Source organism: Lonchura striata, chromosome 5 (genome assembly GCF_046129695.1).
Source record: "Lonchura striata isolate bLonStr1 chromosome 5, bLonStr1.mat, whole genome shotgun sequence".
Classification (NCBI taxonomy): Eukaryota; Metazoa; Chordata; class Aves; order Passeriformes; family Estrildidae; genus Lonchura; species Lonchura striata.
Genome location: NC_134607.1, coordinates 34,745,909 through 34,817,997, shown reverse-complemented (window position 1 = coordinate 34,817,997; position 72,089 = coordinate 34,745,909). Strand labels below are relative to the sequence as shown.

The following is a 72,089-nucleotide window of genomic DNA, read 5'->3' as shown; positions in this document are numbered from 1 at the left end:
TTGCTAAACTACTACTACTACTAAACTACTACTGACAGGTTTCCAAATGAGCTACCAAATTGTGACATGTTTTTTGAGAATACCATTTTTGAAATGCTAATATTATTATTATAAGAGACTTAAAATTATAATTGGGTTAAACACTGTTAAGACCACCCAAGGACTTTGGCCACTGCATCAAATCGTGCAAAGAAACTGCTCATCTGCAACCACTGAAGCTCAACCCTCCAAATATGTGCCTTCTGATTTCAGGAAACTGGACAGTGAGTTAAGCCACCTGACAGGAACTCGGGGTAACATAAAGGTCATGCTATTCTCCAAGTATATCAGGTTTAAGTAGGAGCAAACAAGGCTGGGGCAGGCCACAGCCCACAGACTCATTTGCTGAGGCCAAGTTTGCATGCTCTTCTCCCACAAACCAAGGGGGAGCAGGAGGGGAGTTTCTGGGAAGTGGTGACAAAGCCTCTGGTCTGCATAAAACAGAGGGTGAACATCCACCGCTGAAGGCTAAGAGCTGAGACTTAGGCCAGATAAGAAGCAGACCAAATGTCCACCACTGAAGGCTAAGAGCTGAAACTTAGGCCAGATAAGAAGCAGACCAAGTGTAGACAACATTATGCTTTTTGCCATGCCAATTGTCTTCTCTTACACAAACCGGTCCAGTTGTAAAACTCTCCCTCCCATCCCCCTAGAAGGTCACATTTTCACAGAACATTCAACTGCTGTGACATGAGAGGCAGCTGTCACACCTAGAAGGTGTCACAAACCACCGAAGACTGGAGAAGCATGTCCCTTACTCGTTCCTGAGGCCTTCCACCAGAGGATTGCAGTCGATTCACATCTTGCAACAGATTAATTGTTGCAAAACATAGTGTAAAACATCCACCCCTCAGGGCAGTCCCAGCTGTACCTGAGCTATACTAATCCACGGAACTCTGTTTCATGGGACCCCAACACCTACAAGCTCAGGGTGAAAAGGACCAATGGGACGCCACTGGATCCACAGCAGTGGTGAATCTTTCTACCTATGTTGTCTTTCAATCTCCTTCTCCCTTACGCCCTCTCTTTCCTATTACTTTTTCTCTATTTCCCATTTACAGTTAAATAAAATCTGTACTATTGGCTTTGGCATATGGTCTTACTTGCATCTTAATTTGAGCAGAGGCATCTTGCTAATAATCATATCATAACAATTATAGTCATAATTAAATTCATCTGTTCTTTAATACACATGAAAAGAGAAATCCCAGACAAATTTTCTGAAAAAATTCAACTATTCATTGAGCAGATCAGAAATATTAGAATTACAGTTGGATGCACTTTTAGAAGGAATAATCGATTTAACAAAAAAGCAATTTTACATTTTGTAATGGCATCTATGATGGTGTGCTGAATCTGACAAATAGGCTTTATTAAAAAACCCAAACAAAGCCAGTCATTTTCAGGAGTCAGTTACAAAACCAGGAAAGAAAGTATCTTTTCTTCCCAAACGTTATCCACTAGTATATAATAAAGTTGCCAGGGAACATAGAAAGGGCCCGGTTTATATATTCTAAGTGTGACTACATTCACAATTATCCCACATTAAATGAAATGGGTAATTATCCCAAAGCAGGGGTTGCTCCTTCACAGCAGGGATTCTGCACAAAAAGGGATGTATTAGAAAAATAATTGTCAAAACTGTTCTGTCCCATACAAAATATTTTAAATATAGACATGGTGAGACAGATTGTTTCATTACCTTTGAGGTTACAGGATTTGTGTAAACACAAGACTATCCAAGAAGAGATCAGAACATCCATTTAGGTTGTTTGCTGAATATAGCCACTGTCTTCTACTCAAAAGGCGTCCAAAATGAGACTCCAGCTGTCAGAAAAATTTTCAGGGAAATAGGCACAAGAATTGTTAGCTCTGGCAAAAGAAGGCAAAATAGTCTTCACTATTCATGTTATAGGAAACACTTTCATTATCAGGTAATCAAATCAACTTCTTTCTCTCCTCTCATGTTCCACATCCACAAAAAAAAAAAAAAAATTCAACAAATTTTAGAAGAATGGAATAATTATACTATTATGCTGAGTTGGATGTGAAGCAGTAAAGCTTTCATCTCAAATGGCTTGATAAAGTTGTAACAAGCTGAAAACAGACCCTGTACCAGGAAGCATTGGCTAGCCTTGGCTCTTGGTATTGTATTTTGTCACTGGTGGAAAAATAAGCAATGAAATGAATGAAAAAAGCATTTGAGACGTAGTACATACATGGGCACACTGAATTCTGACTTTCTTTTCTTGTGTACCTTTTTGTTCATATTGTCTCAGTAACAGACAAATACAATATGATATCAAGTTATATTAAAATACTCTTTTTGAGAATGGAAGGCAAAACATGGATGAGAAAAGTAAACTAAGACTTCAGTCACTCCATATAAGGGAGTGGGAAGAAGATGGAAACCAAATAACAGGACAGCAAAGCATAGAAAAAAGGCATAATAGAGAAGAATGAGGAAAATATATTAAAAGCTCTAATCTGATGAAGCATGTTGTTCATACAGTTTATTTTTAATAATGTTTTATGAATCCTTTATTCTTTACCAGTAAAGGATCACAGTTGTTGCATACATGAAATAACAGCTGTGATAAATTGTGTTGTAATGTTTCATGTCTACTATACAGAGAAAAGAAGAATTACACCATACAGGCAAGGAAGACATGAAAAACTTAAAATTAGATACAATTTCAACAGTTTCTGTCTTCCTCAGCACTCATGCATCATAGTCTATGCAACAGCTTTTGAGACACAATATAGCCATTGTTGATTAGTACTAAATGCTTGAACCAGTGAATTTCAGTTCCTAGTTTACATACTGTTGTAATTTTACTACTTCCTACTGAACAAGTCAGAATATCGACAGTACTGTAGTTCAAGACGTGCAAACATGCTGACAATCTTTGGGAATTAAATTTGTTTCTTGGTCTATGGTATGTACAACAGACAGCTTCCCCATGATACTGTCTAGAAGACAGGGATTCTAGAGTGTCTCCTGAACAACTAGCCTCCCATGCTTGCCTCCACCTATTCATCTTCGACAGCTAATTCCTAATCCCTTCTGGATATAACTTTGTTGCAAAGCTGTCTCACAGCTGTATTTAACAGTCTTTCCAATTCTGCTTCTGCAATGACTTCTCCCATTATTGGTGTCGCTTACTTTGAAGGGATGAAGGGATTAAGGTTCTCATAGAACTTCTCTGCTACCAACCACACCATCATGCTCCTCTCCTTCTGCTCTCTCTTGTGTTTGATTTCTTCCACAGTCGGTTCAGGTCTCTAAATTCAGCTCACTAAGAGGACATAAAATTAAATAATCACAAGATTAATACATTTCTTCTGGCTACAGAGTTGAACTGGCTACTCAAGGAATGAGGTAAGAACCAGAGATGGCACAAGTAAAGTCATTAGATTGGACAAAGGGCAGAAATGAAGAAGGAAAAATCAGAACTACTGCTTAAGATATGGATGTTAGACAGGACCAAGTGTCTTATCTCATTGCTCCTCAGCTACACAGCCACCTTTACTGAATATTTTTTAATCATGTAAAAATGTTTCTATTTCTCCACAAAACACATTTGTTAATGGTATGCAAGTCATTAAACCACCTAAAGTCAATTGCACCATGTGGCTGTGTAAAGCCAAAGGATAGCCAAACTACTTGTAGAACAAGCACTAAGAAAGACGAAATTCAGTAAGCAAATATAAGCATCCACCTGTGGCTGAATTTATGCCTCTGTAGGCTCTTTGTCACAGGAAATAAAATCAGATTTTCTAAAAACTTCTGAAAATGTTTTTATTGATTGAAAAAGCAGTTTTCTCTGATTCTTGAGATATCAGCTGCTATCCTGCATATTGAGCCATGCTTTTCATCTGTTTCAGAGCTAGAAAACCTCTGCACCAAAAACCTCCAAGTCTAACAGCAGAATAAAATGGCCAAAGTGAATTATATGCCAAGTATTTTCATTTTAAATGAAGGCATAGATGTAGGGAAATTATCTCTGTGGCTAACTTATGACTCTCAACTAGCATTCCCATCTGCTGGATCAGAGCCTAAACTTGTATTTCAATAGAGGCAGCAAATGCTAGACTCATACCAAGGCCGTATTGTATTATGACATTGTTATATGAAGAAGGATTAGAAAGCAGTAGAAAGTCTTCCAGGACTGATAAAAACAGAAGTGGCAAGCCCAAGCAGAGAGTTTACTTATTGTAGTTCAGATAATTGTCCTAATTTTAATTTTTCTTTCTGTATATAACATATACCATCTGAAACTATAAATCATATCCCATAAGTCTAGTCCTTTGACAAACTGTAAGTCACTGAGTAAGATCTCAAGTGGGTACCTTTTTGGTGGACTAAATCTATCAAAGGGACAGCTTGGAGACCTATGACCCCAATGACAACTTCAGTCCATTTAATAGAAAAAAATTGTGCTTGCAGAACCAAGCCAGAAAATTTTTTTGATTACTCTGAAAGGAGTCTGGTATGCATAAAGTTTGATAATCAGAGCTCTTTTCCTAAGACTTTACAGGTTTGCTTTTCTCAGATGTGGGTGGCAAGTATCACAGGATACTGGATTATGAACAGACGCATAAAAAATTCAATTATCTATTAATGTTCCTTGGCATCTGTAGTCATAAAAGCATGCTCTCATATACTGTATCTACTTTCTTTCAATAGCATTAGACATCATCTCTTCAAGCTTAGGCTGAAGTTATTAAGTACAAATTATAGCAAAAGAGTTGCTATGATTCTATCCAGATGGTACTTAAATTATCGTTCTCTAGACATATACAATCTTTATGTAAATTATTACTAATGGAAAATCTGAGAACCACAGAACCTTTGCTGGAGCTCTCTTGCATGGGAAAGAAGCCAAACAAGTGCTCATAACATTATATTGTCAGCAGAGCTATATAGGAAATTAGTTCCATTCCACAGTTTTTTTGAGAGCATAAATAAAAAATGCTCTCGCATTGCATTGGAACAAAACCAAGAGTGTTCCAAGTAAGAAACCTGACAGAAACAGCCTTTATCCTTTATTGAACTAACTACTCCCAGAGTGGAAGTATTCCCCATGGTTACAATCTTTTACTCTGACCTAGGCAAAGCAGCATCAGATACTGCACTTCTGCAAGTCATGTAAATGCCTTAGTCCTAATGAGATGGAATTTTTTTTTTTTTGTGTTCTCTACTGTCATCAAAAATTCCACTCCTAGTATTTGAACTCCTGCAGAAAATTTTGATTTCAAAGAACTGCTCTGTTGTCATGTCAAAATAAAAAACTGTTTGCCATAAAATTTCTAAATAACCACAGTTTTCAAAATTTTGCCTCTGAATATTGAGTGACCTCTGACATAATTCACAACAAAAAAAATAGATAACTTATTGACTTAGATTAAGTCCATGTAGCTAATAAATAAACATCAAATTTTTGTTCTCTCATCAGATGGAAAATACAAGCATGTAGACAGCTGTTCCAAATCAAAGTATACCTGTTTCTTTTGTCCCAGGGAGCCCAGATCTGGACACAATACTTCCAATAAGGCATTATCAGTGAATATAGGTGAAAGATCACCTCCCTCAACCTGCTGCCCAGGATATGTCTTCTTTGCTGCAAAGGCAAATTGCTAGTGCATGACCAACTTGGTGTCCACCGATACCACCATGTCCTTTTCTGCAAAGTTCCTTTTCAGCAGCTCAGCCCCCAGCAGGTAATGGTGCCTGGGGTTGTTTGCCCCAGCTGCAGGACTCTGCAATTCCTGTTGAATTTCAAGAGGTTTCTATCAGCCCATTTCTCCAGCCTGTCCAGATCTCTCAGGTTGGCAGTATTACCCTTTGGTGTGTCTGTCACACCCACCTGTTTTGCATCATCACCAAGCTTACTGTGGATACACTCTGCCCCATCACCCAGTAATGAGGATGCTATTCTCATCTACCAAGCCAGTTATCTCATGGATGCACCTTAGGATCATATCAGGTTGGTTAAGCATGACTTGGTAAATCCATGCTACCTTTGTCCTTTATGTGCCTGGAAATGATTTCTGGGATTAGCTACTCCAGCAAGCACCACAGGGATAAAGGTGAGAGTAACTGGCCTGTAGTTCCCTTGGTCTTCCTTCTCTTGCTTTTTTTGAAGATAGGTGTGTCATTTACTTGTCTCCAGTCTTCAGGCACTTCTCCCAGTCACCATGATGAATCCACAACTATCAACTGGTCTCACAATGGCATCATCCAGCTTTCTTGGCAGTCATGGATACCTCCTATTAGGACCTATAAACTTACCTCAGTTTGTTTGTGTATGCCCTGACCTCACCTTCTTCCATCAAAGGTATGTCTTCTTTGTTTCAGCCCTTCCCACTGGTATCTGGGATTTCTGAAGGCCAGTCTTATTAGTAAAGACTGAGGCAAAATTGGCAATGCCTTTTGCATGTCCCATGTCACCAGGGCCACTTCCCCATTCAGCAGCATGTCCACACTTCCCCTATTCACTCTTTTGCTACTTGTGTACTCAAGAACTTTACCTTGCTTCATTTGACATCCTTTCTCAGATTTAACTACAAGTGGGCTTTGCCTTTCATAGACATTTCTTTGCATGCCAGACAGTGCCTCAGTATTCCTCTCAGGTCACCCATCCCTGCTTCCACCTTCTATAAACTGTCTTTATATGTTTGAATTTTGCCAGGAGCTCCTTTTTCTTCCATGAATAAAATATGTATGGAAACTTACTATACAATAAGCTTTTCAAAGAAGAAGAAGTGCATCTCTGGTTTTACTTAGTATTTATCTGGTACCACACATTTAATTTCTTATAATTTATAATACATTTTGAGTAGGTGTTTGAGAAGGTGTTGAGTAGGGTTTTTTGCCTAAGTAAATTTACCTCATTAGAGATTTAATAATGCAGGAACCTTCTTCAGGTTGTAACTATACATGCTGTGACTGGGATTGAAAACCAGAGAGGAAATAAAAGACTTAGCTCCCTTCTCCAGTACATAACTTCTGAGTTATATCCAATAATTGACTTAGAAACCTAAAAGTGACATGTTTAGTTTCTATGCTAGGGGACCTAAAGAACATAGAGATCATGGAGCAGTTCCAAAACTCAGAACAGACTCCAAGCCATGAAGTATACTAAGCAGAAAAGAAATTATAGTCAGCAAACAGCTGTCTCCCAACTTAGCTGAATCACCTACACTTGATAGAAAATATCTCTGCTTGTTAGGAAACAGAGACTCCTTCTATCCCAATTCTTTCAAAGGAAAGAGCACAGCTTACTCTTTCCTTATAGAAGAAGTTTTTCTTTTATTGTTTTCTCCCCTTCTCTTAATGCTCCTAAAACTGCCCACAAATGGGCAAGTACAAGTTCCTGGTTGAAGGAAGATTTGATTTTCCTAGCAAGTGTCATAATAATCAAGCTACACCACATTTTTCTACCATTTTGCTTTGGCACTGTTCCAAGAACTGAAAAGTCACAGGGACAGTCAGAGAACAAGAAAGAGTGTGACTGTAGCCTGTGTTAAGGGTTGTTTGGATAACAAGCCCTCATCTGTATAAGTTTCCCCAACATCTGGCCAATGTAGGCCTTGAGACTGCATAGGCCCATAGACAGATCCACTCCGTCACTGCTTCAGGGAGCAATTTTTCTTTTCTGTACAGTGGAACTACTTTAAAAGCATACTACAAAGTCTGGTAGCTAGTCCACAGTCCTAACAGATGGAAGCTGTAGTTTGACTCCCATCATGCTGATGAAATCTTAAGACTTTGTATTCTGCCTTGGGGAAAGGTTCAATATCTACTCAGGCCTTATGGAAAAAGTGGGGCACAGCCTCTTTCTATATTCTTTTAAAAAGGCAATAGGTGTTACCAAACTTTACAAGGTTCTTAAATCAGCCTCTATTTCATGCATGGTCTGAAACTTCCTAACATAATAAGCCTCTCTGTAGAATGAAATACAGTGAAGTTTAGTTTCTAGATTTAGAATGGATGAAGCATGGAACAATTATCAAAATTACTGTTCCAATATTAACACTTACAGCATCTGAAATCTGAGACAGCAAAAACCAAAATAATTAAAGTACAACAGAAAACCATGTATATGCTTACCTGGTAAGAAGATAATCAGTAATGCCTCCAGACTTACAGCTTTTGATCTCTGCACCCAAATTCCCTTCTGGGTTTTTATTGGACCTGCCACAAGACATTTCATGTAACATTATTTTAATCAAATGGATATAAAAAGGCAAATGTTATTCCCTTCTCAAACTGAAATGCTTTTTTAAAACTAAATTAGTGTGTTAAGCCACTCTGAAGCAAGACAGACTCTTTATATTTATATCACACTTCAGATTATATTTACAGAAAAATATCTTAAAAGCACAGTGGCATTTCTTCTAACATATAAAGCACTGAGAAAACAGCAAAACTAGAAGAATTTAACTGGAAGTTAGTCTCTTGAGAAGTTTAAACAGAAGAACTGTTTATTAAATAACAGCTTTACTGGAAACAAATTTTCAGCATTGCTAAGTTATGATGCCTTCCGTCTGAGGATGGGCATATAAATCACATATATAATCTACATATCTAATGTTTGGAGAAATGTAGTTACATTCATCATTATGGTATCTGAGTGCAAAGAAAACTGTAAAAGCAGGAAAATTTTCTGATAGACCATCCACTCCCTGCAGTCCTTGTTCCCAGAAATGTATATTAGTATATACATTTAAGTATTAGCCTTTTCCCATCTTCTGCCTGTTGGCTTCATGAACATTGCTGTGGGAAAGTTAGTGCTGGTATAAATCATGCTCTTTCCTTAGAAAATAATAGTATTTAAAAGAGATATTGGATATTTCCCAGAGAGTTATAATAAAGCCCAGCTCTGTGCCCTTAGCATATCAATGTTGTTCTCCTGGCAACTTCAGAATCTTTAAGTGGGAGTCATACAGGATCAAATTCACGCAGTAGGAAATTATTTCTGCCAGGCAAATTAAAGCCATAGAAAACACAGAAAACAGTTACAATCTTAAAATGCATTCTTTATTGATCCAGGTCTCAGAGAATGTGTGTTCCATCAGCAACTTGCTGGTTTGCAAACCAGAAGTTTTATATTACTGCCTGCATTTTCCATTAGACACATGAATCTGTAGGCTTCATTATATGAATTTGAAGTTGTTAAAAGATTACTACATTTTGGCACTAGATGACACAACTGAAATATGCACAAATCACAACCAGAGCATCTCCAACTCAAGAAGTTTAGGAAAAATATAAGCAAATTAATTTATTATTAACTGAACAGTATTAAAGCTTAGTAGGGAAAAAAAAGAAAAATTACATTGTCAAAACCATTATTATGCTATTATACCTAGAGAGATAAGTATAAGCAAAAACTTAAACCATACAATATTTTCTTTCACTTCTTTTTTTTTTTTTCCTAGAATGAAAATATGCTTCTACATCCATTCTCGAATGAAAAGCATATAATGATGACTATGATGGTTTCATTTCTCTGCTTAGTATGGTTAAAACTACCTATCTAATCTTTGTAATTGCTAGCATTCGAGGGCACATTTACTGAACAGGAATGATCTCCTTACTCCTTTGACCACAGTGAGGAAGTTATGAGGCTTGATGGTGTTCAAACTATAGGGTTCCAGGTACACCAACATAAGGCACCCTTAACTTCCCCTTGTCTTTCAACCCCCAAACCACCAGGAATTAACCACTAAACCAAAAAAAAAAAAAAAAAAAAAAAAACCACCAAAAAAAAAAAATACCAGAGTGAGAACCAGAAATGAAAACCAAAATGTCAAACCCAACTAAACCAAATACATGCAACAGTTCCTATTGTTCACCTCTGTAAGGGAGACACACACTAAATACAGCAGCATTACTTGGTGGACCATGTTCTCTCATTTTTTCTAATGATACAGCTTGAGCTCACCCTCCCAGTTTTTTACTGGACTTCTTGGCCAAGATCTGCTGAATAGATTTACCTGTAGGAGCTGTTGGCCCATGGCATACAGCACCATGCCAGTCCTAGCAGAAAAGTCAGTTTTGCTTTTATCTGCTAACAGACAACAAACAGACCTGGTCTAATGTTTGCTTTGTTGCAAACATCTTTCAACAAGTGGTGTCAGACAAAAAAATTAAACGCTGAAATATAAGTATCTCTGGCCTCTGGGGAAGAAACAAAATTACCTAATATCTACATGACAAAAGCTGGTCATTGTGGAGACAAAACACTAGATTGTGCAAATGAATGAAAAAATTATCAAATTTTTCACTATCACTTCCTAGGGCTATAAAGTCTATTAATGTTTGCTACTTTTTCCAAAAATAAAATAAATATGAAACATTAAAATATTTATGGAAGTATTCAGTCTTGCAAATGCTTCATTTTTCTGTCATTTTGCATTAGGTATACATTATAGGTAAAATAAAATTTATATTATCAGTGGTATCCCAGGACTGAATATACGCTAAAGTGTTTGAAGACTGGGATCAGTCTTAACTTTTTTTCCGGCAGGCAGGTAGGTGGAGTCTGGGACCCAGCCCTTGCGGACACGGCCCTGCCCGGGAAGTCGCTGGGAATTCGGGAGCAGTCTCGGCCTGGCGGGCACGGTCGGACCTTGTACCCTGCCACCTCCAGCTCCTCCTTCAGTCAATAAATTGTCAGGAAATCATCTAGTCCAATTTCCTTGACAAGGCAGGGTCACGTAGAGAAAGCGGCACAGGAACGTGGCCAGGTGGGATGTCTCCAGTGAGAGAGACTCCAGGACCTCCCTGGGCAGCCTGTTCCCGTGCTCTGTCATCCTCAATGTGGAAAAGTTCTTCCTTACGTTGAGGTGAAACTTTTTGTGTTGCAGTTTATAGCCCTTGCTCCTCGTTCTGTCACTGGGCACCGCTGAGAAGAGCCTGGCAGGATCCAGCTGACAGCCGCCTTTGAGATATTTATATGCATTCATGTGATCCCCTCTCAGTGGTCTCTAGACTAAACAGGCCCAGCTGCTGCAGTCTCTCCTCATTAAAGAGATGCTCCAGACCCCAGATGATCTTTGTGGCCCCCCACTGGACCCTCTCCAGCAGCTCTTTGTCTCTCTTGTGCTGAGGAGCCCAGAACTCAGCACAGCGCTCCAGATGTGCCTGACAGGGCCGAGTAGAGGGGCAGGACCACCTGCTGGCCATCCCGATGCACCCCAGGTTACCACTGGCCCTCTTGGCCTCAAGGGCACATTCGCATTATAGCCCGAGATCTCCTCTTTCCTCACGGCTCGGGACACTCCGCGTTTGCAGGGCTCTGTACCCGAAGGTGAGGCTGCACCAGCGCCGCCGCGCCGGCACCCCCGCCCCGCCGGGGCTGACTCACGGCCGGCCCGGGCGGGGCGGCAGGGATTGGCTGGCGGGCCGGGCGGGGCGGCGGGGATTGGCTGGCGGGCCGGCGGCGGCCGGCGGGGATTGGCTGCCGCGCCGCCTTTGTTCGGCTGCAGCCAGTGCCGCAGGGCAGCGGAAGTTTGAGCGCCGCGGAGCGCGCGAGCGGAGCCTCCTCCGCGGGGGCGCCTCACAGCCGGAGCCCCGCCATGAACCTGGAGAAGAAAGTGAAGAAGGTGAGGAGGGCTGCCCGCCGGGATGTCTGCCGCGCACGCCGGTGTCCGCTCTATGGGCACTGGAGCCCCCGCGGGGACTGCGCCGGGGTGGCCCTGGTGCCGGGATCAGCCCCGCCCGGCCCCGCGGCGGAGGCGGGAGGCGGGCGAGCCGGCTGCCGGTGCCCGGGGCGCACGGCTGGGCTGCCCCGCTGCTCCGCCGCAGCTGCTGCCCCAGGCGGGGCCCTACCGCTGTTCTGTCTGCGAGTTAAACGTGTTCAGTCCCCACAGTAAACCCCTGAGATCTGATAGTTGTTTTCATGTGTGTGCGCGCTGTGTATGTAGGCATGAAACTTAAATTACAAGCGGACAAGTCGCTGTTTGTAGTTATGTTAGTGATTAATTTCAGACCTATGATGTGACTGACTCCTTACAAGTTTGTTATCAGCGTTCCTATGGGTTACCCCCTTGAGCGAGAAGCCTGGACTTGATTTTTCTTTATTTTTAAAGGTATATTGACTAGTTAGTTGCGTCAAATCGGCAAGAAACAAAAGGTAAGTAGAAGAAATTGATAGGTAATCCAATTGTATTGAATTTCTTTCCAAAACTAACCATTTAAAACTTCCTATGTAAAACTGACTTGCCGTGGGATACTCTTATAAGTCTTTGCTTCTAGTTCTATCACAAATTAAATGTAGTGCTAAATCACTGACTTTTATAAAAATAAAAACTTACTTGTAGTATCTGTTTTGATACTCTTTGATAAGGGGAAAAGCACCTTTATATGTGAACATGGGTTAAATATATGCAAAACCGTAATTGATATGTGAAAAGTAGTCTTTTGAGGGGTTTATTCTTGAGTTGTTTTATTTACAGGTAGCAACTTGTTTTAAAATACACGTATGCACTTTTGTATACCTGTGTGCTTTTCCAACTTGCAGGCTAGAAACTGACTTGGGGGTGGAAGTAGTTGTGTAGTGTGGAAAGCGACCTGTTAGGGCTGAATCCTAGCAGCGGGTGGCCTTGAGTTACAGCTTGCTTCAAGTGATGTCACCACGTGATAGTGTCACTTGGGTGAGGATCTTGCTTTGGAGGAACTGCCTGTCTCAACCCCCAGTCATTGGGCCATCAGCGTATAGGAGGGTGTAGCTAAGTACTGTTGCTGTCTTTAGAAGATAGTTGTTCCCCTTATGTGACTCTTTGTATGCAATGAAAATAAGCCTCTTGAGTAGATTTGCTTGTATTTTCTAAGCTTGTATTTTCTAAGTCCATTCTTCATTTTTGAGCTTCTGTATTGTCTCTTTGGAAAGCTGCTACATACATTTATATCTACATGTCTAGGTTTTGTGTGAAGAAAAGAACACTCAAAGTCTGTTTTCATTGTTGATATTAGGTTTCGTGGGTTTTTTTCTCCAAATGTAACAGCTCTATCACAGTCTGTCTGATTGGAATTGCTTCCCTCCAGTACAAGACCAGTAGGATTCCAGTTCTTCTAACTACTGCCCTACCTGCCACAATTTCTAAGCCATCCTTTCAGCAGTGGATACCTTATATACTTTCTGTCTCATGACAGAAAAGCAGCAGTCCTGTTTAATGTACCCTTCTTAAGGAATCTTCAGGGCACAATTACTTTGGCTCAGACTTTTAATTTATTTTCTGTTTGGTTTCTTTCATGCATGGTAAAAGTAGCCAAAGGAACGATTAGTGCTGTGTAGCCAGATACCTCACTTGGTCTGAATCCTAGACTCTGGGCAGCCACAGCCTGCCAGAAACAGAAATTTCAGCATGCACTTGAGCATACTGAGCAATATATATGCAGAACCTATGCAAATGTGTGGTCATGTAAATTTTGTAGTCAGTTCACTGTGCTTTTTAGAGCTATTAAGTAACTGGCAAACATCTAGGCAGTGAATAGTGTCTTTTTGGCTGTCTTGTGAATACTAAGACTTTCCTGGTCTGTTACAATTTAGGGAAAACTGTACAGTTTTCTCCTTTTTTGTAGGGGGAGTTATATTTGCTCTTGCATTTAAGGATCATGACAACAGTGTTTGTATGAAGTGATTGCACAGCAGAGCTGAAGGGTAAGAACAGGAGCTCCAGCTTGAAAAGTACTCGTGCAAAAAACAGACCACTGTTTCTCCCAGATACAATATATGCTGTGTTCTCAAACGTTGCTTTGAGGCTATAGGGAAAATAAATAAAGATTTAATGCTTTGTGTTGAATACTCTAGCAGAACCTTGTTCTAACAGCCTGGATTACTGCCCTGTCTGCCACCTCTGTGAACTTGGTAAAATGAATCAGTAGGTCACGGTCCTGCTTTTCAGCCCTGCTGGCAGCATGGTCTCATGCTTCGCTAGAGAAAATAAGAATCTGGCAGTGAGTCTGTTCTATATAAACTTTAACAGTATAATACTTGCTTTATAAAAGGAAACTTTGCTTGCAATGGAGAAGGGGCAGGGCAGTTTGGGTGGAAGAGGTGCAACTTCTCTAGTGTGGAGTTTGTGTGGTTATTTTTCAACTTAGTTTGTTCTGTTACAGTTGGAAAACCAAACACTGCGTGCTTTAGACATTGCTAAGTCAACAACTGTAATGATCCTTGATAAATGAATGGTGAATGAAGTATGTATAGGAGCAAAGGAAACTTTTCTGTGTTTTGCAAAGCATGATTTAGTAATGTCTGCTAGGCTGCACTTCCTGTTGAGGTCAGTGTTTGTTTTGGTGTTACTGCTTTGGAAACCCATTATAGTAGATAGTTTTTTGCTGTTTCATATGTATAGTAACATCAAGGAAATATACTTTTATTCAGGGGTGAATTTTGCCTGAAAGTGGAAGAATGAAAACATTTATGTAGATATGAAAGGAACTACTTCAGTTTTGTTCACAAGGAAACTAAGTAACTGCTTCCTGCGTATGCTGTGGGGTTTGAGGGTTCCCCCCCCACCCCCCATCAACATTAAAAAAAAAAGTGAATAATTTTTTGGATCACCTGTCTGTATCCACACCTCTAGATTTTTTTTCCAGCATCCCTCGATAGTAGCTTGGCAAATATGGCACAGCTAAACTAAACTTTTTGACTCTTACTCTTTTTTTCCAATGGCAAAAGTATTCCCCAGGTGTCTTGACTATAAAATATCATGAAATGCCCGAGTAGCAAGTCAAGAAACTCTTTGAATGCAGGACTGCATGACTTTTAAGATAAGCTGAAAGTTTATTCGATAAGGTATAATTATAAACCAAGTATTTTGTAGCAAGGGGGAAAATTAACTTACCTTGAGTTACAGTATTCTGTCATAAAAGTTACAAAAATCTGATTCTGCAGTTGTTCCTGGAAAAAAAAGAAATGTTTCTACTTTCCTCTAAGTAAGTAATAGTGAGTAGCAATTTTCAATGAAATTTTATTGGTAAAAGTTGCTTAAAATTACTTTCTATATTTGAAGAAAGTATGCCGAACCTGTCATGCGAATTACTATCATCTTCCTAGCAGATACAAAGTTTACAGTTGTAAGGGTGTAGATGCAAATATCTATAATGTAGTATATTTTAAAATTGTATTTTACAATCTAAATAGATACATGTTTCATTCATGTAAAACTAATTCTTATGTGTATTGGTTGTGTATATATATATATGCATGGGTCTTTTTCTAGGTAAGTATATGTACAAAATGCCCTAATACATAGTTTTTGCTGATGACCAAAGTTGGTGGGGTTCTTTAGGTTCTGGAGACTTTCAGGAAGAGCAGAGCTGCTAAGATGAAGGCATGTTACACCTGTTACCTAGCATCTCAAATTTGGTCAAATTAACAGGTAAAAAGAGTCAGGAGGCTTCTGTCATGACATTTCCAGAATACACCAGATCTAACTGTACTCCAGTACTGCTATGTATGTGTTTCTGGTTTTGTTGGGGAATTTTTGGTAGTTTAAAAGTCTGCCTAACTCTTTATTTGTGCCTGGTTTTCAGTCTGAGGTTGTCTAGCTACAGCTTTTAAAAGCTGAAAAAAAGCATGCTCTTTCCTGCATGACTAAAGCTCCTAAAAAATTAATCTGTAGGTTTCCAGGTTTGCTTCTCAAGACCTAATGTTAGAGGATGCAACTGGGTAAGAGTGCTCAGGTCAAAACAAAATCCATGGAGTATAGTGAAAATGATGATGGTTATATTTTGTTGGAGGTTTACAGATCGTGTTATAGTGTATGTCAGCTGCATTCAAACTTAGCTAGTGTAATGCTGGACTTTGTGAATAAACAACTCTTATTTTCTATCCAGCTGTGCTATCTTTGATAGCTGTTGGCCTTTTGAAGGTATGTAGCAGTATCTTAAATATTTAAATTCTGAGCTATTTGATATTTAGTAGAAGATATCACAATAAAATAAATTCCTGAGACTTTTGTACTATCAGGCTACTGCAGCTCTTGATTTATTCCTCTGCCTGTCCTGCCCAGATCATCTTCCAAATATTAGTTTTGGATGCAGTCACTTTTTGGCATCCTTCTTTCTGTGCAAAATGGACTTCTGTACCCAGGGTTCTTAATTCCAGTCAACTTCTCCCTAAATCAAAACACATGTTTTAAAAAACCCAGGGTCACAGTTGTCATCAATTTTAATAGACATGTTAAAACAAATATAAAGTGATTTGTGGGATACTGCTCTTTGTTACAAATCTGAATTCTGTTTTCCTTCTCATACAGAGTCTGTGAAATTTTTTTAAGATCATTGTCCGAATATTCTTGTCTTTTGTAGTGGTTTGTTCTTTTTTCATTCAGGAATCGTAAGAAGTATCATTGCTCTTCTGTTTAAAGTTCAAATGCTGTAACCTGTTTTAATTTTCTGTTTGTTGGGTCTCCCTCCTAGAGAAGACTTCTGATGGTACAGAATATAGTAAGACCAGGTCTCAGCAATAGAGCATGCACAGCAGTGAGATTTCTCATGTTTTTTGGGGTTTTTTTGTTTGTCCTTCTTGCTTTACCTTCTCTTCTTTGAAAGTGCCTAAAGCACATTAAGATGTACTAGAAATCTGTTGTACTCTACAGGTGCTTTCCCACTTAAACATCCAATTAGATCAATAATTAACTAGAACATTCCTAGGATTTTGTGGTAAATCTAATAATAGCTTTAGCATGGATCACTTCAATTCTGTGCTTGGAGCACCTTCAAGCACAGGAAAAGGCTCTGAATAAAAGAATAGTGAAGAGGATTTAGTTCTGATCTGAGGCTCACTGTTAATTGTTGAAATCCATTAATGGCAGCATTCTCACTGTATAGCCACATCTTTTCAAATTCTGGAGGGATCTCTAACACTGGAAGGGTTTTATGGAGGCTAAGTACAAGTATTGTGTCTTACTGCCTGTGGAAGGGTAAAGCTTACCTGTCTGGTGGTATTGGAGTGAGGAAGGAAAAGCAACTGAGGCCTGAGTTAATTCTGGTCTTGTGGTGGCTCCAAGGAGATAAGAAATGTTCAATAAACTTAAAAATAAACCCTTCTGATAAGCCAGGTTTAAACTATTTCATAGGAACTGCTGTTTCTCTTACACTTCTGAACAAACTCTTAGACAAACTCTTAGAATGTGATCATTTGGATTTTTAAGATGACAATACGCTTCTGTGCATGACCCTGTACTGTAAAGTCAGATAGCTTTTGTCACTAGATTCCAGTATAAACTGAAACGGGGCAGTCTTTCACTAACCGTCACTTGGCTGTAACCAATTAAAGCTTTTTGCCCTTGGGTACTATGTAATCCTGAAAGCAGCATGCAATGGATGATCTCAGTCATAGTCATATCATCTTCTGTTCTCAGGCTGTTTAAATCAGTACTGGGTATTTTGGTAATACCAGATGGGTTTGGTTAGTTTTTGCTGTAAAATTAAAATTAATGGTGGTAGACAAACAGGAACCTTCTAGCAGGATTCAGCTGACCTATGTGTGCCATTTCTCCCATAATTCCATTTATGGGGAAAATGAGTTCCCTGCTGTTCCAGACATGCATTACCTCTCCAGTGCTCAGCCTGCTCTGTATTATTGGGTGTTTCTGCTTGGAGCTGGCCATGTTCTGCAGAAGATATGGAAACAGATGGATAGCACTAAAGAAGCACCACACTGAAGTTTGAGGCTTTCTGAATTTCCTAAACTACAGCTGAATTGGCTGCTGAAGAAGAAAATTTCTGAGCCTGATGCTTTCTTACAGCTGAAGGATGGCCTGTTACAGGACTACAGAGAAATATGTGTAATGCACTGACTTGTGGATAACAATATCCTGCAGTGTTTTTGACTTTGGCTATTTTATATCTTAATTTTTGGCAAGTAGCCATGTAGTTTCGCTGTCAGAACAAAGGCTGAGGCTGTGTGTGCATCTAGAATCACATCTAGTTTGGTGTTTAGTGTGCCTTTCAGTCTTGAGCTAAACCTTTTCCAAATGGTACCCAGACATTGTGTATGGAAAGGTAATTCCCTTCTTCCTGTTTCACAGCAAACTGCAAAACCTGTTTCAAGACAAGTCTCTCTCATTTGCTAATTCAATTTATTTGTCTTGAATTGCACAAGCATTTACATAATGGTGTGCTCTTTATTTCTGGGGAGGGAATATAGAATGCTGTATATCTAAAGAAATCTGCACTAAGACTTCTAGCTGTGAAGGTGCAAGTAGGCTGGCTGGTAGTCTGGAGAGAGTATGTTCTGGGTGGAGCATTTAGTTAGCATATATTTTTCTCTCCTTAATTTGTTTCTGAAGAGGGTTTTTTTTAGCTTAGAAAAAAACCTTAAATGTTAGGAGGAGGCTTGGAAATTATAGTTAAAATTGTTTTTGCAATTTTTTATATTTCTTACTTGAATTTCAGATTCTGCTTTGGGAATTAAAATGCCAAGCTTATTTTTCAGTAGTATAAAACAGTATAACTGATGTCACTATTACAAGTGATACTATGTTTATAAATCCTGTAATTGCAGTACTAATGAGATTATGATTATTTCCCTTTCTTCTCATTCCACTCTTTTTGAAGGAAGGGGAGAGCCTGAGCATGAAGAAGTAATGTCAGTTTGTAACTTAAGTAGCAGCAAGAGAGAATGGGTCATGTTGTCTTTTTTTTCCTGTTGATCAGGGTTTTGAGGGAGTTTTGTTTGTTTGCTAGTGCAGTGCAGTCATATTTTAATAACTTTTTAGAGAGGATGTCTTTAAAAACAAGACAAACAACACCAAATGAAAAACAACCTGTCTTTCTCTTCTCCCCCTACCCACACCCCAAAAAAAAAAAAGTTATGTGTTGCTTTAGCTTCCTTTTTCCCTTTAGAAAACATCATGGGCAACATCTTGTTCTCTTTGAGTGTGAATTGGAACAAGCACTCAGTTTTTTTGTGATTTGTGGTACGTGTGTGTATATATGGGAGATGTCTGGATTCCAGATGAGAAGAGTCCTAAAAATGGCCATCTTCACTGAAGATGAACTGTTGTTAACCAATTAGCTTTTAAAAAGTGTAGCTGATGAAGGACCTAATCTTCAAAGTTACATTTATTTAAATATCTACTGGTGTGTGTATGTATAAGCTATATATATAGGTTAGCACCTATAACAAGTGGGTTTCATGAGCCCTTAGGTTGATGAAGATGTCACCATGATCACAGCCAGTATTTCATCTTACAGATATGGAGAAATAATGTCATCTCCTTCTGTCCATCCCTGCAGTAGCTTAATAACTGCCAATATTCCTCCTTCTTCTAAATAGATCATGATCTTCAGGGTAGTTTTCCTCAGGGATGTCTGATCATTGTAGAGACAATGATCCTTTTAATTTAAAAGTTACTGAAAACATGGTATTCCCTGCATTTTACCATGTGTTCTGTATTAAACACATGGTAAAATGGTTGGTGAATAATCTGTTCTTTATTTTGGACAGAGACAAGTTGAAAGTTAACCTGGTTTATATGTATTGTACATACAACAACAGTAGTATGATTTCTCTCAGTAAATGGCGAACTTAATAATAAAACTCTATCCCCAAATGTAATTAACTTTGGCATTGTGTTGTTGCCAGAACTAAAGTTAGTACCAGAACTTGTCAGTTCTGGCTAAACTGCAGATGAGCTGTTTCTACCTACAGCTGGTAGGTAGAAACAGCTTCTCCTGCTGCGTGGGGTGTGGGGACGGGGTTCTGTCTGCATGTTGGGCATGAGCCTGCATACCCAGCTGTGGCCACATTTCCATGGTCCTTCATCTGTCTGATTTGAGAGCTGTGTTCCTCAGAGGTTTAAAGTGCTGGAGTGAGACATTTTAATTTTACTGTGTTATGTGAATGCATAAGTTATCTTGCTTTGTATTTATCACCTCAAACTTAAAAAGCTATTACTTGGTTAAATGTGTTGATGTATGATGATATATGGTGTGAATACCTTTACTCTGCACTGTTGTCTATATTCTCTGATATTTCCTCTGCATTGTGAATTGGTCATCCATCCTTTTGAAACTTTACATATTGCTTCTGGTCATTGATTTTGCTAGCTGTGCTGTTTCTCTTTCCCCTCAGAAAGTCAGCTGGTATGAGTCCAGCTCGAATTCTAATTGTAAAAGGCATATGCTGCTCTCAGTCACTATCAAAGTAGCCTCAAATATACTTGGAAATGTTAGACAAACCACTTAGTTGTTTCCTTTATTTGAGGTTAATGCAAATAAATCTGGGGTCTGTTTATTTCTTGGTCTCCTGTATTTTGCCAAGTCATATACTGTAAATCACTTTGTCCAGGTAGCTGGATTAAATGTCCTTTGACTTGAGGTCTTCTGGCCTCACTCTGATTTCACAGCCTAAAACCTGAGAAAATGCTGCAAAGAATCTGCTTCTTCTCTTGTGTGAAGGTTGTAGAGCAAACTGGGCTGGGGAGAAAAGTCACCAGAAAAGTACTAAGGCTACCTCTGCCTGCTTAGCTCAATCCTGCTTGTGTGACCACTGTTACTTATATAGATATGATGGGAAGGTGAGTGCACTCCAAATGCTGTCCTTATGTCAGCTTAGTCAAATGCTTAATCTTCTTTAGCTTTTGATTGCAGATTATAAAGGTACGTAAGATCATTCATGCACTATAATACTTGAAGCTGACTGTAGTCATGTTCCTCTGTACACAGATGGGCTTGGGCCATGAGGAGGGATTTGGTGCCCCCTGCTTAAAATGCAAGGAAAAGTGTGAAGGATTTGAGCTTCATTACTGGAGGTAAGTGACAGCAAATGTATCCTAATCTGTGACTCAGCACTGCAGACCTTGACATATGTATGCAAGTGTCTAAGTAACCATTTTTGTTCTCTCTCTCAATTAAACTATTAAGATGCTTTTAAAAAGCAACACAGTTTAGGGCTAGAAATTCTCAGATGCTTTACAAGAGAGTATCTAATCACTTGTGAACATCCATTTTATCTGCCCTGAAGTGAATGGTAGTACTTCTACTGCATCATTTGCTTTAGCTGACTAAACAATTGAACTAGGTGTGTAAAAACATGTCTAGCCTTACTGTAAGAAACATGACTGGGAAGAAGTGTGTTTTATCTCTGTAATAAAATGCTGTTTCAACTCCTGATCAAATACAAAAGCTTTGATCAGAGATGCTATGTAAAATTATCTTGAAAATATTTGAAACTTTGTACACACCTACAACTTATTTAGATTGGGGAAGAGGTGTCACTTGTGTGTGTCACATAAATTCAAATAAGTTAGATAATACTGAGCCTTGAATAGTGTACTTTTCCTAAGTGAGTTGATGATAACAGTAAATAGTTTGTCATTACTTTTGCAGAAACTTTCTATTTCATTAAGACCTTCCTTGTTTTACTGAAACAAGATGTATATATGTATATTAATGCATTTATGTATCTCTGTCCCAGTTCACTCATAATACTGGACGTGCTCTAAGATGTAGCTTAGATACTCTGATTTTTTTAGGAAAAAGGTCCCTCTCAAAGGGAAAATCGTGAAAAGAACAGAAAAATAGCTGTTAATAGCACTAACATATGCTATCAATGAAAATTATTGCATTTAACCAATGCTAACTAGCTAGAATGAAAGTTGCATTTGCAGTAGAATGTTGTTTTGTCATATAAGGTAGCCTTTGTACACCAGCCGTAGTGACATCAGGTGCTGATAAGGCATAGGAGGTTTTACATTTTCACCCAGATATTTGACTGTAGATGAGACTGTTTAGAACAAAAACAAAACACAGCAGAAATGTGTTATAAGTTGATACATAATCAAGAAGCTATATTCTTATCTGTAATATGTAGCCATAGAAACATCTAGAAACAACTTACAAATAATGACATGGATCAAGAAGTGTTAATTCACTAGTAAGTAAATGTAATCATCTAAAAGTAAAATAATTTATGGAAAGGTTTTTTCAATATGCACTGCATCACTGAGGGGTTGTGTGTAGAAGTAATAGTAAAATAAAACAGAACTAATGTAAGTAATGCAATAAAAGAGTATTTTTTAAAGTGCAACAGTTAAGTGTTTATCCATTGTTAGATGAGAAATTGTATTACTTTCTGCTGAAAGCTCTTTTGTTCATAGTCACTGTAATGCCCAGTTAACTTTCTTTTTTTTTTTTTTTACTTTTTCTTAATTGCTAGTGTTACACTTTGTAATTGCTATATTATTCTTTAGCATATAATAATTTGGATTAAAAAGAAATAAAATTATTAAAGTGATTTAGTTACATCATAGTATGATTGCAAAGTTAAAAGGTGTCTTCTTCTGTGTGGGTATTTGGGGTATTTTGCCTGTGTTTTTCTTTATCTATATTGCACTATCCTCCTGTAGTTAGGGCTTATTGTGCCAGGTCCTGAAAACACAGCTCCTCAGAACACTGTATCTCCTAGAAAAGTAAGAATTTCTAGACAGTAGTAGATTAAAGAGCAAGTAATGAAAAAGATGTAAAAACAATGACTATTCAGCTAAGGTTTAATTTGGAAATTGAGTCCATATGTGATAGACAAGATAAGGTGGCTGGAAGTAGTCTGAAAAGCTTCATCCAAGGGTTAGACAAATGTGGCACATAGCTCTGAAACAGTCAAAAAGTTAGCAGTTGTGAGAGAATTCAAGAATGGGTTGGAAAATAGCTGTTCTTCCAGCAGAGCTACTACTGGTGACAGTAAGAGCGTGAATCTGAAGTCTTAATTCAGTTTTGTGTAAATAGTTTTCAAAGGAAAAAATATATTAATATGCTTGCATGATGCATATATTTTTTTGTAGTCCATCACTTAAATGGAGCACATTGCATCCCAAATATCTGTTTACTTAGTTGTCAGCCTTTAAATCTCAAACTCTGTTTTAAGTAGGAATAAACTGTAGCACAAGTTACAGAATATTGTCTTTATAACATGAATAGTCAAAATCATTTCAAGTTTGCCCATTTATTTTATTGCTACTTGTCTGTAAAAGATAAGTCTTGAAGTAAGAATTGTAATTAGAGAAACAGTTACATATTGGGAGAATAACTGGGGGTTGGGATTGACCCTGGTCAGCAGCCAAACACCCATACAGCTGTTCACTCCCTGGCCCAGACAACAGGATGACAGGGACATCAGGGAGGCAAAATGAGAAACAATGAGGTGACTCCTGGGTTGAAATAATCAATTTAATAGGTGAAGTGGTGGGTGAGCAAGTGGTGCACAGGGGGAGTCGCTGGCCATCTCCCACCAGCACACTGATGTCCAGCCAGTCTCCAAGCAGTAACTACTTAAGAATTCAGAAACGCTGACTTCTTCATCCTCTGTTTCTGTTTTATTGCTTATGATGATGTTATATAGCATTTAAACTCTGCTGACCAGTTTGAGTCAGCTGTGCCCCTTTCCAGCTTCTCTACTTGCTGAGGCGGGGTGGGGGCAGAGTTCAGAAACGGGGAAGCCTTGACTTCGTGCCAGGAGTGCAGAGTACTAGCAAGTCCTATCAAGGCCGTTTTAGCTGGAACCCCAAAGCACAGTTGCCTAAGGGCGTATGAAGAGAGTGACCTCCGTACGAGCCAGATGCGGCCCAGGGAGCGGAGCAGTAGCGGCAGCGCAGCGTGTGCCGGGCGTGGTTCTGCTGCGGCTGTGCGAGGCTGACGCTGCCCTCTCCTGGGCACAGCCGAGGGGCTTCCGCACATCCCACAGCTCTTGCTTACGTGAAACGCTGTTCCTCAAAGAGCCAATATGTCATTTCTTTCTGTATTTTCATACAAAAGACCCTCAGTTCTTCCTCTGGAGAGTCAGATTGTAAAGTGCACAAAAAATCCAAGCGTACCTATCTAGTAGCAGGGCTTTGCAAGGAGTTACTACACCCTTCTCTATACTGGGAGTATTTGGAATATATCTCTTCTGAGGTGGCACATATTAAGTCTTTTGTGCTGTAAATTTTGACACACTGTATAGGCAGGTTTTATAGATGCAGAACTGTAGATTGTGGCTAGTATAGAAATGGTGGTAAACTAAGCCTTTAGTAAAATTTATTCCTAAATTTTGAAGTTCTGATAGCCTCAGTGTTGCGAGCTGAACACAAAATGAATAAAATGAGAGATGTGGTCTACAATGGTAGTTGTATGGCTAACAATTGCCTGGTATACCTTGGTGTGTTAATAGCTTTTGCTTTTAAAATTGTCCTCAGAATCATGCTTCTGTCCAAGTGTAACAGCAGCAGGAGGTTGAGAAGGTCTTTTTAATTTAGGTGTTAGACTTATTTCAAGATGAAAAACAACCCCACACATGTCCAGTAGGTCAGGCTGGATGCAAGAGATTGCTATTCAGTTAGTTACATATTGCTCTTAGGGAATGTATTTCCCACTAAAGGGGACTATGGGACAGGAGTGAGAAGTTGCTAAAATCAGGAGGGAAGGTTCTGATTTATCTTGGTTGCATACATACAAGGAAGTGGTAACTGTCCCTGATGTGATTTCCCAAGATGCTAAAAAAACTTCTGAAAACAAGAATCTTAAGCTTGGGAATGATCTTTTTCAGCATGTGGCTTCTCTGCACAGATATAGTATGTGGAAGGCAGGGAGACCCCTAAGTTGGCTTTAAGATTTTCTGATACTACAGCTGGCAGGGAAGCATTGAGGTGCAGTTCAAAACAGTAGCAATTACTTATAGCTGCATTAATAGCAAGAAAACATTACAGAAAGAATCAAAAAATCGTAGACTTGCATGAAGAAGCAAAGTGCCTTCTCAGTAATTTCATTGAAAATGCAAAGCTGGGAGGAGTGGTGGATACACCAGAGACCTGTGCAGCCCTTCAGAAGGATTTTGACAGGTTGAAGAGGTGGGCTGAAGAGAGCCATCTGAAATTCAACAAAGGCAAATGCAGGGTCCTGTACCTGGGGAAGAATAACACCATGCACTAGCACAGGCTGGAGGCTGACCTGCTGGGAAGCCACTCTGTGGAGAAGGATCTGGGAATACTATGAAAAACAATCTCTTCCTGAGCCAGCAGTGTGCCCTGGGGGCCAAGAGGTCAATGGTGTCCTGGTGTGCATTCTGCATGTGGAGTGCTGTGTTCCTCAGTACAAGAGAGACATGGAGCTCCTGGAATAGGTTCAGTGCGGGCAACAAAGGTGATTAAGGGGCTGGAGTATCTCTCTCAAGAGGAAAGGCTGAGGGAGCTGGGCCTGTTCAGCCTCAAGAAGTGAGGGGACCTCATCAATGTCTATCAGTATCTGAAGGGAGGATGTCAAAAGGGTGGAACCAGGCTCTGCTTGGTCATGCCGAGCAATAGGACAAAAGGCAGTGGCAGAACCCGATGCACAGAAATTCCACCTGTGCATCAGTTCTTTCACAGGAAGAACTTACTTGCTGTGCAGGTGACTGAGCACTGGAACAGGTTGCCCAGAGAGGCTGTGGAGTCTTCCTCACTGGAGATTTTCAAGAACCATCTGGTTTTTGTGATTCTGTAAAAGGAAAGGTTAGTTGTTGAGAAGGATGGGTAAATATAATTATTCATAAATAATACAGCCAAGATAAAACAGTCCTCTTTGCTAGCCAGACCCCTGCCTACGGATGGGTCCAGGGGTCAAGTGGACTGTTCCATCTCACCCCCAAAAGATGTACGGTTCACCCCGCACCTGTAACCCTCCCCTAAAACATCAAGCGCCTGTAACCCCATTGGCCCAAGCCTTGTTCCAGTCCACCCTGAAGCCCCCTGAAAAGGGGGCTCTGAGGGACCAGACCTCCTCTTGGAACTTCCCCTCCTCTTAGAACTCCCCCTCTCCTAGAGCATCCTTTTGTCTCTCCCCTCCCCCATCCTCTCAAGCCTTGCCATGTGCTGCGTCTGGCAGCTTGAGGCAGGACCTTATTCCCCAAGAGCAGCCTTCAGAGATCTCTCGTCTCCATTCACCCAAACCATCCTGGAGCAAGAAGAGCTCGCAGCAGTTAGTCATTCTGCATAGAGGGCACAAGCCTCAGGACTTGAGGATTTCTCTATGCTTGCAGCTGCTGCCTCCTGTCACTAGGAGCCAGCATAGGAAGGATCATGATCCATCTTATTTTTTCCTCTCTGTACACCAAAACATAGGCAGTCAGGAGGATGGTTAACATTTGATTTTGGAGAAGGAACTGGAAGTCTTTGATCCTTCATGTCAGTAGACATAGAGGACACAGGAATTCATCACTAGAGAGGATGGAATCTCCATACCTTTCTTCCTTGTTCTTTCTAACTACTGAAGACCTGCTAGCAAGGCACTATCTTCACAGGGCAAGGCACCTGTCTTCACAGTGATACATAACTTTTCATTCCACAGATTTTGAAGTTTCCTTCCTATCTTCCATGTTTTGAGTGGGAAAAGCTTTTCAGACTTCTGAGATGTGAGTGGAGGAACATTGCTCTGCTTTTATGAGGTCCTGAGAGCTGTGAAGACATAAGGAGAACTCCCTAATACCCCCTTCAGAAGAGATCTTGCTGAATGTCCTCAAGTGAAGAGAAAATGTTTTCAACAATGCAGATGCAGAGAAAAAGAAATTTTCACTGCCTGTCCTCTTGACAGAGTCAAAGGAGATTCAACTGTCTAAAGCATATATGTTTTTATATATTTATATGGTATTGGATGTATATAACTGCAACTGTTTTTTCTTGCTCATAAGGTGTTCACTTTAACATCAAAGATAAAAATAAAGTGTCAGTTATCAAACAGACTTGTGAAATAGAAATTTGAGGTAATGGAATGGGGTGCCTTCAATGAGATAGCTGTATTAAAGTCAAAAAAATGACCAGCCAGTCTATTCTAAAGAGAAGTAATTGTCTGTGTCCCTTCTGCAGGGGTGATAGTGAGTTACTAATGAGCAGGATTGTGCTGTGGCAACTAGAGAAAGAAGTTATAACTAAATTGTAAACAGTACTATTCTGGAACAGTTATGTGTGTAAATATCAACTATGTATTCTAGTGCTGGAAATTATTCAAGAGGAAAAATTATAAATCGGGACAGGATACTTTTTTTTGGGGCTGTTAGCAGCTGTATGGACATCTTCATGTGGCTGAGATCCAGGGGGAGCTTTGGAGAACATGGGAAATGGCAACGGCCTAGGGGATATTCCTTCGATTTACTGAGATATGCTGACATCAGTTGTGACTCAGCATTCTCCACATTCTTTCTGTATTCAGAGGTACAACAGTACACAAGTTCTAATGCCAAGGCCAATATTGCAGTTGTAACATAGCCCCTGTAACAAGGTCAATGCTGCTTTATTGTGTTGGATACTGTAGAGTGGGTAGAGTGCACAGCCTGTGTCATATGGCAGTTGTGACCACACAGGCAATACAGCAGTATGAACTGTTCTTACGGAGGTCTGTCGTGAAAGCAGAGCAGTTCTGGACAGCATGATCATACTTCAATTGGTGTAAGTCTGTGCAGGGAGCCCAAGAATGTCTGGTCTTCACCAGTGTGATTAAATCACATCCTATCAAGACACAAGACTAAAACTGGGGGTTACTGTTGCTAGAGATTTAAGTTGTAAGAGTAAATAGAGTGTTGTTTGGATGGACAAACTGCTTCAATTCCAGTAGCATGTGTAGTGTGAGGCATAAAGCTGCATGGTGATCATGATGTAAATCACTAAATCTGCAAAAAAGCAAGGTTTGATTCTGTCACCTGGTATTAGATCTCAGAAAAGATATGACTAAGGTAATAAGGTATAAACACATGCATGCCATAAAAGCAAAGTGAATATGAATTGCTTTATTAGTATATTAAATAGTCTATAAGTATTAGCTGTGTAAAGCACTTGTGTAGATAGATGCTGAAGATCTTGCAAAATGTTATGTTTCAAGTGCTTGAGATGCACAGTAAAGCTTTTAGGCTTAGTGGGAAATGCTAGTTCATGCTTGAATGTTTTGGTAAACTGGGAGATTGCAAAGCAATTAGTGTATAGTAGCTATTCTGGTAAGTGTCAGCTTTGAAATTCTGCACATCTTGCCTGTTGTGGAAATGAGATGGAAGCTGTCAGACAGTCTACATCTCAATTAGTGATCTCTTTAGGTATTTGTGTGGCAAAGTGGAGTTGCTTCTGCTTAACGTTCTTATTTTGCATGAGTGGCTCAGTTTTAGAGTTAGGTATTCTTATTTGGAGTGGACTTTATAACTTAAATTACCACAATGTATGTTTTCTGTGTAACCACATGACCAGTGCAGCATCCACCACACACTGAAATGTTAGTACCCCACATCCTAAACTGGTGTACATATAGAGAGCATATATTTGGGGCTGGCTGTGTATCACTTCAGGTGACCAGTTAAAGGTCCTCCTTCCTTTCCCATTACCTCAGGGGCTTGCTGTAGTCATGGCATGTTCTTGTTGTATTCTTGTGACATACCTTATTTTGGCACCTAACTTGCCTTCAAGACTGTATAAAGCAAGATGCAGAACAATGTTAGAGTTTGATGGGTTTTGGCAAACAGGATTCAGAAGCATTTTATAGCTAATAGTTTATGCTATTTGTTGTATGAGGGATAAATAATGGGGTAAAACACTGCTCATTCCTTTTCAAACTCTAGAGATCTAGAAGATTGATATGCTTTCTTGGTCTGTAATAAGAACCTTTAGTTAACATCTAGTTTCACTGATTTCTGGCTGACTGCTTTGAACTGAAGTTCTGGGGACACTGTTAATAAAAAAGGAACTAGCTTGTCTAATCCAAGGTTCTGTTCATTATATGTGAATTGTTTAATTATGCTTAAGGTAACAAATTACTTTCTAATATTCGTTGGCCACAGCAGTTGAAATATGTTGTATATGAAAAGATATAATTTATATCCAAGTAAGTAGATATACTTCTACCTTTTAAGGCTGTTTTCTGTGAAAAGTCTTCCTACAGCATGTGCCAGAGTACCTCTGACTTGGTTCAGAGCTGTTTTGAAAGGCTTTATCCATATAAGCCTTTAACTTTTCTTTCATCTTTTCTTTAAGTCCTGTGCTTTGAACAGAACTTGGTGCAATTATACTCTTCATATGTCTGTATACATTTTCTTCCTTTCTTGGAAATAATTGTTTCCACATGATAGCAACCCAGTGATAACCAAATATCAGTCATACCATGAAATACATATGAAGAAAATAGTATAGTGCATGTAACTTTGAATGTATGAAGAGCAACAGAAAAACTAAAATCCCAAGTAATTGGTTACTACATTGGGTTGTTTTATAATAAATCTGGTAGGTGACTGGTATGTTTTTGATCCGTACTGAGATGTAACTGAAGAAATTACATAGGTTCATATTAAAAATGCATTAGTGGAGTTGACTGATACCTATCTGATAATAGTATCTGTAAATAATACAACAGGACACATAAGGAGGTGTTTGACATATTGCAGAAAAACTGTATATTTCCTAAACAAAGGACTGAAAAGAAGGGTTTAGCTTCCTGGTGATGTTGCTACATACCCATATGGTGTGAGATTGTAATTTTGTGGCTGTGTCCATGAATTTCAGGAAAATATGCCGCAACTGCAAATGTGGCCAGGAGGAGCATGATATCCCTTCAAGCAATGAGGAAGATCGGAAAGTGGGGAAACTCTTTGAGGATACAAAATACACAACCCTGATTGAAAAGCTGAAGAATGATCCTGTGTATAAACGCAATGTAATGATACTGAGCAGCCCAGTGCCAGCCAAGAAGAACATAACCATTGATACTGTGACTTATGAGTGGGCTCCTCCTGTTCAGAGTCAGGCGCTTGTAAGTCCAGCTCACATTTTATCATGTTCAATGCAAGAGTTTCTGGGAGATAAAATAGTAGAGCTTACTGGAAGGATAACTTTGCCTCTTGTAGTCTTCCTTTCTTCCTCCTCAAAACGGAAAATATGGTGCCTGTTTAATGAGTCTTGCATCTGTCATCTTGCTTTATGGATATTTGTCTGTAGAAATTCTTAAAAACCTGGAGAGATGAGGTAGTTTTTAATACATAGGATTAAGAGCTATCTACTAAGTCCATGTAGTCCAGTTTCTGTAACCTTCACTTTTTTTTTCCTTTTTTCCTTTTTTCCTTTTTTATTTTTTTTTCCCTTTATTAAAAAAGTTGAAAAATTTGCATGGAGTGTGGGCTTAAAGAGAAAAAAAAAACCCAACACATAACACCACATCAATTTATATCATTGTTTAAAGTTAAGAGGAACACTTAGTCTTGTTTATAGCTTTTACTGTATGACAAGAACAAGGTCATTGTGGACATCTAAAGGAGTAGCTTTCTTCTAGTATGTTTTAGCTGAAGTAGATGAGATGGTAGATAGTCCTCTGAGGATCTTGCTTCACTTTTCAAACTTTGATTATTAATTTATTTTACCAAAATGTTGTGCAGTCCATGCCCGAATGATATTATCTCAAATTATTCCTTTTCAGTGGATTAATCAAACTTTGTGCATCTAAAACTTATTTAACATTCAGTTAAAAATTTGATTTTTAGCCTTGTCATTGCTTTATTTAAACTAGGGTGTTTTCTTTCCCTTAATATATCTGGAGTTGTTTCTTCAATGGGCTGTATGCCCTGAGCAGATTATTTCAGTTTCTACTTTTCTAAGACTATACTCATGATCAGTATTCATAGATGGAGACAAGGTGCTGTGTAAATGTTAGTTATTCAGAGAAGTTATAACTCTTTTCTGTATGTTGTAAAGGGCTTAAAAAGGAGTCTTTCTCTTACTCTGGGAAGAAGCCAACTAATGCATCTGCTGTATTTTATCTCCATTACTTTTTCAGGAGCTTAATGTTTATGGAAAAAACCTTGTTTTTTGACAAATTTGACTGTCGCTAAAAACAGTAGAGATTACTTTAGTTGTGTTTGCTTATGAGAATGGGTCTGTAGCTGAAGTGCCATCTGATATGTAATTCCTCCTGATTCAGGCTAGGCAGTACATGCAGATGTTACCGAAGGAGAAGCAGCCTGTTGCTGGCTCGGAAGGCGCGCAATACAGGAAGAAGCAGTTGGCAAAGCAGCTGCCTGCTCATGATCAGGATCCTTCAAAGTGCCACGAGCTTTCCCCCAGTGAAGTTAAGCATATGGAACAGTTTGTGAAGAAGTACAAAAGAGAAGCACTTGGTGTAGGAGATGTCAAGCTCCCTGGTGATGTGGAAGTGAGAGCTCCTGATGAGAATAATTTGAAAAATGGTGGTGGCAGAGGTACCTCATCTGCTGTTGGAACAATGGAGAAGTCCCCAAATCGGAAAGCATCTCAATATGTAAGTATAAGAAGGGAAAGATAAGTCAAGAAGGTATATTATCATCCAAGTGTTCTATTTGGTCATTTTAGCCCAATTAAATTGTTAATTTGGAATGGTAGAAGTCTGGGGAGGGAAAGAAGAAACTGGAAAATGTTGTGAATGTCTGCATAGAGCCATGGTTTCTGACAGTATTTAATGCATTGCAGCAAATAACTTCCTTGGTGACATTTTCATCCTCAGTGCAAAAACATGTTAGCTTGGAGATAGTATATTAAGGTGGCTTTTACAGAATAATAATCAAAAAACTTGTGTCATCTTATGGACTAGTGGTTGCATTCTTCTTTTCTTGAAGAGTTAGCTTAATTTTAGAAGCTTGTTTTCTCCTCTTTCTTGGAAGAGCACTGAAATTACCCACTTGAAAAATTGTGTTTAAAATGAAATGAAATTAAGGAACTATAAATTAACATGTCTCCATCCTGTGTCCAACAAGTTGAACCATACAACGGCTCTTTAGACTAGCCTTCTTATCATATTCAGCTCCATTTTCTGATCTATTTTTTTTCTTTGGCATCTGATTTCTCCTTGTAATAGCTCAACAACAAACAAAGTATATAAAACTACCCATTTTTCATTGATATTTCAAAAATTATATCTTTAATCAAGTATTTCAGACATAACTACTACTGTGCATGTTTCAACTACCAATTACAAATTCAACATAGGGGTAGGATTACTGAAGGAATTTAGGAGTGTTAAAAGCTATACTATAAGTTGATTTCTAGAAATGTTGCTATTATGTGTATGAATCTTTAAAAATATTTGTCTGCAGGTTGCTTACAGAAAATTAATATACAAGTTTTAGATGGAGAAAAAGGCTTGCTTAACATTGGTTGTAGAATGTGGCTTTTGGTGTTATTGGGGGGTGTGATGTTGTTTTTTGTTGTTAGTTTCTGAACTAACAGTGTGAAATACAAAATCAGCAGTTAGGTTTTAGCTTTGGGCATAGCCACTTTCCCCAAAAATTTTCAAGCTGTGCCATTTGGTTACCTGTAGCAATTTGCTAATTTTTTTTTTTTTTTTTGGTCACTGTCTTGTTATGAAGAATCTAAGAAACTAAGAAGTTATTTTACCATGGCTTGATTAGGTTACTGTCACTTTGTCTTATATCAGCCTTTTCTGCTGGCTTACTTTAGTTTCACAACAGCAATTCTTATCTCCTCAAGGAAGACCTACAGAAATGCACATCTTGCATTGTACCCTGCTGATCAACTGCCTTGAACTATAATAAGACAACAGCAGGAGGCACTCTGTCCTATTGAGTAATTGTATAAGAAGGTGCTTTATTTTTTAAATTATGCTTGTTCATCGCTTCCAGACTTTTCTTATTCCGGTACCTGAATATTCTTCCTGCAGTTTAAGCCAAGCATATATTATCACTGTGGGCTGTGATTTAGAAAGAGGCTTGTAGGTGCTTAATAGCATAAGTGAACATTTGGGTTTGTTTTCTGTTGTTAGGTAATGAGTTTACACTAGGTTAAATAAATCAGGATTTAGTTATGTTATTTTTAAGTATTTTGGGGGGGGGGGGGGGGTGGGTCTTATTTTTGCAATGAGATTTTGTTTCAGCTGTATGATTTAGCATTATCTCAGCTGCTTTTTAACAGTTTAGCATAAATTGATATAGAAGAGCTCTTAAATACTTAGCAGAAGAGTGCCATCCTTGTATACACTTTTTTTATTAATTCTGCATTTTTGCACATCGGATTTTCTCATAGGTTGTTCTTCAGACTGAGTTTGAAAGCTGTATTCCTGTATCTGTGGTAAAAAGAATATATTGAAAAAGTAATTTTCATTATCGGAAAGAATGCACTTCTTTGAAACCTGATAAGCAATAAAAAAGCAAACCCAACAATACTAGCAACCAGGTCTCCACTATTAGTGTAAATATGCCTATAATAATTGTCTCTGTGTTTACAAATACAAAGCTTTTTCACCATGACTGAAAGCTGAATTAAAGAAAAATGAGTACTCAGCATATTTTCATCTTGTAAATAAAGAAATTTTTATTTCCAAACCACCAACATTTTTATTTCCGACCACCAAAGCTGGAGATGTTGCAAATGGTAGGCAAGTGAATCACATTGCCTAGACTTGGGTCTAAGCAGGTACTTAACCTTCCAGTGGACTTCTCTTGCAGTATGAGGTCTAAAGTAGAAAGGTCAGAAATCTTCATATACATGTATGTTTGAACTTTCCCTTTCATTAATTTCCCTACATTCTGTATTCTGTTTCTGTTCCAAGTTGTTCTTCTTCTTTTGGTGGCTTTTTGTCTATCTTTTGAAATTGTCAGGTATCTGGGATCTGATCAATATGCCTTGTAGTTGAGGTACTTTATATGTATTTTATTTTTATATGTATACACAAAGCCATTTGTGGCTGATGTGAGTCATAGAGGAAAACCTTCCCAGGATGTTCAGGCCAGTCCACAGACCAGCTGGAGTGCAGGAAATGCCAAACTGGTGATTAAACTGTAGATAAAAAAATTTTGCTTCAGTAACATAAATCATCTGTGTTTTTTCACTTGATGGCTAAACCCTCTCTGTAGGCAGGCATTGGGCAGAAGACTGATTGTGAAGTCTCTGGTACTATTTGTAGTGTAGTGTATGTAAGCTTTTGTAGTTTATCCATAGTCACTCTCATGTCCTAAAATCATTAATCACAGACTGTTGGACAGCAGCCATGAGTGACTAGCATCCATAGAACACAGCTTTAAAGTGAATAAGTTTGAAATATTCACTAATTTTTTATTTTCCCCACCAGTGATGCAGATATGGCTTGGTCTTCTTGTGGCCTATAAGCACAGCCATTTCCTTGTCATGCATTCTAGTCATGGTTGGTTAGCTTGGATTGAGGATCATTATTCTCTCCTTATTCCTAAATATGTAAGGTTTACAGAGCAGAGCATGAATTTTAATTGCCTGTTTTCTTTAAACACTGGACTGCAATTGCAGAATGTGAATATAGCAAAGTACAACAATCCTTTGAAGGAGCACTCATGCTATGACAGTGGAATGTGCATTGCTCATCTTGAATTGCTTAGTTAAACCTAAACTATGGTACAGGTATATCCTGAACCACTGCTCTCTACTCGTGGGACTAAACTAATGCTTTCATTTTATTTTTGGAAATAAAAAGAATTAATTTATAAAAATAATTAATTAACTTGGTAATAACCTCTTTCCAGTCCTGCTACCACTGCAAACTGAACATGAAGGAAGGTGACCCAGCTGTCTATGCAGAACGTGCTGGATATGACAAATTGTGGCATCCAGGTTGTTTCACCTGTTGCACCTGTAGTGAACTTCTAGTAGACATGATCTATTTCTGGAAGAATGGTAACCTGTATTGTGGAAGACATTACTGTGATAGTGAAAGACCCCGATGTGCTGGATGTGATGAGGTAGGAAATATCCTAGTCTTTTCTTCTAGCACAAGTTTGTTCCCCTGAGGAAGTGATTAGGAATTTTCCTAAAATATTTCAGTCCAGGAAGATGATGTGCTTTCACCAGTATAGTTGATATTTGAGTTGCAAAAAACTGAAACCAATATGGACACTGCGCATTTGGGAAAACCCATACTTTGCTTTGGATTTGGTGGTGATTTTGCACATTCTGTAGGGACATAGGATGTGATATGTGAAGGCAAAGTATTCCAACAAGTCACACTTACACAGTTGTTTCCTTACCAGGGACACTAGGAGCCAGACTGACCCTGGGCAGCAACAGGGAACAGCCCTCCTGGGGCCTCTGGCATCTGTGAGCTCTTGGGAGCACCATGGAGGCTTTTGAGATACAAACAATGGTGGAATCAGTGGGAGTTCTTTGCAAATCACAAAACATCCAGAGGCTAGATTTATTAAAAGGTACACTGTTCAGATGAATGTACTTGTTTACTTGTACACTTGTTTGTATCTTCCTCATAGCTAATATTCAGCAATGAATATACTCTTGCGGAAGGGCAAAACTGGCATCTGAAACACTTCTGCTGTTTTGATTGTGATTGTGTTTTGGCTGGGATAACCTATTTAACAGTGAATGACAAGCCAGTCTGCAAATCCTGCTACATGAAGAACCATGCTGTGGTAAGGTCCTTACAGATGTCTTGGTGTTATGAAAGAAAGGAACATGGAGCTTCAAATGCTTAACTTTTTCTCAATCTGGGAGTATTTGAAGAGTATAAATTGAATATTTAGGCTTGAGTCAGTCATCTTCTTCCCCTTCAGGAAAAATAAACCAAAACCCACTACTTTAGGCAGCCAAGTGTTTTGTCACTTAATAAATTTGGACAAAAGCCATTCCTGGGGTGGAGGGAGGAACCTCTTGGAAAAACACCTAGAATTTAGCCAGTGGTGAAGCAGGATTTGGTAACAGAAGGAGTAAAGTAGCTGAAGATGAGTGATGCTGCTAAATGTTTAGTGCTCATCAATGCATTGAGCCTGGTGGGAATCAACTTCAGCTGCTGCTAAAAGCCTGTAGTTAAATATTGCCATCTAGGTACTTTTGTTTCATTTATTTCTACCCACACGTACTAAAAAGGAGAGTGATTGACAGGATGAAGCTAGAAGTTCGGAAAAGAATGGTAGTTCTTGATTCATGGTTATGCTGGAAACTAATCTGAGATTATGATCCATTCATATCTATAATTTAGCTAGCTACTAGTTGGGGGCTCAGTCTAATGTACACCTAGATGATTTATATAGTGAATGGAGAAAAAAATTATCATCTCTAGTTGGCAGTTAATAATATTCTGCGGTAGGTGTGAGAAATTGTGTTTTTGGAGAGGCTTTTTCCCCCCTCTTAAAACATTAACTTTCTCAATCTAAATTGTAATTTGTGAACAACCAGATTTTAAGATAAATTACATTCAAGACTTTATTATAACCTTTAATTATTTGGCATTACCACAGAGCTGTCAATGCACAGGAAGATTTGTAGCTAATCTCTTCACATATTTAAGTTAATACATGAAGATCTGTGCTGTTTGACATAAAAGGTTTTTGTGATTATTTGGTTTTTGGGAAATCCTAACCATCATAAATGTCTAAGCTTAGTCCCAGCAGCAGATAACTTGTGTCCATTTTATTATTTTGTGCCCTCAGCTGAATTCTAATCAGAACACTTTAAAAATAAAGAAAAAAATCAAAAGCTGGAGACCTTTTTAAAAGGCTTCTTTTAACACCTATTTCTCTCCTCCAAAAACATTTAAGAGTTCCAGGTTTTATTGCGCTTGAAGAGAGGGTGTGTGTGCTTCATCTCAGTGTTGCTTTATTTCTCAACAGATCTGCCAAGGCTGTCACAATGCTATAGATCCAGAGGTTCAGCGTGTAACATACAACAACTTCAACTGGCATGCCACACGGGAGTGTTTCTTGTGCTCCTGCTGCAGCAAGTGTCTCATTGGCCAGAAGTTCATATCTGTGGCAGGGATGCTCTTCTGCTCAGTGGCATGTAAGGAAAAGATGATGTCCTAAAAGAAGACATGTACAGAACTAATCAAGTATTGCTGTGTTCCAAAAGCTCTTGCATTTCTACTGTAAAATATATAGTGTCAGGGCATTTAAAATTATTGAAAGTATTAAATAGCATTTCCCAAAGATTTTTTTTAAATGTCTAAAGCTTCTTATGTAATCCTAATTTCTTAGCTATAGTAATACTTTCTCTTTTGGAATACTGTTTCTGAGTCTTACTTCAAATTGCTTCATACAACAGAAATGTAAGAACAATACGTTACAAATTCTATGCATTCTAAGGGATCTCTTCACTGTGAAGAATCTTTTTGCTGTATCTTGTCTAATGGAGCAAGAAAATGTGAAAATGCTCCAATTTATCTTTTTTTTATGATAAATGCAACTCTTCCACCTCTGGTTTCACTAATTTATCTTTTTTATAGTTTTTCTGCTTTCATCAAGCACTTTAGATAAAATGATGAGTTTTGCTGCCATGTACAGTTTTTGTTTTCCTGACTTCAAGTATGTAGGGAGAATGACACTTAAAAAAAATTTTCTTTAATAATTTCTTTATTTAGTTTTGACACATGGGTTCTTGGGGGATAGTGACTTCTCATGTCTAGTTTTGAAAGTAACTCCACCAGTAGAAAAATGTTGGCTCATGTTTCTTTCTTGCAACTGTTCATGCCTGGAAAAGCTTTAACTTTACAAATACTAAAGTTATGTTATAGACTGGTGGTAAGGGGTGCTGGTAGCAAATAAGAGCAGGTTTTGCTTAGATTAAAAAAAATGCCAGAAGTAGTGGGTGTCACTTTTAGCCTTTCAGAACTGGCTTCTGTTCTGTTTCATGAATGTTCCTTTTGTAAGTTGTGCCTTCTATCAAGAGGGATGTGGACATAGTGCTGTATGCATTTCCAAGAATGTATTTCTGCAAATGGATCCTACTTTTAATTTCTAAGTTCTGAACCAAAGCACGAAGAAGTCTTTCCCAAAAAACTTCCATAATTTGAGTGAAAAAATTCACAGCTGTGTATTAGCTTTGCTTACTAGATAAACCAAATGTGTGGCTCTTCCTTTTATTTAATAATTATAGACCTACAGTGAAGCTTCTTAGATGTCTTTGTGCCAAACACTGAATAGAGAGTCTTTGGCCTGAAAAAAAAAATAAAATAATTAATTTTAAAAGAAAAGTCTATGCAAGTCTTATGTTCCGTTCTTGTAAGTTTTATGGTGATTGTATTGTAACACCTATAAACAAAATTAGTGGTTTTCACTTTAAATTGTCTACCAATTTTGTTCTTGTTCAGTCCCCTCCAGAGAAGCAAGGAGGAAGAGAAATGTTCCCACACTTCAGCTGGGACCTTATTTCCTAAAAACTGAAGACCTGTATTATTGTGCAGTGGTTACTGTCTTGTCTAACTTTGTTAATGTGCAAAACAGTGCGTCTTGTTCCAACAAATGCACAACTTCACAACTTAGTGTTATTTTATGTTCACATAAATTATTTTAAGACAGTGGCTGGGAAGTTTTGAATTCATACAAGTGAAGCAATGGGTTGAGAAAATAAAAGTGCATTGTGATCGTTTGAGTCCTGTGAAAATAAGACCCACTGAGGTACACTGGGATTTTTATAAGTTGTCTAAGTTCTAAACTACATCCATGTGTTTGAAGCCTGTACAGCTTTTCTCAGAGATCCTCAACAAGTACAAAAAGTGTATGTATTTCAGCTCATACTAATAAGCTGTATCCTTGCAAGATTTGCAAATTGAAACCAAAGAACACCAGAACATCTCAGTAAGAGAAAGTTTTTCCATGTAAGTGCTACTTAACCTGCAGCAGGTTATGTACTTTAACCTGTACAGGAAATGCTATGAGAGTGCTGTCTGGGGAAGGGATAAGGTCTTATTTAATGATTTTCAATAAGGATGGCTTAATAGTGACTGGGTTTTATGTGTCTTGAGTACATCTGTCCTCAGCCAATCACTAATATCTCTTCTGAAAGATGCAGCTGGCCTTTACAAAGAACTGTAAAAAGATCTTTTGCACCTTTCCTTGCCCTTTTTTGTCATGCTGTGTAGCAGCTTTCTCATTAATGTGATTACTTGGACTGATAGCAGTTATACTTTTCACTTTAAATCCTGTTTTGAACAGTTTTGTTTATTAAAATTTATTATTGTATAACCTTCATTTACAAAGCTGAGCAGGAGGTACCTCAGGGGTTACTTATTCTATCATGACACAATTGCTAAAGAAATCTATGTCAAACCAAACAATTTCAATAGTCCATCAACTAGGACTAACTTTTTCCAGGCCTCTTCTGAAGCATGTTGGCTTGCCAGCTTTAGCTGGCACTCTTCTTGAGTATCTTCCCTTGCCTGCTTGATTCCTCTGGCTCTCCTCCCTGGGACCTGATGCATCTAGGTGTTTCTCCTATGGGGTATCCAAAGATTAATTTCTGTTCGTGCAGTAATTGGAAAGGATCATGTCTTAAGGCCGTCAGGTGTAACATACAGGTGAAACAGAGATACTGTTGTGTGACTTCACAATAGGTCAGAGATGATTAGGAATGATGAGCTATTCTTGTAATGAACTAAGAAGGAATTTATGTTCCTGCAGATAATGCTTTTTTGTGTTAGCTGAAAGACGTCAACATACTGGAGCTCGAAAACAGCATTAAGGAGATTTCATTCTATCACTGTCATAATAAAAATATTGGCAGTAAAGTGTTGGGGTTTTTTCTCTTGCATTTTTTTGGTTCTTTTATTAGAAGTCCCTTTGGACCTATTTATCTTAATAAGCTAAGAATAGAAGCTGGAAGCATTTGCATACTTCAATAATAAAAACAGATACTTTCCAGATGAAATTTTGACCTCTCTTGAATGTTGAAGTTCTTTGCTGAAGAGTAGAACTTTGTTGGTAAGAAAGACTTATAAGCGGTCATTTTAACAGCTAAATCTTTTTATTTAAGTAAGAGCTATCCTATGGGTCTGTAAAATTGAGGCTGGTAAAAGCTTTGCAAAAACTTTGAAAGAGCAAAGCTAAGGAAACACGTCTTTGAATTAGTGACATACTTACATATGGTTGGAATAATCTAACTTTTACTGAGATTTGGATTACCTTTCAAACTTAGTATGGTTATATGTATGCTATAAATAAAAGAAAAGCATCCCTTAATCAGGTCTTTTATGTATTTTTTTCCTCTGGAAATCTAAAGTTTATGTAATAAAAGATATGCTAAAGAGCAATGAACACAGCAACTTCCCATTTGCTTCCAGCATCATAGGGTTTTAATCTAAACACAGTTAATGGTGTGAAGCAGAATTATCTGACTTTGTAGTAGTAATGAGCATTAGCACAGAAGTGTTTGCTTGCAGAACTAGAAGAACTTGGACACTCTAGACCCTGTGTTCCCAGAACTGGTGAGGTAGGGGTGGCAGAATGGTAACATTTTGCTCAATAGCCTCTGATAAATTTAGCCTGGGTTTGGGATGCTGGAGCTAGGAATGGGTGGCAAGGAGGCTGGCAGTCTGTGAAAGAGTCAGCAATTCACCTGGCGGCGAGCTCTCCAAGGGACCAGGGACACTGTGGCTGTATTAAGAGCAGGATAATGGCAGCTAGTGTGTGTAGCAGTTCAACGGCAGGAATTCAGAGTTCAGGTAGGATGTCTTCAGGTCCTGGGCATGCTCCAAGTAGGCACCCTTCATATCATCCATTGTAGAGAGACCAAAGCAATTGAGAATTTCACAGTCAACCAAACTATACATCATACAGCTAATGATTTTTATTGTTAACTGAAAAACTCCGCAGAAGTTGTATTGCTGTGTTGTTAGCACTCAGCAATGAGTAGATTTAGTGATTTTTGTCTTGCTTGTTAATGGTATAAAGTTGGAGCGTCTCTGCACTCATTGCATCTACTACCTTATTGCTTCAAAGTGCTGAGGCTGAAAAAGTCTATGGGCCAGGTCCTTCTACCTCTGCCTTTACTCAATCCTTCAGTGAAAAAGTAAATTGAGTTTGTTAATTAAGCATAAGGCCAAAAAATGGTACTTTAAAAAGTTAAGTATACTGCCAAAGAGGTCCTAGAAGTAAGTGCTAAATGGAAAACATATAATCTAATTATCATCAAGTACTGAAAATAACATGTTCATTTTTCCCATGTCCTTATTAACATAAAATGATGGGTAAAGGAGCTTTAGGGACTTAAAGTCCAAAACTAGGACTAGGCTGAGATCATTGACTGCCACCCTGTGTTCACTGCCTAAGTCAGAAAAACTGAGCCAGATAGGTTTTACCTCTGAGAAGCGCTGAGGCAATACCAGCTTCAGGGTGCCACCACCAGAGCTGCAATGTCAGATTCAGTGACTGCTATGAACAATCACAACAAAGTGTTACAGATCAGTTTCTCCCTTTGCCTTCCCCCTAAACAAGTGAAAAAAATAAGAGGATGTTTCTGCTACAAATTAAGCCCAGCATTGTTCAGATTTGGATTCATGCCCATCATTGTCATAGAAAACTTTTGCACCCAGTTTATGAGAAACTAGTCAAGCTTCATATATTTTTTAACTTTTAATTAGTTAAAAAAAAAAATGTAGTGTCACAATAAAGCATCGAGGCTATTTATTGGATGCCCTAACTGAGTTGTTTACGTGAGTCAAGACTTGATTTTTATGTTGGCAGTAACTGAATTCTTGGAAGCAGCCACCTGATGTTCCTGAGTTCCCCAGCAGATGCCGTCTGTGCTGCGCTCAGCGCACGGGCTGCTGCATCCAGGGGCGGGGTTCTGGGAAACAGCCGGAAAATAAGTTTTGAACTGAAAGAGATGTTCTGAAAGCTTTAGGAAGGTGAGGATAGGGCTCTAAGTCTAAAGTCAGTGCAGAACTGGAAAACAGCATGACCAGGGATTTGGATGGGAGAAAGAGGCTCAACACAGATATTTTAGAATTAATATGAGCAGAGTGGGAAAATAGAGGGAAAACATGTAATAAACCAGGCATAATTCTGAATCATGGAAGCACTGTGAAATAGTTTTGACTTACTATTAAACGGTAAAAATGTAGTGCTGAAGTCCAATTGCTCTATAAAAAGAAAATTGATGATGCTGTTTAATTGCTAAGGGTAGAGATCAGGCTAGGAGGGTAAGAAACAGGCTGTGATAAGCAAGGTTGTGAGATAAGAAGAGGACTTCAAGGTGACAGGTGGTGAGGAGAGGTGGTTCTTCAGCCCTGATGCTGTGTCCAGTTTTGGGCTCCTCAGTACAAGACAGACCTGAAGCTTCTGGAGTGGGTTCAGCAGATGACAGCAAAGCTGATTGGGGCCTGGAGCATATCTCAAGAGGAAAGGCTGAGGGAGCTGGGGCTTTTCAGCCTTGAGAAGAGACAACTGAGTGGGGACATCATCAATGTCTATCAGTGTTGAAGGGAGGGTGTCAAAGGCACAGGAACCTGGCTCTGCTCAGTGGTGCTGAGCAACAGCACAAAAAGCAACAGGCAGAAACTGATGCTCAGGACATGCATTCTATATTCAGCTGTATATAACAAAGAATTTTATTGTGCAAGTGACTGTGCACTGGAACAGTTTTCCCAGAGAGGTTGTAGAACTGGAAATATTCAAGCACCATCTGAACACAATCCTGTGCCATGTGGTCTGGATGACCCAGCTTGAGCAGGGAAGTTGGACCAGATGACCTACTCTGGTCCTTTCCAGTCTATGCATTCAGTGATTCTGTGATTCAGCAGTAATCCATGCTCCTAATGTTGCTCACTTATATCTAAAAAGTTATCTGTTACACCTGTATGGTGATTAATAGGTGTGCCTCATTTCAATAAAGCAAAAACGGTTTTGTGTGCTAATAGTCTGATGCACTGTGCTGAAGTCTGCTGCCTGAGGTTAGCTTTATGACTCTTCCTAGCAAGGAGATCTGATTTTGAGGAATTTCACATTTCATTCTGAGGAATTAGAGCACTGGTAACAGTTAAGCAGCATAAAAACAAAATCAAGTGCCCATCTTTTAACTGGAATCAGTGTTTGAGGACTCATTACATCTCACAAAGATTTAAACTGAGACCTCTAGGAGCCTCCAGTTCAATCCTCTGCTGAAAGTGGGATAAATTTTGTGGGTACATTGTTACTCAGGGCCTTGTCCAGCCAAGTCATAGTCACAACCTTTATCCAATGGTTGTAATTTAGTTCTATTTATCTCCTGGCCTGCTCTGGTTTTCACTCTCATACATCACTGAAAAGGTACCTACCAGCTGCCATTTCTCCCTCCAGCTAAGATCATTGCTCCATAGCATCTTCCTTACAACAGTCAGAGCATTTCCAAGTACCTGAAACAAAGCAGCTTAGCTCCCAGAGGTTTTGTGATTAATTGACAGTTAATTGTACTATATTCATTTGCAGTAAGAGTTTCTCCTTTAGAGACTTCAAAGAATCTAATTGGGAAACCATACTTAATAAATGTATTTATGACTTTTATCATCATCTACATTTACTGTGTAGCAGAGACTCCATGCAGGCAAAAACTCTGAGGGTTTCTGTGGCTTAATACATGACCTCTGACTAATGCATTTCCCATTATTAGGAAATTATTTAGCTCTTACTTGCCCATGTGAAATGTATGTTGTCTATTAAGAGGCTGAGACTCAGCAGAGGTTCAGCATTAACAGACAAAACTTGTTTTGCAAGTTTTTTGAAACTTTTAGGAACTTAATATTAGATGTCTATCCCTCTGCCAAGTTTGGCTAAGGTTACAGGAGAAGAGGCTCCTCTGTCTCACACACAGACCGCCTACATGGAAAACACATCCACACATGACTCAGTCTGAAAAGTCTTTCCAAAAGCACCTTAACTAACACTTCAGTGTGGTCTGCACCCATTTCTATCTGACACTAGCAAGCTTCAGAACACGCAGAAAAATCCACATTCAGCATTTGCTGCATTTCCTGCTGGTGTGTTTTGGTGGGGTGACCCTCTGTGCAGCATTTGGCTCTAACCTTTACTGCACTTCAAGTTCTGGACCCAAAAATGACACATTCTGACAGACAAGTTTCAGGTACTGACACCTTTTCATTATTTTGTGTAGAAATTTGATTCAACAGGAGCTATTGAGGCTTATCTTGTCTCAGTTGGACACATATTCAGCAAAGAAAAATATGGAAAAAATTCAACAGCATAGCTTAAAGTTCCAGAAGAAACAAGCTGGGAGGTATTTTTAATTAATAAGTTTGGCGGTGTATTTAGGAGACAAATCAAGAATAATCAGTAATAATAAAATCAGTAAACAGTTCATCAGTTCTTAGAAAACATTTTAATGACCTTTCAGAATAGGGAGCCAGAACATTGTGGGCAGAATACAAACAGCATCTCTCTCATTCCAGGAATTCAATGCACTTTCTTTCGCTTCAAAAGCTCTCAATACCATAGGCATTCAGAAGTTTTTCAGGTCACTTTTGTGGAATTGTATCTATTCCATTGCTTATTTGTTTTATTTTGGTTTTTTTAATATATATTTTAGGGAAATTATCTCTAAAACTGAATATTCCTCTACAGATTTCTTAATTCCAGCAAACAGACAGGTTCCTAGCCCACCCCAGTTTAATTGTGATGTGTGGAAAATATCAATATGCACTGCTTGGAATCCTTTTTATCCTTTTACCTATTTCCTGTCTAAAAGCATAAGGAATCGGCATCTTTTAGCAGACTGCAGAGTATGACTGCAAAGCACAAGCATCCAATATCTAATTCCAGTCACTGGCTGAAAGCAACAGACATTGTCTAAATTCCTTGGGCATTCTGTTTCTTGATTCCCATCCTATGTGGGATGGGTGTAACAGCAACTTCACAGTGACATTTTGAGGCCTGGTTCACTCTAACCAATAAAGTTTATTGAATCTGTAACTGTATAACTGCAGTGCAGTTCTATAAATGGTCTTAACAGTCTTTTCTGAAATACCTTTCTTTCTTAATTTTGAAATTCCCATACAAAACTGCCAAACAGAATCTGGGCTTTATATTTAGGAAGCCTGTAATCATTCCCTGAAGTTTAAGAAATCTGGCAGTGATCTGGAAAACTTACTAGGTAATGAAATGTTACCAGGAGGAATGCAGAAGTGCCTTGTATGGTAGTGGAGAGTAGACCTAGTACATATTATGATAATACAGTATAGCTCTTGTCTTTGGGGTGGGCCTTGGTTGCATAGCTCTGCCTGCATCTGAAATGCATGGCACTGTAAACATCACACAGAGATTTTCTTAAACATTTGTAAATAGTTCAGCAGTTTTGAGAAACAGGGTGGAGCCTGCAGATGGCTAAAGAAAGAAGCATTATTCTCATGCTTGCTGAACTCACTGTTCCAAGCCCAGTTCTGATCCTAATGTAAACCACTGCCACTTGCCTTCAGGCACAGTTGTACAACGTGTGTCTGACCAGACTTGGAAGGCACACAGTGTTCCAGAGAGGGCTATGCTGCATCCCAACCTGACCCAAATGTGATACCCCAAGCTGAGGATTTATTTCTACTTAGCAAGAAAAGGTGTACCATTTCATATATTGTGGGTAGCTTCAAGGAGACGAAACCATTTTTACTGATCTGAAAACCAGAAATCCTTAAGTATCATCTTGAGGATGGGTTTTCTTTCTCTCACTGCTAATCACTTAAAGTGAAACCTTTTCTAGTTCTGTGGTTTAATTTTTTTTAATTAGAATGGCAACACCAATGTTTCTGGAATCTTCTGATGTCAATTAATAGTTTAAAAATAACTTGAAGATGAAAGGTAGTAAATGTTTACTCCAGGTGACTGTGTTCTCAACATTCCAGTTTCACAGAACTCAATACAGAAATTTGCTTGGCCGACAATACCTGGCCTTGAGGGTCTAGTTGTACGCTTCCACTCAGCTCCCCTGCTCTGAATCTTGGCTCAAGGTGTGGTGTCTTTTATTTTAGAAATACCCTGGTGCTGATACTGCAGGTAAATTTTGTTTTAGTTCTCAGTTCAGCCAACTGATCTTGTATACTACAGTTAACTGCAGCTATTTATTTACTTACCAGAAGACAACATTTAAGTAAAGAACCAAATCAAATAAAAGTTAAAAAAAACTGACATCCTTTAATCCAACATAATCCCAAATGGTCTCATTAGAATTGTGTGATTAGAAGTATTATTTGCTATAGCAGCACTATACCAGTCTGCACTACTAATCATTCAGAGAACATCTATGGGTGGGCGATCTCATTAGTGCAGGAAAAGGTTGTATCAGCAAGTGCTCCATCTTTCAAACTGATAAGAACAGGTCCCTACTGACAGAAATCTGTGGGAAGGGAATAGGATGTGGAATTTTAGACTCCCATTTCGGAGGAGCCTGCCAGCAGTCTTCGTACGTGGTGATACACAGGTCTCAGTCCCATTAGCAGAGGTAATAGGAAGACAGAGCTCTTTGGGAGGGGTTCTCTAGGGACTCCAGTAACAGGACAGGAATTAGAAGCCTCTGAGGAATGTCAGAGTCCCACCCCATTAGCTAACCCATATCCTTCACTTCACGTTCATAGTGATAGGACTGACATCCACAAGCGAGGCAACACTGAGTCATCAGAGTCATCTAATCTAGCAAATTACTTTCACAGGATTCCTCACTTCTCATAATGCAGACACGAAATGTGGAGGTGTAATGTTTTGGTCAAGCACGGTTCTTTCACCCCAGGCCAGTGACATTGCCTCTTCTATTGTCAATAGTGGCCTCTACAGGAAACCTCTCAGAGGGAAGGTGCAGAAGTGAGACCTGGCCAGCTGCCTGCTCATACCAGTCTGCAGCCAATTCAGCTGACTGAGAGAATCATAAGAGTGATCACAGTTGGAAGACATCTGAAAGATTTTCCAGTCTAAACATCCACCCAACACTACCACTACACACTAAACCACATCACCCAGTGCCAGATGCAGATGCCTCTTAAATTTCTCCAGGTATGGTTAGTCAAGCACTTCCCTGAGCAATTTATTCCAATCACCTCAACAGTGATTTTGTTCCTAGCATCTAATCTGAATCTCCTGTCTCAGCTTAAGGCAATTTCCTCTCACTGCAGGCACAGTAGAACAGACCAGTCCCCACCTCAGGACAGCCTCCTTTCAGGTAGTTGAGGAAGTGATGAGCTGCTAAGTGGCCTCTTCTCAAGACTAAACAAACCCAGTTCCCTCAGCCACTCCTCATAAAACATGTTTTCTAGACCTTTCACCTTATTGCCCTTCACTGGACAGGCTCCAGTATCTCCATGTCCTTTTTAAGGTGAGGAGCCCAAAACTGAACTGCACTCAAGATGTGGCATCACCAATGCTGAGGTACAGGAGGAAAGTTCTCAGATTTTGGAGGGGCTCTTTTCTTTTGGGGCATTGTGTTTTTACCCCAGCCAACAACCAAGCCCCACACAGCTGCTCACTCACTGCCCCACCACCAAGATTTGGGGTAAAATCAAAAGGATAAAAGCTGTAAAACTTGTGGATTGAGACAGAGACAGTTTAATAGGGAAAGCAAAAGCAATGCACACAAGCAAAGCAAAACAAGGAATTAAGTCAGCGCTTCCTATGAGCAGGCAGTTGTTCAGCCATCTCCAGGAGAGCAGAGCCCCATCACATGTAATGGTGACTTGGGATGTCAAATGCTGTCACTCTGAAAAACCCCCCTTTCCCCTTCCCTCCCACTTTGCATACTGAACATGATGTTTGGTAATATATGGAATATTGCCTTGGTCAGTTTGAATCACTTGCCCTGGCTGTGCCTCCTCCCAACTTGCTATGCTTCACCAATCTTCTCACCAGCACTGCTCAGCAATAACAAAAACAACTTGATATTATCAGGGTTGTTTTCAGCACAAGTCTAAAACACAACCCCTCAGTCCACTATACCCCAGTTCAAACCAGCACATGGGCTTAAGTCAGAAAATGTTGTGAGGGAAGAATTTGCTTTAATAAGGAAAAAAGGCAAAAAGCCCACTGTCCAGAGTATCTGCATGCAGCTGACACTTCCTCCAGTATTAAAAAAAAAAAAAAAAAAAACCCAAACCTTTATAGATGTTCATATTATCAGGACTTATCAGGACTTACCAGTGCAGCAGGCTACTTTGAGCATAACATTGAGGCTGCATGCATTCTATGCTATAAAAGTAGCATGGGACAATTTATCATTAAGCAATGATGTAAAGTGTGGAGAAAAATAATAGAAACAGAACTGGAAAGAGAACAAAAGTTATTTCCTTTGGAAAATGTTGCTTTTGGGTCTCCAAACTCTTAGTCTGCCAGACTGTGCTAGGTGTTGTCTTAGAAGGAGCTATTAGAAGATCCACATTTGACCTTAGTAAGCATGTAAGAATATGGTAACTTCTTTAGACTAATAAATGACGATTCACATCAACAAGGGAGTAATTTCTCTTCCCCTTTGTGTAAAAAATTGGTTCATCCTTCACAACATTTCCTTTTTTCTGGAGCACATCTCTAGCATACTGACCAGTCAACATCTGCCAACTTAAGCAGACACTTCATTTCCCACCATGGGTGGAAGAGTGAAGATTTAGGCCACCATCTTAGACAAGACTTTTCTTAAAGCGAAGTTATTTGCAGCAGAGCCTCACAAAATATGAGTCCATTCTGAATGAGCAGCATTGGTAAACACCTATTGAGGCAACTAGAGTCAGAGATGAAAATGCAAAGTCCTGTTTTATATTAGCTGCAAATAAGCCAGTATATAATAGTCTTCAAACTATGAAATGTTTTTTTCCTTTGTTTTGACTAGATTTGTAATAAGTCAAACAATATAATAAAAGTCAGAGCAGAGCTGCTAAAGCAAATCCTCTCTTTGGCCTAAAACAACAGTAATGCAGACAAGAGAAGTATTTTACTCTTTCAGTCATTTTGGAAACTAAACTGGATGGCTGAGTCAAAGTTTAATTTCCTGAATATTTGTCAAAATTTCAATTTTTTTTTTTTTTTTTTTTTTTTTTGCCAGATGATAATGTGCTATACTCACCATGTTCAAAGTCAAGGCATGACATTGTTTAGTAGCTTCTGTTTTATCTTTGTGATATGAACACAAATAGAGTTTAGCTTCTCATAGTCAAACTGCAACATAGTTTATACAAGACACTTATCTAGATAACTGTGAAATAGTGCTGTAAAACATGGTAAATACTGCATGAAAAACATTTTTGTGTTGCTTAGACACAAGGCTTCAGTGAAAGCAGAGTTTGCTTGCCAACTTGCAGGGGAGTTAAATGGGCTCAAAAAGGTGCTCTCTGTTCTTGCAATATCTATTTTTTCCATGTGTACTTTATACTTTGCCAGGAAACAACCAAGCAATAATGTTGCAATTAAACAGCAAAATAGGTAACATTGGAGGTTATGGGAAGCTAATGCTGATGTTCCCACTGTCCCTTTGAGTGACTCTTCCCACCGTAAAGGGAATCTGGGTTCCTAAACTTGCATTTCCTTAATTGCCTCTAAGGTAGATGCCTAAAGTAAGTATAGTATATCACTATGTAAACATAATAATTGTATATTACATCTATTCCCAAAGCAGAGACAGCTCTGCTTTCCCCTTTTCCTGCTTTTTTAAGATAACAAAAGAAAATAACTTTCAGATGCTTAGTATTCAGCCAGATGTGAGATACGCAAACTCTTTTTCCTACACCTTCATTTCCCTCTGGCAAAGGCAGATTAGACAAATGGAAAACAAATCCTTTCAAATCTGGTCCTTACATTTTGAAGCTGCAACTGCAAATTAGAGCAATGATATTGATAGGAATTTCAAGTGCTAAACACCATTAGATATACAGTATTTAATCCTGCAAACTGATGAGCACTCTTGACCTGACCCAGCACTATATTTAAAAAGATGTATGGCAGCTTTTGTGCATAAGCTTGCTATTAAATGCTTTGCTACTTTGGGTGAAAATTGATAATGGCAAGATAAAGTTAATGACACCTAATTTTAGCCATTTAACAGTAAGATGCCAATCTGAAGCTAATAATCAAAACTCAGCCTGTTACTAAAGAGAGGAGGTAAAAGCGTCCCCAGAGGGTCATTCTATTTTAGATATTTATTTATGAATGACTGAATTTTTCTCACTCATTCCTCTCTTTCTCTCTCTTTGGCTTAGACTACACATGTGACTTTCTGCGAGTCAAAGTAATTCAGTTTAATTACCTATTCATTTCTGCAGAATTTGTAGTGATTTATTTAATCTATGTATCAGCTTTAAATATTGGTATAATTTGAATGCAAAGATAAGGTCTGAGTCCCTCTATTATTACATGTAAGCAGGAAGAGAAAATAAATAAATGCTAGCAGCCTCTTGAACTCTTTTTTTTTTTTTAATATTACACAAGAATGAAATCACTTGGCCACAAAATTGTCAGGGAAAAATAATTTATTCTCTTCTTATCTATTACTGAATCTGCAGATTGCTGTCACACCCCCAGTGATAAATTTATACCTAGTTCTCTGATGGAAAGAATTCAGGCAGTGAGAAGCAACTGCCTGTTAGGAGTGGAGCTCTTATCTAGATGTGGAGTCTCAGCTAAAAATGAATTAATAACTTGTTGAGGAAAATAAAAGAACAGCATTTCCATTTTTATATATTAAAAAGTTTTTTCAACCAGTGGATCACAACTAAAGCTAAAGACCATCAAAAGGCAGCCACACAGCATTGTAGAAAACTCCGTGGTTGAGGTTTGCCAAAGACCTCCTTGTGTGGTCTTGAGATCCTCTGAATTGTGATAAAAACCATAAAAAACTGTGATAATATCTAAGTGCACTTGGTGCTCAAAGGAAGAAATGGAAAGCTTGATCATAAAAATCTAGAATGATTGAAATGTGGATAGAAGATGTAAACTTTTGTACAGTACTTGGCTTTATTTTAATTTCCATGTAGTATCAATAAATAAAACTTTTATCACAAGCTTGACACAATGTATTTTTGAGTGCAGTGAAGGCATTTTAATGATATGTTCTCACAAGCTCAGGTTAACACATCTTAATCAATTGTCTGTCAGTCAAATGTCAGTGGCAGGACGTGCATGTGCTCCCTTGTAAACAGGAACGCACTTGGAGCAGCCAGTCTCTACCAATCACTGAAAGCCAGTAATATCTTGCAATCAAGAAGGCAAATGGAATTAGAAATGGGAGCCTAAAGAGCTACTGAATCTTTCACCAGTGGATTTTTGGGGGGCAGGGAATGGTAAGCTTTTCCCTTCTACTACATTTTTCTTTTTTCAGCTGGCAAATAATTGTATTACAGTGCAAGTCAGCGCCACAGTTTGATTAAATTGTTGTGATGTTTTCCCACAAATTTGGGCTATATTTGAACAAATCTTTGAAACTCACACATATTTCTTCTTAATAAACAATTAAAGTGGGGTTGATTTATTAACTATTCCAAACTATATACATCACCTGCAGGTCTTTCTTTTAATCACATAGAAATACAGTTTTTTTAAATAAAGATACTGGTGTACCTTTGTTTTCAAGGCCTGTATTTCTCATCTGATAGCTTATGTATCTGATTTGAGCTTATGTGGATACTTGACATTTTTCATTTAAATTACTTCTGTGCATTTCAATTTATTAATTGATGCCAATTTAAATATAATTTTCTTGTTGGGAGAAGTGACAAAATTGAAGTATACTCATTGAAAACCATACTGTACTAATTCTAAAAGATAATGCCCTGCAGTCTGGTGAGCCTGTATGGACCCAGAGAGGTTACAGGAGCTCTTGCAAATGCAGGAGTCAGTGTGGGATGCAGGGCTGGGCCAGAGGTATCTGTTTGCTTTACCTAGGAAATGGATTTGAAATATTCCTGGGAGGGGTTTCAGGAACTGCTCAGATGAATGTGTTCCATCTTGAAGATGGATAATACTGTTAACACACAGATGTTGTTTATTTGTAGAAACCAATTTCTTAGATTTTAGAAATGTCAGGGGTATACTGCGGAAAAAATTCAGTGCAGCCTACCCTTGGTAACAAGGCATTTGATCCCTTCCATGAGCTGCAGTCCCAGCAACTGACTCACAGAGAGTCTAAAGCAGAAAGAAACATGCAGAACTGCTTTATTTGCAGGGACAAGAGATTCTGGGAAAAGGCATCTCTGGAAACTACTTAATAGTCACAAAGCCCACATGGCATCTAAGAAAACTTCCAGCAGATCATGGGTTAGACCTTCAGCTGCTGTCAGAACATGTTCCCCATGACATTAGAGCTTTGGGGCAGTTGTAGTAGGTCACAACAGACCCCATTTACACCAACATCCTGTCTCCAGCAGTGACCACAAGTCAGTGTCTAAGGAAGGGTGTGGGAACAAGGAGAACAGAAGATATATCAATGAAATGCATTCTCACCCTTTAGTAATTTTTGAATAAAAGTAAACCCGAAGAACAATATGGGTATGTTGTAGGCTTCAGTTTGGGTATTTTATGTTTTTTAATTTGGTGCTATTTACTGATTTCTTATCCATGAACTTAATGCTCTGTACACTCTTAGTATTCCCAGCACCCTGTGGCAAGCAGTTCCCAAGCAGAACTATTTCATGAAGAGCAATAAATGTGCTCTTTGCTTCCCATCTATGTCTCTTAACCCGAAGACAAAAAACATGGACAATTGTGGCAGTCCATTGAGATTTTTTTTTTCACAGTGACACACATTAAGAAAGTACTAAACTCTGCAGCTGTTTTATGACCATTTGCTCCTGGGGTTTCTTGTTTGTTTTTTTTTTTTTAACTGATACCACTTGTGTCCCCTCCTGAGGAGTAGCTGGGGTCAATTCCCAGCTCTCATGCAGGCTGCTTCTGTGCCCTCTTGGGCTGTGACCTCATCTGTATAACCAAGTGTTAAAAGTACTGGCAGTTTAATCCCTTTAAGCTCAATTTCCACATTCTTAACAATAGTTTGCTTCCCCCACCCTTTGCTTATCTTGTGTATATACACAGAATGGTGAAAGTGAGTCTACTTTTTTCTTAGTATCCTGAGACCCCGAATCCAGAGGAAGGACAAATAAACTTTCAGGTTGACTTTGAAATTGTAATACTTTAATGAAAAAGAAAACCAATCTGTCTTCTTTCTATTCTGCATCTGGTTGTGAACTCTAAAGGTCTTTCTTCACGTTATGTGGATTAGGATCTTTTTTTATTAAGCAATAGGAGAGCCTCTCACATGGCACAAGAAAAATCGGGGAAAAGAAAGCTTGAAGAACACTAAAAATCCTGAAAGCTATCATCAGATAATAAATATCACTAACTACAATCACTTTATCTTTACACAAAAATGCTGTGTTATTTTTCTGCTTTATTTTTGACAGTTGCTGGTCTCAGGAGGATTATGCTTCTGAGGAAAAGAAACTGGAAGAATAAAATGTGTGACTGCAAGTAATTTTCTCCTTGGTCTAGTTGTATTCATGATCATTTTACTACAAGATAGCTCACACTGTGAAATTCAAGAGCACTTGCTTTGGAAGCATTTCAGGTAAAGCCACACCAAAATTGTGGTCACAGTGATGTGTCAGGGTCAGAGTAAAGAATCTTGAAATGTGCCATAAGTATATTCTTCAAGATAAGCACTTCTTTATGTCTTCTCTTAAGTCAATAACACTATAGCTTTGAGAATGAATTGGGGTCTATTCAAAGATGCATTGACTTCCAACAGAAATGAAATCAATCTTCTTTCATGTCAAATAATGCATCTCTGAATTCAGACCAACAAACATGGTTTCCATCATTTCATCTTTCCCTTAATAGATAAAAACACAGTGATGAAAGATCTGTCAAGGTATCACTGACTCACCTTCCACTGAAACCATTCCCCACAGGGGATTTTTTTTATCCTCTCTGCAGATCCCAGTAAGAAAGAACCTGCAGCATCCTTTGGTCGTGTGATGTCACTCATTGACCATACACTGCTAAGCAAAGCAGCTGTTTGCTGACACACACTCTCAGTTAGGTAATTTGGAGGTCTGCTAATTAAGGAACAAGATCTTTTTTAAGGAAGCTCTTATGGTAATGCCTCCAAGCCAGCTAAATCAATTGGGCAGTCATGCTTTATTTAAAATTAATGCAGATCTTTTCCCATCTCAAATTTGAAGACCTTTAAGACCCTAGAAAGTGCCGATTTGAAAGAAGCGTAGGTTACTTTGCAATGTACCTTTTCAAGTACTTAGCTTGAGGAACTGGAGTTTTTCTAACTTTACTTCCTAGCACAGCCTTACTTAGCCAAGGCTCTTGATAAAGCAGCAGATTTCTCCCGTTCCCAGCGTGGCAGCCCAGGAATGCCGTGAGGAGAGAAGCTGTCTCCTCATGGGTGCGATGTCCTGAGCCCCTCATGGTCAGGGCACTGCCAGCCCACCCCGCAGCGCCCTGTGCAGCTTCCCTCAGCAGCGAGAGCTTTCACGGCGTGTGGAACCTTTTGCTGGCTAAACGCACAAGGGAAAAAAACATTTAGAAATAGCCAGCTTAGAAAAGTATGTAACAAATGCAGCTCTAGTGAGGAATAATGTTTGTTGGCATTCCCTGAACATATTGCAGATCATTTACAGGTCTCAGCAAAATTCCTACAGAGCGCCAGGCCCAAGAGTGAATTAGTGTGCTTCATGCTGGTGAAGCCATTTTCTTTAAACAAAATACAAAGTTTAGGAATGGCAGGAACTTTCCAAATGGCATTTTCTCCTTATCTGGATAAGGAGCAGTAACCAATTTATAATTTCTGGTTAGATATGCTTAGCTTATTCTAATTTCTTTCTGCTCCAATATCATTGAGCAATTTCTAAATATATTTTATGTCTGTTACCCAAATTGCTGTCCTTGAATTGCTTACCAGAGTCCCTGCAATCTGAATTTTTTTCTCATAATTTGCATGAGATATGTCTGTAATCTGGCAGGATGTACTCTATCCAATAGCCAGGCGTGTTGCAAAAGCCTCTTGTTATTTTTGTCCAGCTTAGCAAAGTTATTTGAGGAACTTTCAGTGCCTTAATGTTAAATGGTTATCTAGGTATCTGTTAAAAGGGAACAATGTTTCCTGACTGATTCTAAAGCGTATGGATTCTACTTTATTTGTCATAAATAGCTTATTTCTGCTCATATAAAAGAGTTTCTCAGACCAACTAGAATAATAATGTGGCATGCAGCTACAGTCCGAGCAGCCAGCCAACCAGAGCATGATTCTTTATCATAGTTTTGCATTGTTCTGCTAACTGCATGATGCCAAAAAATAATAATAATAAAGAGAAATCCTTTGTTCCCTTTCACTAACCTAGAAGGTCACAAAACAGACAGTTCCTTCTTGATTACACTAAATAAATAAAAGTCTGATTCATAGAGGGGAAACAATCATCTGCCAACTGCCAAGCCCTATAAAGGGTAAATCTGTTTTTACTTTGTGAGCCAGATTGATGAATCACCGAGGCTATGACTACTACTAGCAAGAATTAAAATGTACCCAAAAATATAACCTCCCTTTGTACTACACGAGGATACCTCAACGGGTCCAGAGCAGGGACCACCCCAGCATTTGCTCTCCAGAACCAGGGGCCCTCCCTGTCGCAGCTACTGACATGCTTTTGCTTTATTCACAGGCATAAACTCACCAAGGGAGATGAATTAGGTTCTTCATTTGGGAAATCAGCCACTATGGAAACAAACACCCAACATCTCCTCCCTCCTCGCTGCCCTGGGCAAGCTGCTTTCAGAACACACCATGGCCAGAGGTTCCTCCCAGAGCCAGTGACATGCACGTGGATGCGGACAGGAGGGCTCTCAGTAGGGAAACCGAGCAGGCTGGTCCTGAGAAAGACAGGGGTAAAGACTGGGGGGCTTTTTTGGGTTCTCTTGCAAATCCTTTCTTTTGGATCCTTTTCTCCAAGAGGCTGGAGAAAACAGGATGAAATGAGCTGGTCACTTAGTATTTTGAACATTATGTAACAAAAATGTTAAGATAATGGCAACAAGAATAAAAAGGATTTGTTAATCCATTTTATTTCTTTAAATGGGTGAATTTGCAAGTTCATTATAGTCACTGACAAAATTCCTGTTGATGGTAACTGTGCCAGAATTTCACCACCTGCACTTATCCCCTAAATGAATGCTTTAGTAATTTATCAAAACTAATGCTGTAAGAGTTTTGTTTTTAAGCACTTTCCACCAAGACACATCACAACTCAACAGAAACAATCTTCAAAGAGAGAAGGTAAATCTTTGTAATTCCTTAGTTCAGCAACATTTTACTTCAAAAATTAACTCCTGCATCCTCAGTCATGCGTGCTCAGGGTCCACAGATAATCCTTAGAAATTACACAAAAGAAGAGTCACTTAAAATAAACTAAAATTAAATGAAGAAAAAACAACTCTTGCTTATGGATGAAAGTAATTGTCAATTCTCAGGTAAACATCTATATTGTCAGCTTGGCATTTGGGACCCTTTGCAGCAAGACCTATCATGGAAAATCACAGAAATAATTTTTGTGACGATGTACAAATGAGAAAAGTAGAAAGAATTACACTATTCGAACACTGAATCATTAGCAGGGAAGAATGCAAATACCTGAGCACTTTTTTTAGGCCTTACATGAATCTAAACAGCAGAATAGCTTCAGCCTGTACCACAGTGGAAGAGCTGCAATTGATATTCAAAGCTGGTTAGAGCAGGTACTTTTTTGTTCTATACTATACCATAATTGAATACTGTAACTTTTGGAGAGCAAGTTACAGGGGCTAAACTGGAAAGGAGTACCCTATTTTTATTGAATTTTATTTGATTTTATTTAAAATGTCATATATTATTATTTTTTCTAATCCAACAAAATGTTTGTTTTTATTTAAATAATTCAATTTTCTTTTTATTGCTACTTAAAGCATGAGCCTGTTAAAGATAGTGGGGTTTTATGATTAAATTTTGTAATTCAGCCTTTTAAAAAATTATATGCACAGCTTCATACATTTGGTTGGTTTGCCTTGAGACACTTTTCTTGGGAACCCAGAAATTTAATATTAAAGCTACTTTATTTTTTTTTTTTATGTTTTGATCTTTAGACTGAGGGGAATGGAGCTAAAAAGTAAATCATTCCATGCTTCTTCTACAGTTTCAATCTTCCATAGTTATTGTAACAGTGCCTATTGGATATGTAATTAAATATAAAGAAATATGCAAAAAAGCAGAGAAACATATTTGGCCTATGCAGTCACAAAAATGTAGGGGAAGTTCAGATACCAAATCCACCTGTCTTGCCAGCATCCGTTTAGATATAAATATCTACTTTTTCTTCCTGGTGGTTCCATCAGAACAAATTAGCATAAACCCCTTGGGAGAGCAGGGTTATAAGCTGCAGTCATATTCCTGTCTATGAAACCTCTGAATAATACATGTAATTTGTGACTCATATGCCAAGATGCATTGAATTGTGAATCTATCAGCAGTACTAAGAGTTCTAATTTTTTAATAAAGGAATGAAATATTATTTTTATTTACATATATATATATCTCTGTAAAAATGGGGGGGAAAGTCAGTGAAATGGAAATGGGGTGGAGTCTAAAAATCCTTCCCTAACCTTGTACAAGTGGCTAATTTTTCTGCAACTCAGTTTTCCAGACACAATAAGCTCATAATCATTCTCTGCCCTGGAGAAGTGTTGTGATGATAAATCATGTTTATATGAGAGGTTTACATGCACAATGATGAAGGCAGCCAAAAAAATAAGTAGGCAGATAAAAGTGATTCACTGACTAAAGTAAAATTATTATAAAAAATAATTTTAAACAAATTAATTATAGTTTTTATAATATAATAATTATATAAAATAATTGTTGTAAAAATTATTATATAAATTGATATTGTATTTTTGCAGATTGATCTCTAATATAATTTTCAAGTACAGATTATAGTGGCAGGGGAAGAAGAGCAAAAAGATCAGATCCTGAGCATATTTCTTGTTAAATTAATTTCAAATTTCAACTTCTTGTCTGTTTATAGAGAGCTATGGTATGGGAAATAAACCAAGGGTTTACTGCTGAGGAGTTGACCTGAAAAGAAATCTTTATTTCCATTATTCTGTTCATCTTTCTTGAGCTCAATCACTTGACTTTATTTTTCCAAGTCTCTTTTTGAAATTTCAAAGTTGTTTCCACCCTATCCTCTCCTCCCAAACTAAGTATCTGGACAGATGTGTGGGCACACACTGCTCAGAGAACTAGGTGACAGCAGGATGGAGCATGACAAGGCTGTAAGTCTTTAAAGGAGCAGGGCTGTGCCCCAAACCCAGAGTGCTTGCAGGAGCAGCATCACAGATGCACAGAGGAATCTGACTTGAACTCAGAAAAGGCCTGGGACTGGGGAGGGATCAAGCCCAAGATGCCAGTAACAGAGAAAGTTTAGTCCAGTCTTACAGCTTTGTATGAATGATAACACATTTCTATGTCACAGTCCAGACAGCCACAATGCACAGAGCATCACCACACAATATCAGAGGGCTTTAAGCATCCACCCACACACAGTAACACCAACCCACATCAGAAGGCTTCAGGTGTCTGCCCATGCAGGATAACATCCCATGACTCCAGAAGGCTGCAGGCATCTGCCCTTGTTCTTTAGCCCAACATTTACACCCTTCATGTTGATGCATTGCACCTGTGTGCCCTCTGTTCCCTTTGGTGGTTGCTCAGTGCACCTGGGCACTCCATGGCTCATTGCTGTCAGTGCTGCTCCCCTGCTTCTCACAGCTGTGACCACTGGGGATGAGGCTGGGCCACAGCCCCACTCCCAATTACCACAAACTGTGTGCCTAAACTTCTATGTTATTTACAGTGAGGAATAAATTATAAGGTTTAGAACTTTTTTTGGCTACTATTTGTTTCAGATATCAGAAGGCTCTAAAGAGATGACTGTAAATCCAGATAATGCACAAAGCTGGAGGCCTTCAAGGTCTGTGCTGAACTTGGCACCTGAATAACACTGAGTTTCTATGTCTCAGAAGCCCCCAGCTTCCACCAAGAAGAAGCAAACAGAAAGCAGTACATGAAAACAATGTCTAAATGAGAAGAGCAGGAGAGGAGTGTGGGTCAAGGAAAGCTGAGGAGTGATCTATGCATACAATAACCAAAGAGAAGCAGCCTAAAGGGTAATATAAGCAGAATAATGGTTACTGCAGCAGATATAAAGGAAAAAGAAAAGATAAACAAATGGGAACACACACAAACAAAAAGAAATAAAAGTCCCCCACTGAAATTGTGCCAAACAAAATTTAGCTGGATTAGTCTTCTGTCTGCAGAACTGTAAATTGCACTTCTGTATGTGTGACACAGCAAGGCCCCAGAAACCTTAATAAAACCCAGTAATCAGAGAGGACAGCTTGGAGCAGTATTCACTAGTGGTAACAGTATAAAACATACATCTAGTACTGGACTGATTGACTGATTGATTGATGGCATGTGGTTTTGTCCAAGCCAAGAGAGATTGCAAAGGTGAAAAGCTCTTATATGCTTCAAGTTTTATGCAGACGTGGTATAGAGACTCTGAGAATTGCCTCCAAGACAGAGAGAAAGCAAGGTGCAGGGAGGCAGCAACAGTTCTGCTATTGTGCATGTAACAGCCCAAGCTGATGAGAAAAGTGCTGTTTTAGCATTCTGTGAATATCTCCCACGAAGTTACCAGCTCTCCCTACCATCTGGTCTCACTTAGGAAAAGGATATAACCAGGACAAAGCCTTGAAGTTCCTTTCTCTTTTTTCTTGCTTTTTTTTCTCCCTTGCCTTTGAATAGTATGTTGAGACAAGAGGATTCTTTTGGGATGCTTAGAAAATCAAATAGGGACAAAAAGGGGGAAACACAGTGTGGCATATCATATTCCTTGCTTAAGTAAATGAAATGGAAACAGGGACATTAGTTTTCTGAATTGTTCTGTATCACAAAGTTGTGAAATTGCAATGGAAATTGAAAGGTAACAAAATGAAGAGTTGTCACACCTTCGTTGAAGGGTCTAGCAGGAGAGAAAAGCCATTTGTCCTTAATGTGTCCTTAAAAAAATTAAATGCAAACTCTTTTATGAGAAGATTCCTACATATGTAGTGAAGAACACAGAGATCAGCATGACATCAAACTGTATCAAACTATTTCTATAAGAAACCATTATATGTGATTTTTTTTTTTTTTTTTGTACCATAACAGTAGTGGGATGAAAGTTAAAGAATACTTAGAGGACAAATTGAGCTGTAGCTGTAGGCAAAAAGAGTGGAAAAGAATATGGAGTATTTACATCACAGTCTACATGTGAGAAAACACTAGAACTGGAAACATATTGCAAGGGCTCATTTGAATGGACACTGCCAGAGACATAATGCTGAAAAAGGACTGATTAATAAGGTTCAGATTAGGCCCTGGCACAAGGAGAGGGCAGCAGCAAGAAAGAATAAGGAAATTATAAAACAAACAGAAGTAGCAGCCACAGCAGTGTTGAAGTACTAACAATTTGCCTTGAGCAATACTCAAGAGAAGAAAATAAATTAATTAAAGCCAACTTTGAATAATATGTTGACAAAGCCAATTACTAATAAAACAAAATATGCTTACATATTACTGGTTTTATTGCTATTTTTAATTGGGCTGACTCCTACTAAGTATATTTTCCTACTTGATATTGGATTTTTGCAGATTTAATCTCTAATATAATTTTCAAGTACAGATTATAGTGGCAGGGGAAGAAGAGCAAAAAGAAGATCAGATCCTGAGCATATTTCTGCTTTTCACTCTGACAAGCACTTTTAAGAATGAAACCAAGCTGTGAACAAGGGCAAGCTACTGCTGGGGGAAGAAACTAGGTGACAAGTTTCTGCAGGGGAAACGCAGACATTAACTACTGGAGCCACATGTGTTCAAAAACCATGTCTATACAGCAGAAATAGCCAGGATGAGAGAGGTGAGCAAGTGAGTAGAATGTGACATAAGGGGAAAGGCCAGAAGAAGCTTATTTTAGAGAAGTTGCACATTTTGAAGAGAGAAAATTATCCCCTCTTGTTCCTGACTGATTTCAGGATAACAGGATTTTTCATGCTTTCTTTGCAACCAAACCAGATTTCCATTAGTAGGTATCTAATGTTCCAAAGGCAATAACTAGAGAAGTCTCTAAATATTTAAAGTCAGGACCAATGTAATTTATTGGCCCAAATGTGGCATGTAATGCTCCAAAACATTGTGTAAACACATTAGAAGACCATCTACATGGAATTTATTCTCTTCAAGGGACATCTTTCAGCTATGTGTGTTTTACAGTTTTAACAGTATCATGTCAGTTTTGAAGACTTATGCACAGTTTATAAATTCAATTGTGAGTGCTTAGCCTCTGCCCACTACAAACCATGGATCTATACCAAAATCAGGATAATAATCTGGAGTTCCTGATTAATTGGAATCATGTTTCATTTTTTTTTTTTTTTCATTTGTGTAAGCCACTGGTACGTGTGTGTAACTGCTCCCAAATAACAGAGGATGCGAGCCTGGAAAAATATTATATTAATTTACCAGCTCTTCTGTTTAAGGAATAAGGATTTCTCTCTTTAGTTGAAAAAGACACAGACTAATTTGCTGGCATTAACCAAGGTAGGATTCATGCAGCCCTGTCTGAAATCTAGTGTTCTTTGCAGAGGAGAACAACAAATCACTGGAGATGGATTATACATGAAAAGCCAGAGCCTTCACCCCATTATGAAAAGAGTTATGAGGAATGAGCCTTGTCACAAGCACTTCACAGAAATTTCACCCAGCTGAAAAATTACACTGACAGCATTCTGCCACTCTTGGAAGAACTTTGTTCTTTATGTGTTTTATTTCAATAACCTAAATATGAATAAAGCCATAGGCAGTCAGTCTGAGGCATACATTCACACACATATTGTGTGGAGAAGAGCAAAATTAGGTGCTGATCAATAAAAGGCAACATGGAGAATGGAAGTAAATATTCTGCAAAGGAAGGACACTGCAGTGTGGAATTCCAGAAACAGCTTTTATTCTTTGCCTTCATCTTCAAGTTATTATTTGATTTTTGTTGGAGAAAATCTTTCCCCCAGTCTCACTATGTACTTTCTGTTCTGATTCAGAGCAAGAGAGATTCAAACCTTGGTGAAGAAGCACAAGGATAGTGCAAGAGCTTAGACAACAATGAAAACTTCTATTCTAGGATGAGAAATAAAACAGGCTCAATTGCTTTGGTATTTGTTGTAAAACGCTGGCCTAAGTATTTTTCCTATTAGTCCATCTGGCAGCCTTCAGTACCAGTTCCTGCACCTTGACTCAGCCAGCAAGGGTGAGTCAGCCACCACAGAGCAGGACCAAGCGAGGAGCTGAGCGTGTACCAAGTGCACTTGTAGCCAGAACTAACTAAAACCAGGCAGAAAAGAAGAGCTGTTCACCTAACATGGTCTTCTCATTTCAGCTCATTTAACATCCCTGTGGGAAAAGCTCTACCTGTGAGTCAGCAAAATGCCTTAAGCACAGTTCACTGGAGGAGCCCTGTTTAAGTAGCAACTGAAAAATACACACAGGTACTAGAAAATAATATATATATAAGAGTGATGGTAGAAACTGTCTGGTTAGGGATCACAAGATGAGCTGGAAAAGAATGGTTTTGATCTCCTAACTGATATATGGGTTATAAGCCTGCAGCCAGCAAAGCCAGCCTTGGGATCAGTGAGGGCCCAAGCTGCTGGTGGTGAGACTAAATCCTGAGCTGTGTGCTGTGGTCTTTGGCTAGTGATGGGACAGTCATAAAGAGAACTTCTTTCAGCTCTATCTCAGCTGTCAGACAGTGAGCTCAGCTGGCAACTTGCATTCTCTGCGCTTGGCTCTGACCATGGTTATTTGGTAAATTGTGTATTAGTCAGACCATGTCCTCCATGAGAAACAGCTGTTGCAACTTCACTGCTGCCACTTGCATCAGCTTGGGATATATAGCACTCATTTACAAGGTACCACCGCATTCAGAAATTTTAATAATCACCCCAGAAGGAGTTTCAATAGAACTATAAAGATTCCATGAGAAGATGAAAATTAATCTCAAGAGTCAGGTGTTGATGTATGTTTCTTATGGAGAGATGCATTGTTTCTTGCCAAGTGCTGTAGTACTAGATGGTCCTCTAGATTGCAACATATATATTCAAATAATACTGTAATTCATGGCAGAGAAATAAAAACAAAAGGGACAAGTAGTAACAGAGGCAGCTTAATTGATAAAGCATAATTACAGGTATCAGAACAATTTTTAAGGGAAGAAACATAGCAGTCCCTGAGTTCCCTTTCTTCCTCAGGATATTGTTTAGTGCTCTGGGCAACACCTCAGGTGTCCTTCAGCCCCTCCACTCATCATGATCAGGACAAAGAACCTGAGCACTTACTGACTGAGCCTTCCATCAGCACAGGGCAGTGCCTTCCTGCCTGGGGATTTGTGTGTGCAAAGCACTTGTGTTCTACTCCCACCCAAACCCCACCTCAAGGACACTGGGTGGAGATGGAGAGAACAAAAGAGACAGCCAGTGCCCTGAGCACATCTATAAATCCTGGTCACACCAGAAGAGAGAGAACATTTCTACTTTATCACCAAAGAAACTTGGTACTTTGAGAGGTAAAATTTTTTTTAAAGGTCTGAAAGGGCAAACCCTGCAACATTTTTAATTTCTTATTTTTCATTAAATCTCTTTCACTTTCTGATCACCTTCCAAATGATCAGAAACAAGAAGATATTAGTAAACAATATCTTTAACCAAAATGCAATTTCCTCTCGTGTCAAAATGAAAGATAATCTGTGTAACTTTGGGGATTTGGAGGCCTTTTTATCAGAAAACGTCTTTTCCTCACATTAGCTAATTCAAGAGAACCTTCTAAATAGTCCTCCAGAGACAGCAATTCCCTTTTATTGCATTCATCTGTCTTTTATGGCTTTGCTCTCATGAAAGATTAATAGCTGAAAAGGTCAAGGGCCAGTGTGAACATTTAGTCTGACCTGCATAGCATAGGCTATCAAATTTTACCCAGTCATTCTTGCACCGAATCCCATTAATTGGAGATAAAGCATCATATATCTTTTAGTAAGAAATATTTTCTTGATTTAAAGGCTGCAAATTATGAGAAGCCTGCTCCATAAATTTGTTCATTCGTTTATTTACCCTGACCTGCAAATTTTCTCTAGGGCTTATTAAGATTTTTTCAATGAGATATTTTACACTGGAGAAATTTAGGTATTATCAAAGGAGTGTAGTCCTTGAGCTTTATCTCACCATTCTAGCTCCACAAAAGAAGTAAGACAATGAACATAAAGTGTCATATTCCTCAACACATTAGACTCTTTGTTCTGATTTGCTTTCAGGATGTTCCTTTTTCCTCAGCATCAGGACAACTGGGGAACCAGGCTACTCATGTTACTCAGGTGTAGTGCTAGGCAGTGGCAATGCTTCTTGTGATGTCTCAGCCACACCAGATATTCTCGGCCACACTGAGCTGGTAACCCCATCCTCATCACACGCATGTTCCCAAACACCAGCAAAACCCTACCATTTCCATCGGTCCTGTGATCCTACTTAAAAGTGCCATAAATCTCATTTGTGCCTCCTGTGTTTGGACTATGGTTCTGGCCTCAGGAAACTCATTCATTGCTTTCAAATAAACCACACAAAGTAAATTAATCTGGCAGAAGGTTATAGGCTTGTAGGGGCAATCTGTTAACTTCCTGGAGAAGGGTTTGGTCTCAGCCTGTTGACAGATGGATGGCAGGACTGGGACACTCTGGTGATGTCCAGCCTGAGCTACACAGATTAGTCTGACCTGCAAAACAGTGTAGCATACAGACACTGAAGTGATGATAGTACTGTCACAAGTTTGGATTACTTTGCATCCTTTCCCAACAGATTCCCTTTCCAATGGACTAAAATTCAGTTATAGGCATTTATCAGAGTGGCTCTGACATGGTTTTCTAACTAATTTCTTGCCTCTCTGTAATATAAACCATAGGCTTCTAGATATTAGAAGCTGAAAGTTCTTAAAGGAAACTTTTTTCCAACAGATAATTTAGATTCTATAAACTGAAGTTTCAAATAAAATATATATATTTTGCATCAAATAATTTTCAATAAATTTCCATTCAATAATCTCCTCTTTTTTTAATAGCATCATTTGTTTGTGTATTTTTAAGATTTTTAATTTTGTAAATAAATTTTATACACAGTCAATAATACAAAATACTTTTTCAAATAAATATACTAAGCAGCTTTGCACTAAAACATTATTTTATCAAAAATTTTTTAAATTTCTAGTTTATGCAGTGATGCCAAAGTTCAAAATATTACAATCACGATTTCTGACCTCACTATTACTATATTTATCTATTAGTAGCAGAAATCTGGACAACATAAATCTCGCAAACTATATCACTGTGGTAGAGGATAATGGAAGACATTTCCTCAGATTCTTGCTCAGCAAGGTTTTGGACAGGCATGAGAACTAAAGCACACTCTTCACCTCTCCCCATCGTACAAGTATCTCAGGGAAGATGTTCTCCTAATCTTGTCACCTCTGCTCACTGGCTAGCAGAGGGAGAATGAGTCCAGGTCCCAGTGGCCATGGTAACACAGGATGCAACAGCAGAATGAGACACAGAGCCTGTGAGTTCAGGAACACAGGCACAAAACTAGAAAATTCACATTTAAAAATACCAGCTCATATCAATTTTAAGCAAGGCTTCATTTTGTCACTTCATGCAATATGTCTTTTTCTTCTTTCTCTGGTAATAAAACATTAAGAAACCAAAGATTTTGTGAAGTGTTGTGAAAACATGATACATGCAAGTATCGTGCCAAAAGCATTCACAGCTCAATCCCACAGAGCAAAAGCAGATTACAAATGATGACAGCAAGACCACAAGAGTGAGGTCTGGTGAGCCAGTAAACACATTTTGGTTACAGCCACAAACACACCAAACTTGGTTAGCCTTTCAGCTACTTTGGCTCCTCAGATTACTTTGAATGGGAATATTCCTTTATGACAGAGTGTCAATAGCAAGAAAACTATGTTCACTGTTTTTTAGATTGGAAGATAGGAAGTGATCCTTGCAGATGTCAAGCAATGGTGACCAAATGGTGAGCAAAACAGAACGCTGACATTAATTATTTGATATGCTGAAAATTGCTGGGATAGACCTCCCATTCAGCAGCAGATTCTCCTTTCTGTATCTGATACTCCTAACAGCTATTATACTGGGCACATTCTCACAGTCTATTGTTAAATTTTAATAGGAGCTACAAATACAAACATTTTCAAGAACTTCCTGTTTTTTGGCAGTTCAATTTTTTTCCTTTTGTAAATGAGTTCTGCGGGTTTTTTTATGGTGCTTATTGTCTCAACTTTTTAGAATCCTATTTGAAAACAGTAAATAGTTTGACTTCATGGCCCATTCAAAAACTTGTCATTCATGTATGTGTGCTGTGGGATCTGGAATCTGTAACATTCTGTTGGAAGAGCAAAAGCCTATGTAGCTGCCATCGATTTATTGAGAAGGCAGTGTTTGGGTGAACCAGAAAAATGCTCCTTTTGATTCTCCAAGTAGCAGATGGAAAGCCACTTCACTCCAGAAACACAATTTTGAATTACAGCGCCTTGGCACAGGTCTTGGAGGTGGTTTAATAATGGGCTTCACATGGCAATAAGACTCCAGAACCTTCTCTGAATATTTCACCTTACTGACACATGGTGTTTTGCAAAAATAGTATCGGGGTAGCCATGCCACAGACCTGCTGGGCACAGCCGTAGGTACATAGTTTGTGGTAATTGGGAGTGGGGCTGTGGCCCAGCTCATCCCCAGTGGTCACAGCTGTGAGAAGCAGGTGAGCAGCACTGACAGCAATGAGCCATGGAGTGCCCAGGTGCACTGAGCAACCATCAAAGGGAACAGAGGGCACACAGGTTTAATACAGGTGCAATGAACAATGAGGGCTGTAAATGTTGGGCTAAAGAACAAGAGCTGCAGATGTTTGTGGCCTTCTTGGGTGATGTTACTCTGTATAGACAGACACCTGAAGCCTTCTGATGTGGTTTGGTGTTACTCTGTTCGGGTGAATAGGTAAAGCTTTCTGAAATTGTGTGTTGATACTCTGTGTATCATGGCTGTCTGAACTGTAACTTATGCTGAAACACACAGCTAGAACAGCGATGTTGCAGCAAAGCCTGACACTCCTATTATTTATTCAGTTTGATTTGGGAACTTTTTACATCATTTCCTACAAACCTGGTTTCTGACATTATCCAAGAATTTGAAGTTAGGAGGTGAGGTTGCAGTTGAAACATATTGTTTATCCATAGAAATCATTGCTTTAGTCACAAACATGGCAATTACAAATCAAAACTAGCTATTTGACTTACATATCCTACCAGATTATCACAATTATTTAGGAGATAATTGTTCCACATTTTGTCTGTAATATCCAAATTAGTCACTTGTCTTGAGTCAGATACTACTTTTGTAAGTGCAATGGCAATAGCCTATAATAAAAACACCATTTTCTTAGTCTTTCTTTTATGATATTTAGACTTATGCCATCCATAAGATTTTTACTGTAGTGCTGCAACTTAGAGCACTAAATAGCAGCTCTGGCTCAAAGCTTGATGATGCTTCCCATTGCTGTGCCATGGACTGTTTCCATTTAAGGCTACATGATATCCTCATTGCAATAGCTTGTACAATGAAATACTAGTCAAAAATTGTTCCACTCTTTTCAGTTGACTTCCAACATGTTTTTAGATCTGCAGGAGTATTTGACACTGGATTGTTAAATGCCTACATAGAAAATAATGATGCTCCATGTAACATTCGAGTTGAGAGCATTAGTTGAATCACAAAAATAGTATAAAAAACCTGTCTACTTAAACACAACAATTTTGATTGTTCGTTCAGCCTAGAGAAGAGAAGGCCTTATTATGATCCTCAGAACCTTCACAAGGTGAAGCGGAGGAGCAGGTACCAATCTCTTCACTCTCATGACCAGTGAGAGGACTCAAGGAAAAGGCATGAATCTGAGTCAGGAGAGGTTTAAATTGGATATCCAGAAAAGGTTTTCACACAGAGGGCGGTTGAGTACTGGAACAGGGTCCCCAGGAAAGTGATCACAGCACCAGTCTGACAGAGCTGGAGAAGTATTTGGACAATGCTCTCAGACACCTGGCATGATTCTTGGGACTGTTCTGTGCAGGGCTGGGAGTTCAACTTTCATGATTCACTCCAACGCAGCATCTTCAGTGGTTCTATGACATCTGGCAAGCAGTTTGTCAACAGATCTCTGTATCTTGTACAAGGCATTTAATCTGTTTTCAATCCATGAAGACACAGGTTCTGAATGATACAGCCACTGACTGGATAATAGCCATATACATCTTCTGTGTTGGTTTTGGGTTTAGATTTTCTAGAGCTGAAAGTGGCAGGAAGAAGATTATTCATACACGACACAGAAGGCTCCTCACAACACGTTCGTTCAATCCACTACAAAATTACTTATTTTCTATTTTTTTTCCCTGAGAAAAGCACTAGCCTTGAAAAAACAACATGTTTTTGCCACACATGGGCATAAACATCTTACTGAAAGACATTCTTGGTACTAAGAGGCCAAACACAACAAGACCAAACAGAAGAAGGTCAGACAAGTCAAAAGAAAAATGTAGCTTTTGAAAAAAATACTCTAAGATCAGGGCACAAGATTATTTAAAGAAGACATCACGTCAAGTGATAAATTATCTGTCTGTTCACATCTGTAATCAAGATTGTATCCTTTTCAGTACATGCTTCAACCAAAGACAAGCTGTAGGATCAGCTGCAAAACGATGAGACAAAACACTTCAGCCTGTGTTGAGGACAGTTTTTCCAGGGCTTTCTTCTGTCCCTAAATACTCATTATTCCTTAAAAACCTGCTCAGTCTTTTTTTTTCATATTTTGTAATTTTAAACAGAAAGGTGCTTGCTCAAAACTCTGGTTACCAGCCATCACTCATAAACAATATTGCACAATAAATAAATAAAACACCCAACTTAAATGCAACCAAGTAAAGCTATAAACTTTTTTTACTTTTCTCATCCATTTTGACTTTATGAATACAGTAGTTTATTTTCTTTGTGCTCATGTCTCCAGAAAGCTCCAGAGAGAACTTAGAGCACATTCCAGTATGTAAAGAGGGCCTTCAGGAGAGAGGGAGAGAGAGTTTATACAAGGGCATGTAGTGATTGGACAGGAGGGATGGCTTTGAACTGAAAGATGGGAGGTTTAGATTCCATATTAGAAAGAAATTCTTTATTGTGAGGGTGGTGAGGCACTGGAACAGGTTTCCAAGAGAAGTTATGGATTCCCCACCCCTGGAAGAGTCCAAGGCCAGGCTGGATGGGACTTTGAGCAACCTCGCTTAGTGAGTGGCATCCCTGCTCATGGCAGGTGGTTTGGAACTAGATGGTGCTTAATGTCCCTTCCAACTCAAACCATTCCCTGATTCTATGATAAATATTTTTTTCTCCTTTCCCAACTTTCAGAGGGTTTCTTGTTTATTGGCTGATTTTTGCTTGTTGTAGTAAGTGGTGATTATCTCTTCCTGCTTGATTTCTGCACATGGCAGCTTCATATAGAAGCTTCTATTCCCTTCCCATGGGACTGGTAGGATACAAGTCTCCATCATACATTTGTTCTCCATCATAGCTTGCAGCTGGGAAAATCAATCCAAACTGACTCCTAACAAACTGAACATGGGTGATTGCTCCTGACATCACTGCTTCAATGTCAGCTTTTTTTTGTTTGTTTGGTTGGTTGGTTTTGGTTTTGTTTTTGTTTTTTTTTTTTTTTCATTTATCTGAAGAGTCTTAGCTTCTAGAAATACATTGTTTGTCCATAAGACACTGAGTTCACTTTTAAGAGGAGGTTTAAGACCAGAGAGGTCTGACAACTTTACCTAAAACCTGAAAATGCCAGATAAAAAAAAAAAAAAAAACAACCAGAAAACTCAGCACTGCTTCAGTTTTAGTCAGTCTGATGCTTTTTGCTGCTTAACTCACATTTTTCTAACATTTTCATACTCCAAGTATGGAAGTATGGACAAAACCTTGCATTGTGCTTTCTCATGGAGTCCTGGTTAAGAAAAATGTCTGATTTTGCATTGGGCTCTTTCTCAGTGTCATTTTGACTATAGACTACACAAGTGCTTTTTGAGTGTGAAAAACATAGCTCTGCCCACATAGCTTCTGTGGGCAGAAGGTAGTTTGAAGCAATGATGAGCAAAGGATAAATTCTTGTCTTTATATATCCAGGCCATTTATGGAGAAACAAATAGATATGCTGAGGCGTATGGCAGGAACCAAGGCCGTCCTGTCTGGGAGGAGTGCTGCAAAGAGCACAGTGTACATTGTTTCCTCTGTGGAGGTGGCTGCATGGTGGGGGCTAGAACTGTTCATGTCATCCTTCCAAGAAAAATCCTCCAGAAGCAGGCAGCTGTAGGCACGCTGTCCCTGCTCCTGCTGTGCACCTCCCCACTGGACATTAGCACAGCTGGGCAGCCACAGAATCAACCTCCAAGTCCTGCTGCCTAAGAGGAGATCTCTGGGCGGATGCAGGGACGTGTTCGCCCAGCTGATCATTGTCTTCACAGGGACAATGCCCTTTGATAAACAAGGTGCATATCTGTTAGACTGTTCATGGCAGTGAGACATTTCCTATTCCTTTTCTATTTGCTCCCACTGAACAGAGATTTTTGTTTTGGTTTGGTTTGGTTTTTTTGTTACTAATTGGATAGCAATTCAGTAAATAAATATGAGCTTGTGACTCAAGCTCTACTAGCCCTCTGCAATGGGAAGTAGGAGCTCTGGGCACTGAAGTGTCTGTCACTCCTCCAACAGTCAGGACAGCCTCTTAGTCACAGTAACTAATGGTATTTTTTACATAGCACTGCTTTTTATAAATGCATCTGGGCTGTTTATCCCAGGCTAATTCCACCCTGGATCCGAGGAGTGCTACAGTCCAGCTACATGCTGGACTGTAATTTTTCTAATCTCAGCTAATCCTCCAAGGGAAAGCAATCCCTACAAGTGTTTAAGATGACTCCTCTCACTGGATTCTAACACTAGTGAGTGAGATGCTTTCAGGGAACTTCACAATGCTGTATCCCCCTGGGACATAGCGGGGACAGCCTGTGCAGGATGAATCAACGCCATACGTCAAGTACTGTTTGTATGTTTCAGGGTAACCAGGCAAAGTCTTTTAACTTTCCATCCTAGAGCCCAAGCAGTACTTTCCTGAACGTCAGCCAGGAAAATTTTGTAGATTTGGCAGTAGACTGTGGGAAGCCTGGTTGAAGACCAGCCCAGAGTGCTGGAGCAGAGGCTTTATATAAAGAGAGAGAATCCAAACACCTTCCTTTGTTTCATGCTACAAACGAATACAAATGGAGCCCTGAGATTACAATCACACTCCATTGTATAAGCACAGGCCTTTCCATTACTCCATTACCGTTTTTTGGCATGTAGAGCTTAATTATTTTTCAGCTGGAAAACTAATTAAAATGAATTCTTTTTTTATTTATCGGAGTGTTAATGCTTCAGTTCTCAAGTGTCCGCTGGCTTCCAGCCATTTAATTTTGGTCCCTAGGGCAAAGCCTGAAAAATTAAGATAAAGCCATTACTTAATGTTCCCCTCCTGAGAGAAAACAAGAAGTGTTTCCTGTTCTTATTACTTGCACAAAGTCAATTTCCATGGTAAAATTTCAGCATGATCAGAGCTTTTGCACCCAACATCTCTCTCCTCCCCTGCTCCCCAGTCAGCTGCAGTGGCTGAGGCAGGGAGAGTTGCAAGGCTCCAGCTGGGCTTTCCTCAACACCCTGAAAACCAGGAGGTGAACAAAGGCTTTGCTCAGGTGCTTGTCCTTTGCCTTTTGGAACCACCCTCTCCAGTATCTCCAAGGTACTTTTGCTTCAAGAGTGCTGTGCTTTACCTCCAAGGAGAACCCAGCCCTGGGGATCCTGGCCACGCCAAGTGGTTTAGTCAGAGCTCTGGTATGGGCACTGCCCAGTTCAAGTGCATTCAAAGCTGCCAAAATCCACCGCCTTCTTTCTTTTCCCCCAGTGTGTGTATCACAAAAGTTCATGCATTTTTCCAGCAGTGTGTTGACTTAACCGGGACCTGTCCTCCCCAGCTGCGGAGCCTGGTGCAATAGGTAACAAACAGCCCCTTCCCATGGCAACACGGCTTAATGCCTGTGCACCAGGGCAGTGGGAGGATTCCAGTGAGCAAACGAGG

General features: G+C 39.0%; 1 protein-coding gene across 1 annotated transcript; it reads left to right on the top strand.

Annotated features, from left to right (window-relative positions):
- Positions 1 to 11,576: 11,576 nt before the first annotated feature.
- Positions 11,577 to 36,803, top strand: TES (testin LIM domain protein). The gene is made up of 7 exons (XM_021542598.2): positions 11,577 to 11,655; positions 20,735 to 20,820; positions 29,548 to 29,794; positions 30,956 to 31,291; positions 34,518 to 34,733; positions 35,256 to 35,414; positions 36,612 to 36,803. The coding sequence occupies exons 1-7, from the start codon at positions 11,629 to 11,631 to the stop codon at positions 36,801 to 36,803; spliced, it is 1,263 nt and encodes a 420-aa protein (XP_021398273.2). The 5' UTR covers positions 11,577 to 11,628.
- Positions 36,804 to 72,089: the final 35,286 nt, after the last annotated feature.

Excerpts from the sequence above, each read along its gene's own strand:
- TES (XM_021542598.2), top strand. The coding sequence starts at position 11,629 with ATGAACCTGGAGAAGAAAGTGAAGAAG. Across the intron at positions 29,795-30,955 it reads CTGTTCAGAGTCAGGCGCTT|GCTAGGCAGTACATGCAGAT; the intron begins GTAAGTCCAGCT and ends CTCCTGATTCAG. Across the intron at positions 31,292-34,517 it reads ATCGGAAAGCATCTCAATAT|TCCTGCTACCACTGCAAACT; the intron begins GTAAGTATAAGA and ends ACCTCTTTCCAG.